This window comes from Nipponia nippon, unplaced genomic scaffold (assembly GCF_047370975.1).
Source record: "Nipponia nippon isolate SJK-2023a ecotype South Korea unplaced genomic scaffold, ASM4737097v1 scaffold_5, whole genome shotgun sequence".
NCBI lineage: Eukaryota > Metazoa > Chordata > Aves > Pelecaniformes > Threskiornithidae > Nipponia > Nipponia nippon.
The window spans coordinates 55,129,219-55,201,307 of NW_028262369.1; the positions used below are offsets into that span (position 1 = coordinate 55,129,219).

Below are 72,089 nucleotides of genomic sequence, written 5' to 3' on the forward strand. Positions count from 1 at the left end.
TGCCTTTAATTTTTTTATTTGTTGAAATACAGTTGTACAAATCAAATTCTCCAACTGAACAGAATACATATGTCTAGAAAATAGCCATCAGTACCTACATGGCAGCTGATACTTTCAAGTATGTTTTCACTTGCTGCCACTGCTATGACTATTTGTCTGCAGTCAGCTTGACTGTGCTCCCCATCCATGGCTTAGTTCTGCCTTCACAGCCAAAGTACCTCACCAAAGTGACCAGGAGGACCCCTTCCTCCAGACCTGTCTCTGAGGACCTGAACTCTAGCACGAGACTTTCCAGGTCTACATCTGATAATTTTATGAGATTCTAGTATGGAATATTTGCAGCGAATATATGTGCATCCTTCTCACTATTAACTTAAATCAATTGTTGATGAAGCTGCTGAACTGGTAGCCTAGGTGAAGAGTGTTTCAAAAGTAGAAACACTAATCAAAAGCTGCTGATAATAATTTTTAAAAATACATATCTTCTGTTCATGTACAGATGCAGAGCTACAAAGATGTTTACTCCCCCACACTATCTCCATTTGGCTCAACCTTTGTGTTGGAAAGGTCATGAGAACAGCTTAGACTCTCCTTTGTTTCTTCTCTGTCCCCCAAGAGGGTTTTGGGAGTGGATTTCTTCTCAGTGGCAGCTGGACCAGACATCCTGGCTAGTAAGGATGTGGCTAATAGGTCACATCTAATAGGCTATCAGAGAGGTTTTAAATTCTTACAGCTTTACAACAGGTACTGGTGCCGGGGAGGTGAATGTCACCGCAACCTGTTACTAAACCAACTTGTCTGCTTAATCGGGTTCCAAGATACCTTTTTCTTTGGTAGGAAGGCATTTCATTATTTTCTGATGGCTGTTCATCTGAGGGGATAAAAGCTTTAGAAAACACGATCCCCTTGCCTAATTGTTTATGATACACGCCACTTCACACAGCTGTGATTTCTTGGCCCCAGCTGCAGGGGAGCCAGCCTTCTTGTGCAGCTGTGAGTGTATTGCGCTTTTGTGCAAACGATCAAACACCAAGGAAAAAGATTTTGAGGCTCAAGGCCTTAAGCTGGCAGAAGTGATGTGCATCATTCAGGTAAACTGCTTAATGCCTACAGGGAGGATATTGGCTGCAATGTACTTACCTCAGTCCTTGCCAGCAAATTATAACAGTAACTGTGATAGAAAAGAAAAAAGCAGCGGGGGCAGTTGTACTCCAGCTGCTGGAAATGTTGACCTTTTGTTTAGACTTTATATGTCTAATTCTCATATTGTTTACTTATCCTGTCAGCTTAGAATATGATTCAAAATTTTTGAGGTATGTCTGACACATCATAACAAAAAGAGAAATGAACCTCTTCTTTCAGCTCCTGGTTGCTGGCTCATATTAATGTGTATTAACCGGGTTTTATTTAAGAAATACCTCTTGCAGTTGAGCAATCTCCTCCAGCAAAACTGTTCAAGAGTAGGGTATTTGCTGAGAAATAGGTCAGACAAAACTAATACAATTAGAGAAGCAGAAATACATGCTTCTGAACTTTTTCCTGTGCAACCATTATTACAGTTTTTTCCTCTTTTTGTTAATTTCTCAATCTCTTATTCAATTTTTATTTTAATTAACTAATGAATGGAAACACATCTTATTTAGAATGACATTGTACTTCAAAGCCAGAAGATGACAGGCAAATCTCTTTGGCTATTTCTTCATTGATACAGCAAGAAGTAAATGCATATATTTTTAAAGGTTTTTAAGGCAATTTTGTATTCTGTGAACCCATAGACCTACCTGAATTTGTTTGATCAATAATAGACAACTCTGTGCTTCCCTAAACAACAGACTTCCATCAAAACTCAAGCAAAACTTCCACAAGTTTGTGGGGTTTTTTTCACAGTAGTCCAGGCTTTCTTCTCAGATGCTGCAGCACCCATCTCTAGTGACCAAGGCCTAATTCTATTTCTTCTGCTTTGTCCAATATTCTAGTTGCCATGACAGCTTTTTCTGAAACAGCCTTAACTGGCTAAAAACCTGTCTCATATACACAGGGAAGTCTGACTTCCCTACCCCAAAGCCTAAACCAACATTCATTTTCTATACTATCCCCCTTCACATAGGAATCCTCATCATTTTTCTCATATTGGGCTTTTGTTCTCTCTACAGGCATCTTCTTGCTGTTCTCAGATGGGAAAAAAAAAAAAAAAGAAGCAAAACTCCCATAAACAACTTATAATGTTTTGTCATTGTCAGGAAATAGGCACTGGAGGATGTCTTTGTAAAGGTCTAGGTTGCGGACAGAATACATTTCTTGCCTTTGGCGTACATAAGCTAAACATAATGGAGAGCCACTTTACTCCACAATTACTGATGACACCTATAATTAAATTTCACACAGGTGAAACAAGATGTGTCTTTAGAGGACAGCTATTGCACAGGAACTGTGCTAACTGCATCATCACATGCCACAGAAAACAGCTCATCAAAAGACTTTATTCAATTTAATAGAAGACCTTGTCACTATCTTCTTCTTCCCTTTATGGAAAATGATGTGCAATGTTTGGTCAGGTCTGTGGTATTACCTCATGGACATTGAAAGCCATAACATATACATTATATGAGGGAAAGTTAGGAATCAGATTGCACCTGTCCAGCTCCCCAATGCTTATCATAGGAGGACAGAAGAGCAAGACATTTCTCTGGAAGGCACCCACAGGTTTTACATGAACTGGGTAAAGTTAGATTATTGGGAGGAAGAAAGGAGAAACAGACTGAAGATATTAATAAGTCAATAATTTCACAATATCCTTGTCAGGGTTATCATATATATTTGTCAGGGTTATAACAAGAAGTTCTGCAGATAGCAGTTCTCATATCCAGTGCCAACTTTGAGCACTTCTTTCAGTTTTGTACTTATTGTGTCTGTCTTTGAGGAAAGTCTCACAGTCTCACATTTATGAAGTGGGTATTTGAAGTTTTAGAAGTGGGTGGCAACACCTGCCGTTACTTGTTCAGGATCAACAACTGGATCATTATTCTAGATTGGAAGTTCACCATTTGGTGTTTCTCCTATTCTTAAAAGTCTTCTCCAGTTTGTAGTTTCTTAAGGATTTTAACCCAAATAAAAAAAAAAATATTTAGCTCATTTAAACTAATTTATTCAATCACTTGTCATTCATTCAGATATAAGCAATTTCTCCTTAAAAAAAAATAAGCATTTGCTTTCATTTATAATATCTAAATGATGGGTTTATTTATAGTTATTGTCTGAGAGTTTAATTTGTTTATTATTACTTGCCAGACTCCATATGCTGTATCAAATAACAAAAGTATATTTGTTTTGTGGTTGTTATGTAAATTTATTTCAAGAGATTTTTACCACCAAACCGAAAAGGGAAAAGCTTCAGGACATTCCCCTTATTGTCATCCAGTTCAATCAGTACATTATAAAGCAAGAAGACCAATTCATATTACCATATTTATACTAACAGAATTAACCTTGTTTATAAGTAGCTCTTCTTTTATAATAAATTTATATTTAGACCACGATTTTTCTGAAGGTGCACATCTTTATCTGGTGATTTGTCGACTTATATATGGCAGGACAAACCAGCTTTCAGAATATATCATAAATAGAAGATACAGTAATTTGTGCAGACAAGAAGAGGCATTCTGCATATGCTCCTGTGACAATTTCAAAACAAAAACAAAGCCAGCATACCAAACCCTAGGGCAGATTTTCAGCACTAGCATCTGGTGAATGCTGGATGCTAAAAGAAGGGACTGAAGTGGCACAGGACTTATTTTTTTTAAGAGTAAACAACCTATCTTTCTACCAGCATTTTATATCCCAAGTCTTGCCTTAAAGTTTCTTGCTGGAATACTAACAGTTGTCCCAAGAGAAATATTAATGTTTCCCCATTTCATTTTAAACAATGTCATTAATATCTAACCGCCTTTGTCACTTTGAAGTAACTGGCTTGCCTATTGCTGGACCTGCAAGACCTCCACTTCGCTGGTTTGTTGTTTCTTCATCTGAAATGTGTTTTGGGTTATAGCTGTGACATATTTTTTGCTGAAGATATTTTCCTGCTGCACATACAATACAAATCTGAATACTGGGCAGTTTTAGGCTTATGTTCGCAATAATGGTATGTCTGTCTGAGAATCTGAATTTTGTTTTTTTTCTGTCAGGTTTCATTATCCTTTATTGTTTTTAATAATATTTTTCAGTATATATCCTCATGTTGCATTGTTACAGAATATCTAGAAAATAAATTTCACAAATATCAGTCATTGCGCAAATCTAATACTCAAATTAGGACTAAAATCTATTTTCTTGATGCTGGGCATTTTGCTGAAGCAAAATAAACATTTGGATACAGTTTAACAGACCTTGTAAGGCCATCATATTTCCATTGAAACATGATTTATGGTATTGATTTTTTTAACCTTGTAGAAGTTCACCTGCAGAAATAGACATAATTTTTTTGAATAAACTACACCAATTATCTGGTTGTCCACAGCTGATGCATTATTTATCTTTTCTCAGTGCAGTATGATGGCCAGTAAAATATAAAACTGACTGGGACTGTAATCAAAGGGTATTTCTGCAAATCACTCAATGACAATCTGGGGCAATTTTCAGTTACTCTCAGGACAGATTTTTTCCAATTGACTAGACAGAAAGTGGCAAGAAAGATTTAAGAAATGCCTTGTAAGTGCTGATCTGAGAACTTAGTACCAAATATCATCAATCTGTATCCTTCTGAGACTGGAAGATTTACAAAATAGGCTATTGAACTTACATAAGCATTCAGTTATAGAATTATATGGTTCAGTATCTTGGGATTTTTAGTATTAAAGGGAATAGCTATAGACTCAAACTTTGACTGTTTACAATTATCATACACTTCATTATATTAATGACTGCCTGAACACTGACCCACTTTCTTTTCTGAAGATACTCACTAAGGTGTTTCACTGGGTTACCAGTAGTAACTTGTGTATTCACATAGGTTTGATATGAAAAGAACTAAACTGATAGCCTTGGCATAGCAAAAACTAAAATATAACTAATAGCATAATAAATGTCTTACAGAAATTGTAAATTAAAACCTTCCTAAAACTGGATATAGATATGCTACAATTGGATACATATTTTTCAGTTTTTTTAATGGTCCTCATACATTTTTAAGTTTGCAAGAACTGAATGGCAGCATACCTAAAAATAAGCTGCAACATTAGAAATACTGGTATATTTGTATTACAGCAGTGCTAACAAAGCAGCAGAAACAAAGGCTCATTACAGTCCCCAGTCTGGTGTCTCAGACTTTGCCACCCTAGTAGACAGAACAGCGAAGAAAGGTGAAAAGAAAAATTACTTATTAGAGAGATGAGACGTAGAGATGATAAAGGATCACCAGCCATTTGGGATCTTGTTAGAAAACAAAGACATCCCAAGACAACCTTGGGTCTGTCGTGTCTCCAGCTTGGCTGCAGCGTATTGCGGCTGCCCTCCAGACCGTTTGTCCCTCAGCCCTTTTCCCTGATGGCTCGCATGAATGAGACTTTTTTCACACCTGCCAAGCACAGGTGCTGCACTGGTACCTTAAACATTAGGATATCTCCCTCCTGACATAGGCATCAGCATTTCACATATCTCATGTGACACTTTCTTTTAAAAATGTGGTAGTAAAAATTATGCACCAAAATGACAATCATGATGTATGGTGTATTTTTGCACCATTGACTACTGCACCCCTCCTCACTAACACATCTTGAGAAGTTGTCTGTTAAACATGAACACACAAGTCCCAAACCAAAACCCAGAATGGGAATTGTCAGTCTAAATATCAGAAAATATTTTCTTCCATAAAACTCTCTGTATTTCTGAAGACAATAAACAGTGCCAGATTTAAGCTACATGGAGTTTGTAAGCTCTGAGATGTAACAGCAAGTCCTTCCTCCAACCTCCAGGATGATTCTTTAGAGGAAGGTCTGCCATCTACCAAATTGCCAATCCATTTCTTTATATATTTCTTCATACATATCTAAAGATACATATACAGGTGACATTCAGCATCTCAGTTCCTATAATATCCCAACTCATCCCAATGAGTATATGTTTGCTTGTGAGAAATAAAGAGAAAATACACTTCTAAAACGTAAATAAGAATGTATTTCACTACTCAAGTAAATTTTTCTTTTTTTATTTCTTTTGGGAGCAGCCCTACTACAGTCAGATTATTGTGAATATTTTCTTTAAAGAAAGCATTTTAATAAGAAAGCTGTGGTTTTCTCCTAAGGCCAAATCCAAAAATAATTAATAAGTATGTCTTAAGATTCTGCACACATTGGCATTTAGCTCAGTGCAGTGAAGCAAACAAGTGAACAACTGACAGCACACTGATATGGAGACAAGCCAAATGTGCCGTAGCCGCCTTCTTCATATAGTGCCAATTATCCTGAGTGATTCATACCCTTACCAAAACACCAAACATGAACATTTTGATGTGTAATGTGTTATATCTACAGTCATTTCCGTGCTGAAAGGCTAATTAAACTGGTAATTGTCATTCATATCTCTTGCTATTATATTTGTATTCAAAATTGCAATAGATGCGATCTGTGTGTATTTTTTTTAATGCAAGTAGTTTAAAATTAATTTGAAGCCGTACAACAGCAATCATACTCCAATTAGTGAGATAATCAGTTAATAAGCTTGCAACTAAGGGTTCTCATGTTGTAGATGGAGATTATTTCAACTGGGATGAAGTGCAATCTTTGTTTTAAAAAAAAGTGAACTTATCCTACAGCCAGGAGATAAAGATACATGTTTATTTAAGAGGTATCATTTTAACACTTGCACTGTGACAGTGATTCATGTGGCTATAACCACAAGACTTCCATTAAAATAACAGCTTTCTGTGGCCAAAACAGCATGCCATTCTTAAAGTGTTCGCACTTAGTCTCTTCAATTAATACATGCAAAGTGATTCCATAAAGCCATTAAAGCAAATATAATAAATGAGTTCAAGACAACTGGTTATTAATCGAAGAATGTAGGAAAGAAGTAGGGAGGATGCTGAGATTAATAAACCTTAAAGTGCAGGCTTGTTGTGTCAAATGGCCTTTTCCTCTGTAACTGTAAACAAATTTGGATTTTGAACAATTTTAGACCTCAAGTTCCTGCATTAGCAATGGCATTGGGTTCCTTGGAGAATCTCTTGCATTGTTTTCAGCCAGAAAATCCATGAGACAAACTCAAGAATTTGTGATCCACAGAATAAACTGGGGAAGACAATTTTTCCTTGCCAACTTGATGGGTTACTTGCAGGAATACCTTTGGGGGTCATTTGTGTCATGGTATCTTTATCTTATCTCATCAAATTAAGACTACTATGAGGTGTACCACTACCGACAGATGTATTCAGATGGACTGTGCATCTCTTCCTTACAGTACATTTCTGCAGTATACTCTGAACAGCCATTAACATGGACTAAGACCTATTCCCTAGACTGTGGTGCACAAGGGAATTAAAATTCCCCACTCTTGTTAGACTACAGTTGTTGCGTTATGGTGAGACACATGGACCTGACAAAACCTACAGGGCAAAGTTTCAAAACCTTCATTATAGCCTTATACTGCAAGCAGATTACAAAAAGGATTACTGTGTGAAGAATTAACACTGCTAATCCTGTGGTTTAATAACAAGTACATGCTTAAATATTATCTGATTAGAAATGTGTTGGAATGATTTTCCTATGTTGGGTATTTTGTTTTGTTTGGGTTTTTTGTTTTGACAATAGATTATGAGTTTCTGTCAGGAAAATCAGGATTCAATACTTATTTTTTAGACCGAACTGAAATATTTTATTTTACTTATTTTTGATCTCACTGAACTGAAATAGTAGCTTACCAATGAGGTACAATTATATAGAAATTTCTCTCTTAGTTATTTTTTGGTTTTCAGCTAGAATTTTTCAAGGACATATCTCTTACAAACAATGCATGCTATGTTGTGCATTCTAACAGCAAATCCATTGCAAGGATTACATTGTAAGTTACAAGCCCTTGGTAAAAAAACAGGGTACTCTAGATGCAGGGCAAAAAACAGGCATCAAAGCTACTATTCTCTGTAAAGTATAATAAAAACCAAAGAAAAAGAATGAATCCAAAATGAAAACTTTTAAAAAAATCTTAAAGACAAAAATATGAGGAAGAAACATATTTCTGTATCTCTCTTCATTCTTATTGCTCTTTCATAGAAAATTTGAATATTTCTACTTAATATTCCTACTGTTTTTTTCTTATAAAAAGGCAAATGGGAACAATAAAAATAATTATGTTTTTTTATGTAATTTTCTGCTGAATCAAACCTCTTGTTAGCATCTGCACATCTTTTGCGTATGTTTACTTGCCTAGATGAAGTTACTGAAAACCATAAAATTTAAACAGACTTTTAAGTATATAACTTCACTTTTTCCAATGCAACAGCTGAAATAATTTGTATCTGCATTAATTTCTCATTCAGACACTTGTTTTCAGGTGATATAAAAAAGTCTAACCTTCTTTTTATTTTTAATAATTAAAATAGCGAAAACAAGATTTTCACTCAGTACTAGCGACCACTGGGATTATTATTTTTTTTATTTCTATGACTCTAGTAACACTTCTGCAATGGGAAGAACCCATAGGAATAAAGTTATTAAAAATTCTACTGTAGACTTATCTAATCATCAATTAAACTAAAAATGATTGCAACAAAATTTGTGTTACAGCATAACTTTGAAAGCAAGGAAGCATTCTTGCTGGTAGTCTAGAAGGTCAGGTTTAAGCCTAGGATAAAATCTTCTAGTAACCCACGTTACCACATGGTCTTTGCAATGGTAACACAAACTGAAAATACACTTTTCCTTTTTTCTTTTTTGTTTTTTCCCCCCACAATTCATTATTTCAATACTTTGAAGATTATCTTGTGAAATATCCTAAGACTGTAAAGAGTGTACCTATACCACCATATAAATTAATATTTTCAAGATTTCATTTAGTGTATTACTTCATAAGCAGACAGATAAAAGAATAAAATCATTTGTTGGAGCTACTTTCTCTCCCACTATGGCCTTCTCACTAAAATGTTCTGCATTTATTTCTCAGAATATTTCATGCTGTGGACAAGCAGGAGATTGCAATGATGGCCAAACTATGATTATTCATCCAGTGCTTATAAGTACTCATTTTTCTAAATAAACTCACTATTCAAAACACTCACCTCTACATTTTCTGATTCTCTCACTTTTCATAAAATTCCAATACCAAACATTACAGTTACATGTAATTTCATTTAAAATTTAAATAAGATATTTTAATCAGCATTTACTGTGATGAATATAGAAGTTCGCTTTGATATCTGCTGAATAAAAAGAAAACACCACTACTTAAGCATTCTTCACCACTTTCACATGGTTATGTTTTTCAGTGCAGTCTCTGCAGTTTCTTAAGTTACTGGGATAATATATGTGTTATTAAGCTCTGATCTTCTATGTTCAGCAAAATAATGTAAGAAAATATACAAATTTTATTTGAAGACAAATAACAGGGAGAGATCTTCTGGTCTACTGATATTAGAATTAAGTATCTTTCTTCGGTAACGTATACTATATGTCAGAGAAAAGGATTAATGATATGGCCACAGAAATTTACAAGAGGGGAAAAAAAAATGCCAAAAGGCACAAGTTAATTCTATGGACAGCTTCACATTTCAAATTAATATCCTCTAAACAGAATTTCCTGTGAAGCCAGTGAATGAATAAAACAATTTTGGGGAAGGAGAATGTGGTGACTCACTAGCATAAGTAGTTAACTGTTGAGGATACTTACGCAGTGGGTTATACAATTAAAAAACCAAAATGTAAGTGTTGATGCAACACAAAAGCTAAATTACCAAGAAATAGGAACATAATGATTTTTGCCATAAAGCTGGTAATAGCGCTTAATTGATAAATACTATAAAACGCACATATATGCAGAGACTAAATTAATGGCAAAGAACTGGGTCAGGACGATCCACTCAGCTGAAGTTTATTAGTATTTATTCTCAGCAAAACCAAAGAGGATTATCTTTTTTTCACAGGGAGGTCAGTAATGAAATTACTTTCCCCAGTGGCAACTACTGTGAGCAATATCAATAACCAAGCATTGTGTATCCAATATAAGTTTTTATGTTGCCCAGTGGTACCTGTGAGAGATAAGGTGACTCATCCTTCTTGCTCGGCAATGAGACTATAGCAAGTTGAGCTTCCTCAAGGTATCATATAAATTTATAAAAGATGCACTTATGAAGTACCTTGGCTGGTTAGTGAATTATCAAAATGGCAGTTCACTTCACTTACTATTATGGTACGTATATGTAGGGTCTGGTAGATATCCAGTTGATCTGGATTCAGTTTCTGAAAAGAGGGACTTTGTATGAAGCTTGGCCAGATGAAGTAACCTTGCTGGTCCTTGGAGCTGGCTCTGCAGTCTGGGTCTGTCCACACTGAGTGTCCTCCTTGGACAGTGACTAATTGGTGTAAACTAAGTTAACAATTATAACCAGAAAAATAAATTAGGATTTTTGATTGTTTGTTTTCTTACCCTCCCCATAGAACAACTTTAATCAGTTCATACAAGACTATGACATGAACCCCATATCTGCCAGACTTGCAAAGTCTATCTGCCCATCTGTAGCTTTCTTTAAGGTTAATTCCCTCCAAGACACAGAAGAACCTGGAATTTAAAAAATCAGATTGTGGCAGAACAAAAATAAGAATCATCATTTAGATGAAAACAGAGAAACCCAGAGGTGCTGATGAAAAGAAAGTAAAAAAAGGTTTATAAATAAACCTTTTGCTCGATGCATCTCTGTAGGAAGGTTCTGATTCCCAGGCACACCCCCAAACCAGGATTCTTCCTGGGGCTTTCTGAGTTGTGTTAAATTTCACCTCGCTCTTTCCAGCACCAGAAAAGTCTGTTTTTCTTATTTCTCCCTGTGTCTGCTGCAGTCATTCTCTCTGCATAACTCCTCCATGACAGCTGCCCCAGTCCTGCAAGTTTTGGGGAAGAGCAGGAAAGGAGCAGCTCTCCCCCTTCCTCCAGTGACTTCCACTTGTCCCAAAGCAGCTGACAGAAGATCAAAAAGGGGATCCTTCCCTCCCTTTGCCAGGTCAAGCCATCTTCAAAGAAATATCACATACAGCATGCAATACAATGTGAACATGCAAAACACATTGCTTCCTTCACAAATTGCTACAAGCCCAAATATATTTTTTTAATTTGAGTATGTAATTAATGCAAATTTAGTGCTGTAATAAAAAATTTTTGAAATCAGATCACATATCAGAACACATCAACAAATAAATATTTCCAGTAGGAACTAAATTTTTTTCCAGCCTTAACTTTTTATCAGAGTTTCCTATCAAAACAGTTCAAACTATAGCTATGTAACCACACTTTATTGGAGATGCCACTTACATAGGTGAGGGCAATCTTATTTTCAGGGATGGCAGTTTCTATAAAGGTTTTAAATGCTTTTCTCTAAAACCATATCCACTGGGGAAAAAAAAAAATATAAAAAGAAATTAACTTGTATACAAAGCAAAAGGATGTTTTTCTGAATAACTGATTATAGGAAACAATAGGATATTGGGGGGTTTACAGCTGAAGCTGATGTCTCAAACTTAGCCAGTGAAAGAAGCAGATGAAAAAATATATCATTTATCTTGTATAACAATCTCCATTTCTTTGCAGTTTACATTTCTGTCCTGGTTTCAGCTGAGATAGAGTTAATTTTCTTCTTAGTAGCTGTTATAGTGCTGTGTTTTGGATTTAGGATGCCAATAGTGTTGATACACTGATGTTTTGGTTCTTGCTAAGTAGTGCTAAGCTGTTGCTAAATAGTTGCTAAGTAGTGATTACACTGGTCAAGGACTTTTCAGCTTCCCCTGCTCTGCTGGGTGCACGGGGGGGCTGGGAGGGAGCACTGCCGGGGGGGGGGGGGCGGAGGATGCCGACCCAGACTGGCCCAAGCATTATTCCATACCATATGACGTCATGCTCAGTATATAATCTGGGGGAAGAAGAAGGAAGGGGGACGAGGACGAGGACGACGACGACAACAACAACAACAACAACAACAACAACATTGGGCATGATGGCGTTTGTCTTCCCAAGTAACTGTTATGCGTGATGGAGCCCTGCTTTCCTGGAGACGGTTGAACACCTGCCTGCCGATGGGAAGGAGTGAATGAATTCTTTGCTTTGCTTTGCTTTGTTTGCTTGCGCAGCTTTTGCTTTACCTATTTAACTGTTCTATTTTATTTTGCTTCAATTATTAAACTGTTCTTATCTCAACCCACGAGTTTTCTCCCTTTTACCCTTCCGATTCTCTCCCCCATCTCACCAAGGGGGGAGTGAGCGAGCTGCTGCGTGGTGCTTAGTTGCTAGCTGGGGTTAAACCACGACAATTTCTCACTGTCCTTTTCAAATATATTGCAAAAGGTGATGGTTCCATGTTTTTAACTGACTTCTTTCTGTCAAAAGAAGGTATAGAAGTTTGTGCCATGATATAACATGTGAGATCTTGCTGTACCCCATCAGTACCCGGTATGTGAGTTTCTACACTATTCGTACTTTTTAAATTACTAATACAGACTTATTTCTTTGGCAAAGGTGTGTGTACAGAGAAAAGACTTGAACAGAATTATTTGTATGTCAATATTATTCTTTCAAATATCCAGAATTCATAAAGATTCTTAAAAATAGGCATGGCATTTACCCCCCAAAACAAAATACCAGAAGAAAGGTAATTAAAAAAGACCAAGTTGCATGAAGATTTCATATAGGTTATTCTTTGACCAAGTTTAGTAGAAGCAAAAAATACACTTCTAAACATACTGAAAATTGTTGAACTGTTTTCAAGTATATAAAATCAGTGATTTGCTTAAGTTAAAAAGTAAAAAAAAATTATGGTTTCTCTTGCCATTTCAATTCCAGCTTTGAAAGACTGTAATTTTACATAGCTCAGCATTAACCGTAATTCCTTTTTTTCTAAACCTGCCACGTGAATTTTGTTTTACACCTTGCATTTTATTTTAATCACTTGCCCTTTGCTCTTCTTTCTTTCCCCAGACATATTCAATTGATTTCATAATTGTATATGTCAGAGACAGAGGAAAAAGAATAGCTTAATGTTGTTTACAAACTTGGCACCAGATAAGGCAAAGTAATTTATCCTGTCTCTTTGCAAGAGTTACAGAGATAACCAAAGTCCTGTTTCTACAATTTTATCTGAGAAGTTGAAGCCTTTGAATCTATGCAAAGTCTTGATGTTTTTAAAATCACTTTTCATGGGTCTTGGGCACATTGTTATGAACAATTCAAAATATCCTTCCTGATAGCTGATCTGCACACCCCAGAAGTGATTACTTCCACAGTTCCTACTCAGGCCTCCTAAAAATACAAGTTGTTGGGTTTTGTTTAAGGTAGAAAAGGGTTTTAGAAAAAAACACATAACTTTTTCAGTGAGGGAAAATCCAGTGCAATCCATGGTAGATAGTTCCAACATGAATTATCTGCAGCACTAAGAATATGAATGAATATGTTACATTATGCTACATATATTATATTTTTTTTTTAATTCAGGAGCTTCCTATTACACTCACACATACTGTCCCAGTTGTTCCTGTAGACAATGATCCTGTCACCCCACCCTTTGGTCATAGGAACAGATTCCTTATTCCCAATCCCACATGAACATTCTTGTGGACTACCTCCAGACATTTTTTTTTCCCCAAAAAAAATCTGCTTTGCTTTTGTCCCAAGACTGAGTTCTTCTGAAACTGTTGCTACATTAGTATTTCGTCATGCAACGTAACGAATAGAGCTCCAAGTTTTAGCTCTACAAAGGGTCTTCATATGAACTTAATAAAGAGTTTGAGGCTGTGTGTTATTCTGTTCTGTCTATGCAGACACACATTTCCTGAGCAGATCTTTTGAGCAACTGAAGTTTTTTGTTTGGGGTTTATGTTGGGTTTTTTTCTTATGTAGGATATGTAAGTCTCTCATGCTGGTAGAAATGAAAACCTGTCTATAAACCGAGGGATTTGGTGCTGTGCAGAAGATGATGGGTGATGTGATCTCAAGCGAGGCATCTGATGGGGACACCTAGAAGGGAAAGCAAGCTCTGTAAGAGAAGCTCTGTGAAGCATCAGGTGCTCAGACTACAGCCTAAGCGGTCAGGGTAAGTCTCGAGTCACTGCTATCAACAGGGTAGCGTCTTTCTACTGTCATCTTCTTTCATCCTCTTGTTTTCTAACATTGTACCAGCTATGTTAGACAATTTTATTAATTTGAACTGCAGAATATTATCCATCGCAAATATACAGATACATTTATACATGTATGCATAAAAGGGCAGCTTTCTGAAATTTTGGTAAAATCATTTTTTTTCAGTGAACGAGCTAAAGCCAGGCCAAAGACTGAGTGAGACCATGTAGCTGGGAGCAGGGCAAGGGGAGACCTCAGAGAAAGGGGAGTGAGGAAGGGTGCTGTTGGGCTAGTGCAGTTTCAGGTGAACCTGAAACATTGGTTAAAGGATGCTTATATGGATTTCTGAGTAAAATAAACAAATGTGTAATCTTGTTCATTTTTTTAAATAAAATCTTTTTTTCTCATACTATGTTTAGTCCTGCTTTTGAGATTAAATATGACTTTATTTTAAGCTGATCACAAACCTCAGAAAGGGAAAAGAAAACACACACACCTACCTGATATATAAGGTAGATATATATATATCTACCTGATATATAAGGTAGATATATATATATCTACCTGATATATAAGGAAAGATTAGCTCCAGAAGGTAGTATAGGTTTGTTATAGCTATAGGTTGTTTATAACAACAGGATTTAACACAGCAACATCAGGATAGACATCCAAACTTCCCAAAGACTTGCTGACATCATGCTCATGACATCATGCACCTGTCAGATATGCTTCTACCCACAATTTCATTTTATGGTTTGGAGGGAGAGCAAATCTGTTTTTATGTAACTAACTCACTCAGATGTGTCCATGAATTAGGGGTATAAGGAAGCAAGACATAAGGAGGGAAATTACAGAGGTGGTCAGAACCTACAGAAGTTAAAACAGAACACATTTCACAAAAAGGAACAAAACTGCCAAGGTCTGGCAAACTCTACATTGCTAACAGAGAATCAGAATAAATGGTTCAATAATCCAAGGTGAAGAATGCAGACTACTCAAAGTTAGCACTGCAGGTGAGAGGAGAGGAGAGAGAAGTCTTCTCTGTCTCCAGGACTTTCTGACAGTGCAGTAACCAAAGCTTCTTTTCAGGAAAGTGTCTGTATGTACAATTAACAGTACATATACTCTAAATGGAGAAGGGATATATTGTACTAATAGCTCATTCAACACATAGCGGTCCTACTGCAACTCATTTGTTAGTTGTTTACTGAGCTATTGGATGTTTACAGTATGTGTATTGGTGCCAATATTCCATTAATATCATTAAGTTCATTACAGAGCAAAAGGAATTAATTCTGAAAGGTTATGATAAATCTTATACCCTATATATCAAATACATTTCTACCTGTCTGTTGAATGGAACAACAGTATCTTTTAAAGACATTACAAGCTTTTAATTTATAGGTATGCTGTCTTTATAAATGTGTAATGAAATAGCTACATTTAAATACATGTGCATATTTCTTTTTCCAGAATATCCCTGAATTCGCATCTTTTCATTCTTTTCTTTTCTTTTTTTAAGAAAGAAATTTGTTTAATTAGAAAACATTAATCAGCAGTAAAAGAATAGCAGTAAGTTCTTTTTTTTTAGCATGGTGTGCTGCCAGTTACAATTTGCAAACACATGAAATTTTTTATTATAACTTACAATGAATAGTTTCTGTATTAATAATGCAATTACATCTCATTAAAACATTAAGAAAAAAATTAAGCTATTTTTTGAATCATAATTCTGTACTATCATTAACAGTGTTAGTCTGGATTTACGCTTTTGAAGGGAAAATTCCATTAGGATTTTATTGCAGTGTTGAATACATAAAGAAAAAAAAAAAAGCAAATTCAAATCATATTAACACTGATTTATCTAGTTCTCAATGTAACCTGACTTTATTTTATTTAATATTATTAATTTTAGGATGTGTGACTGAATACCAACCAAACAAGTAATGAGACTTAACATTTAGAGTGTCACAGCTAATTAAAAAAAAAAAAATCCTATGACTTGACTTTCTGTAAATATGATTTCCTTCTTAGTGCTCCAATAAAAGATCATTGAAGGCCATGGGAAATTTTTCCACAGTTTCTTAAGCACAGGCTCAGGTTCTGCTGCTGTGATTGATGAATCAAATAGTCCATTACCTATAAGACTGCTAAATGCTTGTACCCCCATATCTCTAGCAATGAACAGCAAAATTCCAGTTTCATCACAATAAGTCTTCCAGTAATATTTATTCACCAGCAAGAACACTGTCAGTTATGCTTATAAAATAATAAAGTCTATGATGAGAGTTTGTACAAAACTCCTCGGTGAAATCCTGGCTGTCAATGACATTATTCAGAAAAAAATCTAAGAAACAGTCAGGATGCTTTATGGAATACAATAGCTGAAACAGCAGGAGCCTCTACAAAATATATGGCTGCCTGACAATGCATGAATCTTACCTAAACCTTTTCCATGAAGACTGATAGACAGATGCAAGATCTGGTCCCCTGATTGCTGAAGGAATATGGATCTGCACATCTGAAAGAAAGAGCAGGCACCCTGTTGCAAGTACAAGAGGAAGCAAATGAGCTCCATCACTGGCATAAAAATAAATAAAAGCCAAAGTAAAGGAAATTTTTTTTTAGTAAAACACTCCTGAAAAAGAGACTTTTGGCAAAGGGAATTTGATGAAACAGGATCCTGAACATTCTTTGTAAAACAGTTTCTCAGTTTTGGAGGTCAAGTCAATGCAAAATTCAGTAGTGAGGCCTAAGACTTGCATGAATTCCACAGTATGAAGAGGTATGGAGACACTCCCAGACCCAAACAGTTTGCAGTCTAAATAGACAAGAGAGTAGTGAATGGATCTAAGAGACAAAAAACACAGGAGGATGAAACTGATCAGTGACAGTATTAAGAATAAAACCTAGCTCTTGTGTGCTTTTCTTCAGCATTTTCTCTGCTTAGCCGCAAAGCTTTCTCTTTCAAATGACTATATTTTTTCCAAGAAAATTAAGTCAGAAGACATGTATAAAATATTTTAGGGAAGAAATCCCTGACGAGTTCAAGATGTAATACATTTCCTTGTAATTTTGCCCTTATTAAGAGATTTGCTACTGTTAATAGGAAATACTTTGTTTGTCCAAAGCATACACATTTTCCAACTAAATAGATTATCTAATCCCTAGTAGTATAATAAAATAACAGCAATTAAAACCAGGCTATATTCACAGTGTAATGCCATTGCCAATGCCAGATCCTCTGCTAATCCCCTTAGGAAAAATCTGTATCACTTATTGCTCAATCTGTCAAACAGAATGCTCAAAGATTAGAAGTAGTTTTCATCATCTATGTTTCCCCTGAACTGTATTAGATAATACCTTTTAACCAAAACTGGTATTTTTAGCTTACTAGAAGTGACAACTGGGATTCCAATATAGTAATACCTGGCAGTGTATTTGTGATATAGGCTATAGTATATTGTAGTTGATTCTGCTTTGTGGTTGCTGATTTACACATATTTAAAGAAATCTGAATATTCAATATGAATCACAAAACACTTTTACCTCAGTCCTCCAAAATTTTGCTAAAGCCATACATACTACTGTCAATCACTTCTGTTCTGAGCCTGCAAATATTTTCACATCTCCTTAATGCTTTCTTAGCAATTTCACAGTAATATGCAAAATCATGCGTGTAGGAGCGATCAACATGAGCATATCTTTCCTGATCATCAAAATACTCAATTATATTTTTTTAAATATTTGGGAAACTCCTGAGATAATTGAATTGTTTTATAATCAGATAATTACAATATTTATATTCGTAGTTCCTGAATTATTCTGGGAAACTTGGAATGACCAATTGACATACGGTCTTTAAGGCCTTTGTTACAAACCTTAGCAAGTAACTAACAGCATATTTTCCTTGAGAATGCAGTTGTTCAAAAAGTTCTTTCAAGGTAATTAAATTGATAAGTCTCTGTATTGTCCCAGATCCATGCCTTCTTCTGTTTTTAGCTTGTTGATGTGCCTATGCCCCCTGCAATTTCAGTGAGAGCTGGTAGAAAGTGAAATCAAAAAAACTGTATCTCTGAAGCATCTGCTTCCCCTGACTATAGACCTACATGCAAGTGCATACACATATACATATGCCATATGTAGAAAAATGTCAGCTAGCACTACTCCTCAGGTTTTTTGCAAGATAAATTTTGGTTCTACCTGAAAAGACAAAGTACAGCCAATCCTTTTAGGGTCTGCCAGGAAGCATGTCTTAGTTCATATGCCCTACTATCCTTATTCCTGTTGCCCCTAGAATACCTTGATCTTTACAACAAATTACAGTCATCTGGGGATTCTGCAAATCAGTTACCTCCAGATCTTCATTTTCACATTAGTGGCCTGTGTCACTAGTATGGAAAGGGAATTTCACTCCCTTCAGCAACACAAGTTTGGTTATGCTTGCATTTTACAAAATAATTCCTTCCTAAAAAATAAAAATATTTTCCTAAAGAAATATTCTAAAGAAAAATGGACAGTATATCTTAAAAAAGATAACGTCTACATAGCTCATAGTAGCAACTAAAAAATGGTTAAGATAGTAGCTAAAGTCCAATTCTTTAGGATAGTGTAGCATATGCTGCAGTTCCAGTGATTTCAATATAAAGTATGCTGAAATGCACTACAGAATTATTACTTAGTGAAGCATATTTATTTATAATTGCTGTATAGTTGCCTACACTTGAAATAGTAAAATATTTGAAGATCTTGCAGAACTCTTTGCTCCAGTGCTTAAAACATTTTGATCATGATTTTTCATCTACTCTCTTATTTTTTAACACATAAAACTATTTCTTATAGCATTTAAAGTTTGTATTCACCTTTATCCCTTCCAACATCTAGGGTTTGAGTAAAACACTTATTTAGCATATGTGAACTAAATGTCAGAAGCTGATTATCTGAAGCACCAGAAAAATAGAGGTCAAAATGTGCAACTGTTAATTCAGAATAAATTCACTGGTCACTGGAAAGAAAGGAACTATGATATTTTTCTTCTCAAACAGTTTTGTCCTTCTTTTTGTTTATTCAAACCAACCCAACATCAAGGATTCTCAACACCAACTGACATTTCATATCTTTAACTTAATTCAGCTTTACTGCTTCCCCATCCATTCTTCTCTGACAGGGAAAATACACAACTTGCCGTTATAAATACTTGATGATGACCCTGCCTCCCATACCCTTCATTCTAATCATAGCTATGCTACTTACCATTCATGTCAGTTTAGATATATAGAAGAACCATAAAAGTAAAACCTTCTCTCCCTGCTCTCTTTGAATTATTTTTCAGAGGGCCATAAAAACAAAACTGAAATGAATTCATGTGGAATTTCAAAGCACTAACAATTGCTTTTTCCCTTCCCATAGGGGAGAGTGAGGTAAGTGCAATGATGTCTTCGAATTTCTGATTGAAAAATAAGCAGCTTCCATATCCACCTTGTAAATTTATTTAACACTACAATTTCACTAGCCTACAGAGGTGCACATATATCTTAGTTTTCTGTTCCCGTATGCTCTTCAAACAAACAAAATAAGTAGGAAAGGGCGATGTTTTTCTCTGCACTGCTTTGGAAGGCAGCTGAGGAAACTGTTGCTGAAGAGGTACAACTGCGAGGACACTTTGTGGTAACTGCAGCAGACCAGAGTGAAGTCACTCCACTCACCCTCTAAATAAAGCTCAAAAATCCTACAGCAGCTAGAAGAAAGGATGAATTAGCACATCATGAGGGACCATACCACAGGGACTAAAGTACTCCCTGATATCAAAGCAGGAGTTCAGTGAGCAAGGAGAAAGGAAAGTAATATGTACTTAATAGAAAAAAAGGTTTCCCAACCCTGTCCATTGGTTAGTAGATTGAACTACCAAAATTGCTAGAGGTGAACGGCCTTTTAAATCATTTATGAAGGATAAATTGCTGAAGGTTTTTCATAAGTTGGATATGTTATGCTTGTTCTTAATTCTGTTTCCTTGTTTCATACACAGACCTGTGCTTACAAGTGGGAAATTGACTGCTGCACCTTTGTTGTACTCGATAGAGTCATCCCAACAGTTCTTTGGGTCTCTTTTTTTTCTTAAAGGACTGCATAACCACCAGGTACGAACCCTCTCTGGCTTTTCCCCAGGCAATTTTTGAGATGGGTACCAACTCTTTTGCATGTCTTCTTCCAGGCCTGGTGTTCTCTCAAAATAAGCAGATGGTAAAGCTGCAGACAAAGACAGCTAAGGGTGACATTGTAGTGGGTGTTTGCTATAGGCTGCCTGACTAGGAAGAACAAGCAGATGAGGCCCTTTACAGACAGATAAGAGTGACCTCATGTTTGCAGGCCCTGGTCCTCATGGGGGACATCCTCCACCCTGATATCTGCTGGAGGGACAACACAGCCAGACATAAGCAATCCAGGAGGTTCCTGAAGAGCATGGAAGACAATTTCCTGGCCCAAGTGACAGAAGAGCCAACAAGTAGAGGTGCTCAGCAAGACCTCATACTCACTGACAAGGAGGAGCTTGTTGCGGATATGAAGGTCAAAGGCAGCCTTGGCTGAAATGCCCAGAAGATGGAGTTCAGGATCCTGAGGGGAGGGACAAAAACAAAAAGGAAGATTACAGCCCTGGACTTCAGGAGAGTAGACTTCAGCACAATATTCAATTTTTTTAGGACTAAGTACCTTCAAAATCAGCATGCTCATAATATGAGCAAAGAATTTAGCTCTGGGTAATGATATCTTAGGGTTAAGGAGCTTTTTTAAATTATCGATTGGAGGAAATATTTCTAGTCAGTGTTCTAGTAAATATTTACATGCTTTTAGCATGTAATTTGACTTTCTCAGTCATTTACTATTACAGTTAAAATATATTTCCTTGGGCTATTTTAGTACAATAGATCTGATTTATTCTCTGACTTCTCCAACAATATGGATCCTGTCCACCCTTCCCTGTGGTGTTTCCTACTATAGTTCTTGCTGAAGTGAAAACTGTGACTCTATCACTCAGTAAGTTCTGCCAAAACTTCCTCCCTGCGGGAGGGATGCAAACCCAAGGACACAAAGCCCTGTTCTGGTACAGCGCGGTACTTAACCTTGACTCAGGCCTCTGAGAACATTGCTGAGTTGTGAGCAAGAGCTATGAAAAGTCTGCAGGAAAATGAGAGAGGTGAAATTACAGAAAGAGGTCGTACAGCTGAGATAGGGAACGCTAGCAGCTCAAGGATTCAAGAAGAAAATCGCCAACATGAGAAGGTATTAAATGCTTATGGGGAAAAAATAGGGAGGCTAGTGGGGGATAGGAGCTGTCAGATTCTCAGCTCAAGTCCTCGGGGCTGCCCATGTCAATGGAGCTGGTGGAGCATGGCAGCTCAGCAACACCAAGGACCCATTCAGGTGTTGCAGAGCTGCAATCTGTCCCCTCCTGATCGATGCCTGCCTGGCCAGAAAAGAGTCTCTGAGTCCTTGTTCTGAGCAGTGAGCATGCTCAGCCTAATAGCTCCTTAAATCCTGACTATCTTTTGTGTCACACATATCCTGCTTCCAGAGTTTCTGTGTACCTGGCTCATGGTGCCTGAACAAGCTAACCCAAAAAAAGGGTGTTAACAAATGGCAGTCTTTTATATATATATCAGCCGAAATTAGCTAAGAAGTAGTGAATAGCTTGAAGACAAAGGCTGTTTGGATTAGAGGCTGGATAACATTAGACTATTTCTGTCACCTGAAATTGATTTATACATTGGGTCAAGAACATGTAGATGGAATGTCTCTTAATTGAGATCTTTCTATCAACTTGTTTCAGCTGCCAGCTCCAGCAAAAATATGAAAATTTTTCCTCCAAAATAAAACATGTTGAGAACATAATAAAAAGTCTGTCATAATGGCAAAACGAGTATGTGGTTATTCTCAGTCTTTAACAGGAAAAGGTTCTTTAAGCAGTCCTACAAATTGTGTTGCTTTTTACCAAATAGCTCCTCAACAGAATTACCATTCTGGTCTGTGACATGCTCTGTACGCAAGTAGAGGCAGAATAAAAACACAGTTTTCAGCTGCTTTTGCAGCTCGTGTTCTAAATTCATTCCTCAGACCTGGACCACACCATTCATGGGAGTCTAGAAGTCTATGTTTATATTTGCAGGTGAAGATAGCCTTGTGATTGCTCTTCAGAGAGGACTTGCTGACTGTGAAGGCAAATACCTTGCAGAAGCAGTCATCCCAGATCTCCTGTGTCTAAGCATACCTAAAAGGTAGTGACTATCAGGTGTCTGGAGACATCTAATTTTCCAGGGATACTGGGACTGTCTGTAGGCCTATCATGAAACTCTTAGGGCTAGAGGTAAACAGCTAAGCTGCTGATTGGGTCCCAGCCCACAGCTGAGCTAACCAGACAGGATGTGGGAAACTACTGGGTAGGGCATGGGAAACTGCTGAACGTGACAAAGAAGTGTGACAAGGCAACAAAAATGTCCAACAGAGCTGTTAGAGGTGATTGGATTTTCACAGCCACATAAAGGTCAGTTATGTGAGACAATGGCCAAGCTTCATAGATAACTGGAAGGGAGCAACTGAGGGCGTTTGGGCAAGTGCAGTCTTGCAAGGCCAACAGCACCTAGAGGACTGCATCAGTAACACCAGGTAAGGCCATGACTATCTTAGCATTGGTACCAGAAATGCCAAATTTCTCTGCAGACCTAGCAAAACAGGGAACAAAGGAGAAAAAGTAGTTAGGGGATGGGAAAGGGGAGGTAAAAAGGTACAATCTATTCCATTTCTATTAGCTTATCCCAAAAGCTTTTCATAACATGCTATCTGTTCTTTCTGGAGTATCAGGAGGAAGAAGTGGAAAATGTTTTGACTGCTGCTGGATAGTGAAAAGCAGGACAGGAGAGAGAAATGTCCTTGTGTTTCCTACCCTTTCTTTGTGATTGACTGGGAGGTTCAGGAAAAGGAATATGTGTGAGAATGGGTTAACTAAAGTAATGAATACACTAGACAGGATAAAAAGCTTCTCACATCTCTGTCAACAAGCTGAAAAACATGCACTTTGCTTAAAGTGCCCACAGAAGCCAGTGTATTGCATATACAGCTTTCAAGAACATTACTGCTGGAAAACCTCAGTGTTTACTGTGATATCTGCCTATTCATGCTGCTGCTTGACAAACTGCTAATCTGCAAGCAACAGAGTTACAGGGCAAGCAATATGCCAACCCCAATGTTTTCATGGCTTTTTTGAAAGGTTTACAGTTTGGCAGGTATAGAAAACGTGGTACAGCATAATGATTAATTTTAAGAGAACTGAATAAAGACTATAAAAATAGTAGTATTTCATGATGCTCTCCTGCTTTCCTAAGAAGAGGCATGTCAATTATAAAATGGGAGGCAGGGAGATCGGATTGAATGCCTTTGAAAGGAAAAAGCATTGAGAAAAAATCTTTCTGAATCTGAGGGCTCTAAAAATAGTTCAGACAAATGGCACCTTTCTTATGTTTCTCAGAAATTAATATTTTGCCCCTTTGCACTCATGCATGACTCATGGAAGGCCTCTTTACACAAGTGTGTGCACACCTTGTCATGCTGGCTGCTGAAGACAGATGCACCATAGCACACATTTCAGAAAAAGTCAGCTCATAACTGGTTCTGGTTCAAGTCCACACAGCATTTTGTCTACACTTGCCAGGCATATGTCATCTCTTTACACTGCTACAGGAGATGCTCTGTTCAGACCCTGTCCTCATTAGTGATGAAAAATTGCTGAATGATACCTCAGCAAAGACCCTGTGCAAAGCTGAGCAGAAATACGCCTCGGGAAAAGCCAGCTGAGCAAACTCAGTGTGGAAGAAGAAATGGGATCAGATGTTTTTATCTAAATTCTGAAATTCCCCAAGGCATTTAGGTAATTTTCATGAAGTACTTCACCTTCACTGGTGAGCGTGTCACAGGCAATAAAGACCTCTTATTGCTCTTAGCGCTTCTTTATTCTTCATTCCTATGTACAATCCAGATGTACTCCCAGGGCTGTTGCTCATATCTGCATGGTCTCCTTTGCTGAATATGGCATGAAGGACTCCAGATTCTGTTCTTCTCCTTAGGAAGCAAGTGAATGCATGCCACTGATTAGAGAAAAGGAAAAGATTTCAGGACCCCTTGTTCTTGCTATTTTGTGGGCAGGTTCATAACACATAGAATGAGATATCTAAGTTTTTCTGTTCTTTTTATTTTTTTTTCTGTTTTTATCTTTTTTTCTGCTGCTACAGCACTGGTTTGGTGATGAATATTTAAAATTCTTTTTTTATTCTTTATTGGAAAACTTTAAGATCTGTTTAAAACCCATGCTTTTAACTAATCTAACCAAACTAGCATATTCCTTGTTGTCACGTCCCACCTGGGGAGGATGGGGGAGGAGTGACTAAGATTTGCAAATCCTCTCGCTGTGGATTAAGGTGGGCCAACACTCAAGGTCCGTACACAAACACCAGCTTTAATAGAAAGCTTCTAGAGAGACAAATATTGAGTACAAATATTCGATACCCGCCAGCCCTCTCACGGTTTTATCTACCCCAGCTATGCAGCTTTATGGAAAGTCAAGGTAGACCATGCAGTAGTTGACTACAATTTAACAACTTTAACAACTTAATCACCTTAGGAAAAGTGAAAGAGAGAGAGACAGAGAGGGGAAAAGAGAATCACCAGTCCTGGATTCAGCATTGGTCCTGCCAAGAGGGGTATTCGGTGAGGAAAAAGGAGAAGAGTGAGGAGAAGTGAACGTTCTTATAGAGATGTTGATTCTGCACAGGGTGTTCGGTGATAATTCCACAAATCAAGCACGTACACCGTCATACAAACTACAGCACATTTATCAGGCTACATGATTAGTATAAACCTGCCTAAATTTACACTTATTGATTAGTGATTAACATTTCATACACTATTGGTTTACAGTATTTAAATTAGCCTTGCTTGCTATATAAATTAGCACGCATGCTCCTTTCGGGGCGGGGGGGGGCAAGTCTTTTCGGTCCTGAATTGAGTTAGTGATTGCAATCTCCCCTTGCCACATTTACCTTTCACCCAGTTTCTGCAGTTTTATCAAACTTCATGCTTCTCTGGCCACTGTCCAGTCTTTGGTGCCAAGATGTTCCCTTTTATCGGCTTGTTAGCTCTTCTTCAAGGTTAGAGCCATTAGTTTTCCACAGTTCGTTACTTATATGAACACTTTCATATCTTTTAGCTCCCTCCCAAATTCCTTTCCCAAGGCACAAGTGGTTAGTGGTTTTGCTAATTGGAAAATTACATCAGCAACCAGTCAAATTAAGGGGAGCGACCAGTCAAACCAAGAGGACTGTCCCTCAGGACTGTCCCTCAGGACATACCAGGACTGTCCCTCAGGCAGCAGGTGTGGGGGGGAATAAGATCCTTCACAGACCACAGGGAATAGGGCCGAGGCAAGGCCCTCCTGTCTCCACAGGGCTCCCTCCCGCACCCTCACTCCGGGGTACTGTCTGGTCCTGGGTCCTAGCAACCATCGCTCTGCATTGTGGTTTTAGCACCCAGGCTGTTTGAGACATCTTGTTTTGCACTAGCAGTTCTCTACACTTGACAACCAATACATTCCACCAGCATGCTGAGAGGACTCCTGATGTTTTCTGTTAGTGTCTTGTGCGTTCACTGTGTTTGATACTATAATCAAGCAGAAGAAACCTTTAGCTACATACAGATTCTAAGAAACACCACAACTACTTCTTTTCTCAGAGAAAGTGATAATATCTGATCCAAAACGCTAGCTTTTCGTTTACCAGGAGGAAAAGGCATTCATGAGATGCAATTTGGTTCCTCCTTCACCTTTTTCCTTCTAAGCTCCGCTCTCTCCTGTAACATGTTCCCCTAGTTTCCACCTACGAAGGATTACTGATGGTTTGGCTGTGCTGACTGAGAACTCATCATTGCACATCACACCTCATTGCTCATCACACCTCTGCTACAACTCCTTGACTGTCTGGAATGGAGTGGATGAAGGGAAATGGTAGGTATAATTTGTCTTTATTTCAAAATTACTCCAGCAAAGTCCTTCACCGAAGGATGTTATGGGGACTAAGTAGTCCTGAGGTGAAAGGTAAAGGTCTGCAATGGATTAGAAACTACCTAAAACAGGTAGAAAACAAAGAGCAGAAATAAACGGACAATTTTCAGGCTGACAAAAGGTTAACACTGAGGTTGAGTAAGTCTTGGAGAGACTTCAAGGACGACAGTTACTGAACATGTAATTTACCAACAAACTGAAATAAGCGGGAGAGATTCTAATATAGATGGCATTTGGTGAGTAGCCTTTTCCATACAGACTTGGACTTACAGGTCAAGACCTCAATTTCCCTGCTCTCTGCTCCAAGGTTTGTAGGCAACAGACATATCATTTCAAGCTCCCAAGTGATCTATTGTGGTTTGAGCTTTTGGGAATACTTGAGGAAAGAGCAAAGACATAGCAAGTTTCCAGCCTCTTTAGCAGCAAACTTTAAATGAAGTCCAGAGGGATTCTCATCTTTTATTACATAGAATTCATTCAGCTGTACTCACAGTATATGACCCTTAAGTAAGCAAGTCCTCGGAAGCTAATATAAAAGGAGTTCGGAAGAAGCAGAAATGAGGAAAAGTACCTGAAAAAAATAATGTCTTTCAGGAACACACTGGAGAGCATATCAAGAACCAGACTTGTACATGCATTTTCTTAATCCTAAATTACAAACATCAGTATCTCTCTTTCCACAAAAAAAGTTTTTGTTCTTTGTAACATGGAGATAGAAGATTTAATTTATGATGGTGTCTAGTTTAGTCCAATGCGACTACATTTGAGATATGTGCACATTAAAACGTAATTAATGAATATTATTATTTTCCTGTAATGCATTCAGTGACAAGACCATGGATAACAGTCGCATTGCAGAACAGTATGTGCAACTGCTGGAAATCCTGAACAAATGAGTAAGTCTTATAGGTGCATATTTTTCAGAATGAAAACAAGGCACTCTGTTCTGCATTCTTTTCAAGCAGTTTTGGGGTAAAATATTACCTATGAATACATTCGTAGGTACTCTTGGAAAGAAGAATAGACAGAGAATGAAAAAGCTACCAAGATTGTATCATGACACTTGTCTAGAGAAATGTTTTAGCCCCAAGACCGATTCCCATAACAGAAGTCAAAGCACACTCCATCACATGGAAAACTCTGGTTGTCATAGGCTACGTATGGAGTAATGGAGCACCTGAGGAGGATAAGGTCAAATGTACTTTCTGTGAGGCATGCAAGTCTGAGAGAAAAACATGTCAAATTTCAAGGTTAACATATTACATATTTTCTTATTATGGAAAGAAAGAAAACCATAACAGAATCGCAGATCGCATAGCTGATATCTCTCTGTCTCTATGATTTTTGTGGAACAAGGGTCAGTTTTAGAACCTAATTTTTCTCTTACTGAGATGAAGGAGAGCTTTTGTACTTCATTTTAGTGTAAAGTGGTAATGTATTTCATTTTAGTGCAACTGTCAGGATCAACAGGATCAGAGAAACAGCAAGTCAAAACTTGTCTGGAAATCAATGTGTGCAAATCTGACACTGAACAAATTGAACATAAAAAAAAAAAAAAAGAGTTCTCTGGAAAATCATTAGATATCAATGTGGCACTTTTAAAGGGGAAAATATTACCCAGTTGTATTTGTATGGCAAGTGGACACTTGCCTACTTCTAAACGTTTTGAAAATTCAAACCCCAACATTGTTAAAAATTGTTAAAAGTTTTATATGCTATTGTCGTGGTTTAACCCCAGCCGGCAACTAAGCACCACGCAGCTGCTCGCTCACTCCCCCCTTGGTGGGATGGGGGAGAGAATCATGAAGGGTAAAAGGGAGAAAACTCGTGGGTTGAGATAAGAACAGTTTAATAATTGAAGTAAAATAAATTAGAACAGTTAAACAGGCAAAGCAAAAGCTGCGCAAGCAAACAAAGCAAAGCAAAGAATTAATTCACTCCTTCCCATCGGCAGGCAGGTGTTCAGCCATCTCCAGGAAAGCAGGGCTCCATCACGCATAACAGTTACTTGGGAAGACAAACGCCATCACGCCCAATGACCCCCCCCTTCCTTGTTCTTCCCCCAGCTTATATACTGAGCATGACGTCCTATGGTATGGAATAACCCTTGGGCCAGTCTGGGTCAGGCCCCGCCCCGGCGGTGCTCCCTCCCAGTCCCCCCCGTGCACCCGGCAGAGCAGGGGAAGCTGAAAAGTCCTTGACCAGTGTAATCACTACTTAGCAACTATTTAGCAACAGCTTAGCACTACTTAGCAAGAACCAAAACATCAGTGTATCAACACTATTGGCATCCTAAATCCAAAACACAGCGCGATACCAGCTACTAAGAAGAAAATTAACTCTATCCCACCTGAAACCAGGACAGTTATTAAAGATGAAACTGGAAAACTGAAATATTTACGGTCAAAACTTCACCCAATAAGTAGCATTATGCTGACATACAGCAGCTCAGGGTTTGGACAGTGGCCAAGGTAGGGCACTGCCAGCACCAAATAAAACTTGTCTTTTTCTTTTGGAGTACTTACATGTTTAGATTCCGTCTATTCCTTCTTCCCATGGATTGAGAATTGCCTGAATTTTTATTTTTTTCAGTTAAGAAAAAGAAAGTCTAACAATTTCTAAAGTGTAAGGACTGCAAAACACCACCGTGGCTTTGGCAGGTCATCCCATCATGTATCTGGCTTGCAGGATGGAGCTATGAGAAAAGGGTGTTTTTCCACTTTCAAACTAAATCAAACTAATTCAAATCAAACTAAAAAGAGTGGCAATTTTTAAAAACATGGTTATGAATGTGATATTTCAGCAGTTCTTTGATGAACAGAAATGGGTGTATAGACACATTGATTTTTAATGCAAAAATACTAGTTTATCCTGACTAGACTAGTATCCTACAGAGGGCACCTACCCTGTGTAACTAAATTGCATCTCATTAATCTCTTTCTTTCACTCAGAATACAAACAAATTGCATTTTAATATACAGCATTTGTCATATCTATTTGTCGTGATTTGACCCTAGCCAGCAACTAAGCACCACACAGCTGCTCACTCACTCCCCCACCCCTGGTGGGACTGGGGAGAGAATCAGAAGACTGAAAGTAAGAAAACTCGTGGGTTGAGATAAGAACAGTTTAATAATTGAAATAAAGTAAAATAATAACGATAATTATATATATATATGTGTTTCTTTATATATATAAAGAATATACAAAGCAAGTGATGCACAATGTAATTGCTCACCACCTGCCAACCAATGCCCAGCATCAGCAGTCCCCGAGCAGCGGTCACTGCCCCCCCGGCCAACTCCTCCCAGTTTATATACTGAGCATGACGTCATACGATACGGAATAGCCCTTTGGCCAGTCTGGGTCAGCTGTCCTGGCTGTGCCCCCTCCCAGCTTCTTGTGCACCTGGCAGAGCATGGGAAGCTGAAAAGTCCTTGACTAATGCAAGCACTACTTAGCACCAACTAAAACATCAGTGTGTTATCAACATTATTCTAATCCTAAATCCAAAACACAGGACTATACCAGCTACTAGGAAGAAAATTAACTCTATCCCAGCTGAAACCAGGACAGTGCTTAATAAGTTTTAAAAAATTTTCTCAAGAATAAATATGCCATGACTTTTGTTTCTGAGATAGACATATTAGCTTAACCATTTTCCCTTATTTTTCCTTTTATTTTTATAGTTACACTGGAAGAGAAATACACCTGAGGTAAATGTAATTCTGCTATATTCCTAATACTAGTAAAGAATTTCATTGCTTCTAAACTCATTAAGTTAGTGTTTATTAAAATATGCAGATTTCTCATTATGTCATGGAAAATAACATTCTTATTTTTATTATTAGTTTCATTTCTATGGTTAGCACATAGTAGACCTAATTACATTGAATACTGGGATACTTTTTTTTGTCTCAGCCTGCATTTTCATCTCACTCTGCTTGATACTTATTATTTTCGGCTTATTATAAACTATGTCACAAGTAAGCTCGAAGTGATAGACTATTCTAAAATCAGACACCATTAGTGGGTTTTGTACTCACCTAAAGTTTTGATTGTCATGGCAGAATTTTTTTGCTTTGAATCAGATGATCCCACTTTGTGAAAATATTTTTTGAGCAACTTAGCATTATATGAAAATCATGCAAAACCCAACCAACCAAAGACTTTCAAAGATTTTGAGTTTTTCCTGAAAAGTTATAGAATCATTGACAATTTATACAGCTCCATCTTCTAAAGTATTCAGAGATGGTTTTTCAGTTTTTATTCTGTAGCTTTTGTTATATTCTTAAAAATGTGGTTTTATACACTTATGCCAAGGCAAACATCAAATAAGGAAGGATCCTGGTTGAAATCAAGAAAAATCATAGCACTGTGGCCCTGACCTAAATGTTTAATGGTCATTAAATATCTTCTCTGAATAATAGATCTCATTTTACTATCAATACTTTGGTGCATCAAAGAGAGGATTGGATAAAAGTGAACACAGGAGTGATGAGGAATAAATAAAACACTTCACAGTGTTTATAGATTATGCTTTGGCATAATGTTTGGACTTTGTGCCTCCTTCACAGTTGTGAAATTCCAAGAAATAATCTTTTTTTCCTGTTACTTTTTCCTGACTGCCAGGCCCCTTCCCTTGTCACTTAGTGCATTCTTTTTTTAAATTTTTTTATCATACCCGCTCAAAGAGCAATCTGTATATTATTTCCTCATGGAGAGAACTCTGGAGAGCAGTAGACTCTACTGAGTTGTGCTGTCTACAAGCATCTGGTAAGAGAAAAACTCTTGGGCAGTTCTTGCAATCTAAATAGGTAAGAGAATAATGGGATGAAAAATTTAAGCAGAATGGCGAAGTAACTTGTGGTAGTGCAACTTTAAACAGCAAAGTGAGGAAAAGGTGAGTCTCTGTTGGCCTACAGCATTGTTTCTGGAAACACAAGTGCCATCCCTTTGTTAAGATGCTACTCAGATACTCTCCCAAAACTGCCAGTCTAGGTGAAGCTTTTTAGAGCAAAACGAATTATCACTGTATTTTCTTCTGGACCATTACATTATGTATCAATATATTAACTTTCTGGTTCAGTGTAAGCTTATGGTCACTGAGGGTTTTCAGTGATCTCAACACACTTTGTATGTCAGCGGTGCTCCAATTTCTCTAGATTTATTTGTCACTTTGTTACCCATATACTGTATCTAGGACCTATGAATGTGAATAGCCCGCAGCTATATGGGCAACAACCAGGAAGGGCCATCTGGACTGTATTCCAAATGCAGTATTTCTATATTGCCCTAGTTGGGGAAATGCTGTTGTATCTAAATAGGTGGTCCAGGCTGGGATCACTTTCATGAATTCCTTTCAGCATTATGGTTTGTATATCCATGCCAAGTGCACAAATGAGACAAAACCAGTTATTATGATCTAATCTTTTTGGAAACTGAAGGGCTCTTCTCACATTATAGTTGTACAATGAGCAATCTGAAGACACAGTTCAATTTACTCAAGCTAAACCAATAAATACCGATATCATTATCGGTTGCAATATTTTTTTGCTTTCAAAAGACGAAGGATGTCACCAATGATGTTCTATAGCTTGCTTTGTGTATGCTTGTCGTTGACTTCAGATGAATCTCTAAGTATGTAATGGAAGAAAGGGTTTCATCTGATGAATAGAAATTATTAGTGCATATGAAACTTCTACATTTTAACATGCCTTTTCACACACATAACCAGTGCAAGTGAATATTCATCAGCATCAGTTCATCTAACTCCAATCATAACTCATTTTAGGCTCTGAGGAACTGGTAATTTTTGCCTTTGTTATGAAGAAAGAGCAATCACATTAGAGAGCTTTCTCATTCTCCCAGTAATGAGTTTAATATGACATTTAGGAAAGTGTTCTTGTGTCTCACGTAACAAGGTTGTTTGTACATTTTTTAATGGAAGTTGCACAAAGGTATACAGCACAAGTAGCTAGGTCTTTATTTTTTTCTGTAAGCTGAATGCGAGTTAAATGATAAATTACAGTAATTGTGAGCTGTTTTAGTATTGCCTATTATATATTAGGCTTCATTTCAGAGATGGCTTTCCCTTAACTGAATGGGAATTCTGAAGCGGTTACACTATTCTGTTATAGAAGGCCAGACTGTTTAGGGATTACTGAGTTTCACAGTCAAAATTTCAGTAGCCATTTACTGGAAATCAAATCAAGAATGCCTTTAGAAATACGCCACTTTGTTCTTGGAGACTGGGTACTTACAGGCTTCAGCTTCTTACTATCTCAACTCCTCTATTTTAATCATATAAAGTGAGCTGCAGTGGTCCTCTATATGTGGAAGATGTGTCTCAGTATCACTTGTCATCCATGCATCTCATAACACTATGGAAAAAAGGGCTATGTCATTACTTTCAGTTTACATTTGAGAAAACTAAGACATGGGAGAATAAGGTTATTTGCCTACCTCATGGGCAAAACAGAGCAAGAGACAGGACCAACGTGGGACGGTTTCCCACTGTGGCCTGCCCACGTGTGCTTCAGTCCTGCCGTGATTGGGGAAAGGAAGCAGTTTCCACACTGGTTGTTAAAGCTGAGAGAAAATCTTTAAAGGGAAAGAAAATGTAGAAGTCATAAATCTTTTCAAAATGCTCTAAATACTCATGGGTTGAACTGAAATAGAAACACTTTAGCCAAAATCTTACTTATATCTTCAGGAGGATAAAAGTTCTGAGCAGCCAGTGTGATCCTGCCTGTGAATTTAGACATGTTAACACTGCATAAGACAAATTAAGATCTAGCTAATATTATTATTTTGTCTAATAATGTCTGAACTTTTAAAAAATCTGTATATTTATGAAAAAGATATATGTGGTCACACAGCTATATGGAAAGCATACATACAGATCTGCTGGTAAAGTTGTATTATACATTTAACTCATTTAAGTCATACTTAAGAGAATGCAAGCTGCTGTATCTATTCATTACATTTTAGAAAGGCAATGATTTACTATTTCATCAAGGACCTTGACATAAACAGCAGGAGTGCACTGATGAAATGTGTGGATGACAAAAGAGGCATTGTTACTGTAGGGTAATGCACAGAAAGAACTGGATGAGCTCAAAAACTGGAATGAAGTGAAATTCAGTAGGAAAAAATACCATGCTGCATAACAAGGATGTCTGCTATTAGTAAAAAATTAAAAATAGCTGAAAGAGACAGGGAGAGAAAATCTCCTAAACCTCTACAGGCTGGCTAGAGACCTGAATAAAGTAAAAACAGTCCTAAGAATTTTCATGTGAAATATTTCCTGCAGAAGTACTTGTCCAAGGAAGTACTTGTCTCTCTGAGGTTTAGGCTGCCTCATGGATGATTAAGGAAATACAGAGGTGGCATGATTATGATGTTGGGAATTAAAATTTCAAGAAAGTTACTATTGCTGTCTGTATTGGGTTTACATGGCAAGGTTTTGATAGCAGGGGGGCCTGCAGGAGTGGCTTCTGTGAGAAGACACTAGAAGCTGCCCCTGTCCCAGTTCCAGCCAGCTCCAAGAAGGACCCTCCACTGGTCAAAGCTGAGCCCATCAGTGATGTTGTGATAACATATTTAAGAAAGAGTAAAAGATGCTGTGCAACAGCTATGAGAGAGGAGGGAGAAAATGTGAGGAAAACAGCCTTGCAGACACCAAGGTCAGTGAAGAAGGAGGGGGAGGAGGTTCTCCAGATGCAGGAGCAGAGGTTCCCCTGCAGCCCATGGTAAAGACCATGGTGAAGCAGGTTGTCCCCCTGCAGCCCATGGAGGACCATGTTGGAGCAGATGTCCACACTGCAGCCTGTGGAGGGCCCCATGCCTCAGCAGATGGAGATACCCTGAAGGAAGCTGCAGCCCATGGAGAGCCCATAGAGGAGCAGGCTTCCAGCAGGAACTATGGCCCATGGAGAGGAGCCCATGAAGGAGCAGAATTTCTGCCAAGACCTATGGCCCATGGGGGACCCATGCTGGAGCAGTTTGTTCCTGAAGGACTGCACTCCATGGAAAGGACCCATATTGCAGCAGTTCATGAAGAACTGCAGCCCATGGGTAGGACCCATGTTAGAGAAATTCATGAAGGACTGTCTCCCATGAGAGGGATCCCATACTGGAGCAGGGGAAGAGTGTGTGGAGGAAGGAGCAGCAGAGAGAACATGTTATGAACTGACTGCAACCCCCGTTCCCTGTCCCCCTGCACTGCTCAAGGGGAGGAGGTAGAAGAGTCAGGAGTAAAGTTGAACCTGGGAAGAAGGGAGAGGTGGGGGAAAGGGGATTTTAGTTTTGTTTTATTTCTTACTCCTACTCTGTTACAGGTAACTGGCAATAAATTAAATTGTGTTCCCCAAGCCAAGACTGCTTTGCCCATTATGGCAATTGGTAGGTGATATCCTCGTTCCTTTCTTGACCCACAGGTTTTTCATTTTCTCCCCATGTCCTGTTGATGGAGGAGGAATGATAGAGCGGCTTGGTGGGCACCTGGTGGCCATCCAAGGTCAACCCATCACACTGTTATCAGCAAGATCTATTATATTATTTCCAAGTAATAGAAACAGATTCAAGAAGACCTCCACAGACACTTAAATGTACTCTTTATCTCATAATAACTTGTTTATATCAAAGTCAGATCAATGCAGGTTAGTTTTAGAGGAAAAGCTTTAAAGGCCTCTAACCGGGTCTTTGTTATTGGAATACATATCAATACACAGAAATTTAACATGGAAATGCATCAGAATGAATATTCTGAATTATCTAACCTTTCTCACTAAAAAGACTGTAAAGAGCTCATTAACCGAATTCATCTAACTTTTCTTATGCATTTATTGATTCATTTATAATTATTGTTATAGAAGTCTAATTAGTATGATTGATGTTGACATCTGCAACAATGAAGTGCTTTTGATTTATTAGGAGTGTGGAAAAATATGATTTTACAATTTCATTTTCACTCTAATAATAATAATAATAATTTCTTTCTGACTCTACAACTACCTGAAAGGAGGTTGTAGCGAGACAGGGGTCAGTCTCTTCTCCCTAGTAACAAGTGATAAGACGAGAGGAAATGGCCTCAAGTTGTGTCAGGGGAGGTTTAGACTGAATATTAGGAAAAACGTCTTCACTGAGAGGGTTATCAAGCATTGGAACAGGCTGCCCAGGAAAGTGGCTGAGTCCTCATCCCTGGAGGTATTGAAAAGACGTGTAGATGTGGTGCTTAGGGACATGGTTTAGTGGTGGACTTGGCAGTGCTAGGTTAGCGGTTGGACTTGGTGATCCTAAGGGTCTTTTCCAACCTAAACGATTCTATAATTCTATGGTTCTATGATTCTAAATCTGCAGGTTTCATTTTTTTTGCAAGAGAATGGTCAGTTATCACCTGCCCTTTTAAGTACCTTAAAGGTTTACTCCAGGGATGGAAGAATTGTTTGGGGTTATGAATGCAGGAAAAGCTACATCAGAAGTACACAGGAATGTTTACTGAGTTACTAAGGACATTGCAAAGAGATGAGGAATTGGAAGTAGGAGTGTCCAGAACAGTAAGCCCCAAATACCCAACACCCTTTCTCCTAAAGGCCATAATGATTTCTGTGTTGCAACACTTTTTACAAAAAAGATCACTTCGATCTCAGCAGGACTACAGACTCAGTTCACTTAATAAAGTTAAATGTCATAAAAAGAGCTGGAAACTCTGATGTGAGAAGGAGACAGGACCTCCGTCTCCCCCAAAAAAAACCCAAGCCCCACTCGCTGTGTGCTCAACTTCTGAAACCAAAGAATTGCCTTCTGTGCACCAATTTTCTAACTTCTCCCATATAGCAGTGGTTATGTGATAGCTTTAACATGCTATTCCATTTTTATTGACACTGAGATTTCCCATGAGTAGCTCATAAAAATAAAACAAACAAACAAAAAAACCAAAAGGAGTAAGCAACGTTTATAGAGAGTGCACTGACTCATATTTCTCTGCCTAATAAGCCTACAAGATCATCTGTCTTACTTTGTTTCATCACAGAGGTGGTCCTGAAACTGTGGTAGTTTATATTTCCTGATAACTTGAGTAGATTTTCAAGGGGGAAATATCCTTCTTAACAGTTCATGCTCTAACATCGCCCCAAACAAGCATGGTTAGTGGTACTAATAAGCTTTCATTGTTCCCCTTCTGATTTTTAGTGGGAGGGTCTTGTCTTCTGTATTGAGTTTGCGTGGCAAGGTTTTGGTAGCAGGGGGACTATAGGAGTGGCTTCTGTGACAACCTGCTAGAAGCTTCCCCTATGTCCGATAGGGCCAATGCCAGTTGTCTCCAGGATGGACCCACCGCTGGCCAAGGCCGAGCCAGTCAGCGATGGTGGTAACACCTCTGTGATAACATATTCAAGAAGGGGAAAAAGTTTCTGCGCAACAGCAACTGCAGCCAGAGAGAGGAGTGAGAAAATGTGAGAGGAACAACTCTGCAGACACCAAGGTCAGTGAAGAAAGAGGGGGAGGAAATCCTCCAGGCACCAGAGCAGAGCTTCCCCTGCAGCCCATGGTGAAGACCATGGTGAGGCAAGCTGTCTCCCTGCAGCCCATGGAAGTTAGTAGTGGAGCAGATATCCACCTGCAGCCCATGAAAGACCCCACACTGGAACAGGTGGATGCCCAAAGGAGGCTGTGAACATGGGAAGCCCCTGCTGGAGCAGGCTCCTGGCAGGACCTGTAGACCCATAGAGAGAGGAGCCCACGCTGGAGCAGGTTGGCTGGCAGGACTTGTGACCCCGCAGGTGACCCAAGCTGGAGCAGTCTGTTCGTGAAGGACTGCACCCCTTAGAAGAGACCCACGCTGGAGTAGTTCATGAAGAACTGCAACCTGTGGGAAGGACTCATGTTGAAATTCATGGAGGGCTGTCTCCCATGAGAGGGACCTCACGCTGGTGCAGGGGACGAGTGTGAGGAGTCCTCCCCCTGCGGAGGAAGGGGTGGCAGAAACAATGTGTGATGAACTGACCGCAACCCCCATTCCCCATCCCCCTGTGCCACTGGGGTGGAGGACATAGAGATATTGGGAGTGAAGTTAAACCCAGGAATAAGGGAGGGGTGGGGGAAGGTGTTTTAAGATTTAGTTTTTATTTCTCATTATCCTAATCTGATTTATCAGTAATAAATTAAGGTAATTTCCCCAAGTCGAGTCTGTTTTGCCCATGATGGTAATTGGTGAATGATCTCTCCCTTATCTTGACCCACGTGATTTTCATTATATTTTCTTTCCCCTGTCCAGCTGAGGAGGGGGAATGATGGAGTGGCTTTGGTGGGCACCTGGCATCCAGTCAGGGTCACCCCACCATATCTTCATCACAGCAATCTTAGCTGCATAACATCTTTTGACTGCCTGTAATTCTGGGTTAAAAATGAATGAAAAATAGAACTTTTCTCCTGGTAATTCTTTTTGTTCATAAGAAGTTAGTTTCATTTTTGGTAGCCAAAAGTTGAACTCTTCACATCTCATCTGAGATACTAAATTTTGCTGTCCTCCAAATTGTGCTACTTATTCCCACAGGATTTCCCTCAAGACAGGGAACTCGTTTGCTTTTTTTTTCTCTTAAAAAGTAATTCTGGAAGCAGAGATTAATTAAAAACCCCATATTGTTTCATAGATTTTCTCAGACTTTTTGGAAGATGCACAAATTTTAGAAACTAAATACTCTTCTTTACTCTGGATTAAATATATATTGGTTTTGGGATTTTGTTTTTTGATTTTTGTTTTTTGAAATAAATATAACATGACCCTTCTTTCACCTTACTATGTGTTAAAACATGGCGGTGCACATCTGAGTGCACGGCCTTACACATACCCCTCTGGTGTAACATATTGTTCCATGTTAGAAAAAAATACTAATTCACACAAACCAGAACTAATTCAATGGTTTTATGTCCATATCTGATGTAAAAATGATAGGGAACTTGAGTCAGCACTTCATGGGAATGCTATTATGTAAATGTATGACCATTTTTAGGCTGAAAAAAAGACATTAAACATGGATGATTGTTTGCAAAGAAGATGGCAAGTGTGGGATGGATAAATTCTCTGTACATGAAGAACCAGTGTAAGTGGTATACTTCTTATCTCTAGCCTAGTGGCCCTACTGACATGATAAATCATGGATTGGCTTTTGCTTTTAAATGAATATCACGGATTCCTTCACTGATGTCATAAATGTTCAACTGTTTAGAAATCCTGCACTCAAGACTGAAGAGAACTCAGTGAAGAACATCATTATACAGGTATGATCTCTTTCATAACATGTACAAGATTCAACCTGTTTAGAGTAAATAGGAAGAAAAAATGATCCTACCATTCTGGGATGCGTTGGGGAAGTATATGGTTTTAAAGATAATCTCTGAGCACAACAGCAGAATAAAGCCTTTGGGCAGTTGGATAGTATAAAGAATAGACCTATACATTGAACACAAAGAATCACAAGCTATAACTGTAAGCATCAGAAGATACCAGAAAATGTCACAAATATCATCCAGAGATGTAACTGCAAAATCTGAACCGTTGTCTTAATGCTTTGGAGAGAGAAACTCGGGATGTTCCTAGGTTTGTAAGCCATATAATAAGTAGCCACTGTTTTGTTTCTTCATTATAACATCCCACAAGGCACACCTGACTATGATATCTTTTGAAATGTGTAATTAAATGCTTCAACCTTTTTTGTTGTTGTTTTAATTGTATTTCTTTCTTCCTGCCACTACAAGCTTCATTCATTTGCCACGTCACCTTTACTATTTATTCAAAAGCAATTATAACTGTACCCCTAAAAAAAGAAGATGCATTTCTTGATCTCTCAAGTCAGAGGGGAATAAAACCTGTCCTTCTTGAAGAAGTAGCCTGAGATAATCCTTTTACTTAGGTACTGAATGCCATGAAGAAATTCAGTTGTTTGAGATGAGTGGGAGGATTCCCATAAGGCGAGAATAGGAAAGGGACTACAGTAATATGTGGCAACAGCCAATGGATTCTCCTAGTGAAACCAGAACATAAAATGTAAAAACACCAAAAAAGAGACATCTTGCTGTAAGGCAGCATGCGCAGAAAGAAGGATCTATACAGTCTTAGAGAAAAAAGTTGTCCATACAGGTGGACAGAGAGGCATCTTAAGTATGACATTACAGTAAAATCCTATGGGATTTCAAGTATAGCTGTCAGCTAGAGTTAAACAATCTGTCAGTTTGTCCTAGGGAGGAAGATATTTCAGGAACAGCTGAAGGAAAATAGAAGTTGAGAAGCCTAATTTTTTTTAGGTGTCAGCATGGTTACTACACTACCTTAGCCTGTTTAAAATGCTGCATGAGACATGATGCACAAGGAAGGAGACCTTGTGGCCTGTGAGAGGACCAGAACATCATATCCTGTTGCATCCCAGTCTTTCTTTGGAGTCTGTCAGGATGTTTTGTGCTTTTACTTTGTCTTTCTATTAAATCATCTTTAGTTTAATTGTGTTTTTACTTTTATTTTTTTCTTATGAACATGATAAAAATAATTGCCATGTGGCAGATTTGCCCTTATTTACAGGGAAGCAAGCCCATATAGCCTTCTTGTGCTCTTTCTGTTGTTTCACTATTGTCTTAAAGCAGTAAGATATCTTCTTTTATATATGTAATGTGCATGTATGTATATGTATAGAAACTTGAGAAAACATAAATATATATATTTAAGTTTTCACACTGACAGAGAGTGGTTTCTTCTTAAGCTGCCCTAAGTTATGAAAAAGACTTATATTAAGGCAGCAGGTTCATTGTTGGAATAGAGCTCTATCATTATCGAGTCACACTCCAGGTGTTCATTCCCACTCCAATTCTGTGACAAATTAGTAATTCTAATGAGTGCTCATATGGCAACTGCTATGATGGCAGATCCCTTACTCCTGTGGTTATGGCAATAGCATATCATGGGGTTAGCAATTGCTTTGATTTCCCATAAGTAATAATAAGAATAGACTGCTACATTTCTAGTAGAAGTTTATTGAGCAAGGAGGGCATTAGAAGATACTTGTACCTAGATTAGGATAGTTGACAATGTGCTTTCCACTTAGTTAAAAATTTTTTCCCAAGGAACCTGAAATGGGCTTACCCAAATTATAGGCTACTCTCTTGCTGCTCTTGACCCTAAAACAGATAAAAAGAAAAAGAGCATAAATGCCCCCTCTGTCTCTAGTGTAGAAAACCCCCAACATTTGAGTCTATAGACAATTCACAATATATTTTTTTAATTATGTAATATATTTTGAAGGCTTTCACTATTGGTGTGAACTGGAAACCATATTACAGGTCTATCTGCTCCAGCCACACTGGTGGTCCATTTAAGGGCCTAACACTGAACCATTGAGTTCAATCTGACTCCGATGGCATGTATCAAGACTAAGCCATGAGTACTTAATGCGTTCTTTAATGTAAAGGTGAGAACTCACAAAGGAAAGTAAAAGAAAGAAGTGTCATCAGAAACGAGAGCACTAATAAGGATATGTGGTAAAGTGTTTGGGAGACAAGATTGTGCAGAAAAAGAAGAAAAAGATAAAAAAAAGGGTGACTGTTTATACCCTGAATTAATCAGTTCTGACTTCTAATATCCTGCCTGCTCAATAAACTTTAACTAGGAATGTAGCATTACACTCTTCTTATTACATATGGGAAATCAATGTGATTGCTAACTCCACTAAATGTTATTAGCATAAACTCAAGAGTAAGGGATCTGCCATTTTAACAGTTACCATATTAGCACTCCTCAGAAATTAGTGCTTATTTGTCACAGACTTCAGGCACTGAAAATGAGCACTGGGGGTTGGATAGGACAAGGACTGAATTTAATCCTATTAATGTGTTTGCATGAACTTCAGAGCTAACACAGTTCTTTTTTCTTCTTTTCTTTTTTCTTCTCCTCTTGTCTTTTTTTTTCTTTTTTCCTTTTTTTCTCTCTTTATATTTTGTTAAGCTGGAAACTCCAGTCTCAGCTTTGAGATTTTGCTGACCAGTATGGGATTTTTGATATTTGGGAAGATAATCCCCTCTAAACCCTTTCTTTTCTAATGTATCTAAATGTTTCTGCCTCTCAGGTACCAAATAATGAGCCTTTTTAAAGGCTGCTGTAAGGTTGTCAGAATAAGAGAACTGAGAGATATTAAGAAGCTAACTTATTTTGTTTTCTTTACCACTTAGCTAAACAGGTATAAAAAAGGGCATAGAGCCCGAGCACATTTCACAGTTGTCCTGGTTTCAGCTGGGATAGAGTTAATTTTCTTCTTGGTAGCCGGTCTAGGGCTGTGTTTTGGGTTTAGGATGAGAACAATGCCGATGATACACTGATGTTTTGGTTCTTGCTAAGTAGTGCTAAGCTGTTGCTAAATAGTTGCTAAGTAGTGATTACACTGGTCAAGGACTTTTCAGCTTCCCCTGCTCTGCCGGGTGCACGGGGGGACTGGGAGGGAGCACCGCCGGGGCGGGGCCTGACCCAGACTGGCCCAAGGGTTATTCCATACCATAGGACGTCATGCTCAGTATATAAGCTGGGGGAAGAACAAGGAAGGGGGGGGTCATTGGGCGTGATGGCGTTTGTCTTCCCAAGTAACTGTTATGCGTGATGGAGCCCTGCTTTCCTGGAGATGGCTGAACACCTGCCTGCCGATGGGAAGGAGTGAATTAATTCTTTGCTTTGCTTTGTTTGCTTGCGCAGCTTTTGCTTTGCCTGTTTAACTGTTCTAATTTATTTTACTTCAATTATTAAACTGTTCTTATCTCAACCCACGAGTTTTCTCCCTTTTACCCTTCATGATTCTCTCCCCCATCCCACCAAGGGGGGAGTGAGCGAGCAGCTGCGTGGTGCTTAGTTGCCGGCTGGGGTTAAACCACGGCAACAGTTTTAGCACACAAAGATGTGATGACATCCTTCAAGTGGAGATACATGGTGGTCTCCATTCAACACTTCTGCTATAAACACCCAGGACATCCAGGAGCAGCCGGAGTTGTTTTAGAAACTATCTATGTCTTCTGCCTATATACCCACTTCAAACACGAGTAACAGATGGCTTGGTTTAGCTGGATTTTAAAAATAATATATCTATCTTACTTGTACTTCACCTTTGAAATTCTTTCTTGCCTTTAGAATCTTCATCTGCAATAATTTGAACTGTTGATCTTTAGCACTCACCACAAAGCCTTCTTTTCATCCAGATTCTCTGGAAGTGTAGGGGCATAGACAAGATGAAACAGATCTTGGAGGAAGCATAGTGCGTGAACTGTAGTTACACTGCTTTGATACGACAGGATTTGTGAGGGGTCAGAGGGAGAGGTTCCACAAGCAGAAGGGCCAGGAATGATGGATGGGTCTTGTTTTGTCTTCAAAAACTGAAATAAAAGTGAAACTACAGAAAATCTGCTGGGAATATCTATAAATAATATGAGTAAATTGTTTCGAAAACATGTTCCTTAAAAGCAATTATGACATACATATTCTAAATAGGATTCAGAAACCTCATTCTTTACCCTGAAGGGTTTTTTTGGTGGTTTTGGTTTGGTGTTTGTTTGTTGTGTTTTTTGTTTTTTTTTTTTTTTTTTGAATTAGATAACATTTTACCTAGGACAAATAATTAAAATGTTTTTCTTATAAAGGGGGAATTCCAGAATAACGGTGCCCTAGAAAACCATCCCTTATCAGAAAACATTTCATGTTAATTCACTGTGTTTACAGTCTATCAGGTATATTATCATATTTATATTTTAAAATTTTTGGTATCTAGTTTCTTGTCACCCTTGGCATTTATTTTATTTATTTCATTGTTTCATTATGAGGTTATGGTTCATGATTATTCTTTCCCTGAATAAGAAACTTTACAATTATCCCAAATTATGCTATCATGTCAAGCTGGTAGAATTATTAATACTTAATACATTAACAGATCAATCTGCCTTTTTCCTATCCAATTTATAAATTATTCACAAGTTCTTTTTTTTTTTTCCTCTGTTGTCTACATAATCATTGGTGAAAATATGTATTGCCCACCAGATCTAATTTATGGTTACTTAAAAAAAAAAAAAAAAGATTAAAGAGAGGAAGCTGAAGCTGAAGTGCATCCAATATGCACATAAATAATTGTTTAGTATAGTGTTCTGAAGCACTTTGCTGTCTTAAAAATTCTGAAAATAAATACATTTAAAAAAAAATCTCAATTGAATTTTCTAAATAAAAGAGAAAAAAGACAAAAGAGAGAACATCAAGGGTAAAAATCAGTGCAGTCTAATGGTAAAACCTTGTAGCCAAAGCAGACGCCTGTTGCAGTCATGAAGGAGAAAGTGATTAAGGAAGATATAATTAATATTTACTTGCCTTGAATCCAGACATGAGCATACTAACCTGGCATAACCAGCAACTCCCATAGGCATTTTGTAATGTTGTAAGAGTACAAATAGCATGACCAGTGTCGCAAGCATTTTCCGTCACAGCTACCTGTGTGTTTGTCGCTCTCTCTATATAAAGGAACATGCTACCACAAAGGGAAAAACCAGAGATTTGTGGTATAGTTGCACAAACAGGATACAGGAAAATGAGAACAAGCACACTGTAAGGTCAGAACAAGGAATGGAGAGCAGCAGGCACAACATCCAGTGGAACCGGGATAATCCAACAGAACAAAGAAAAAAGAGGTAAACTCTGATAAAGTCAGAGGAAGTCCTCAGATAAGTCCAATTAGGTAAACTATGTTGAGACAGGTGAGATTACCCCCTTTGTTTGGGAATAGGGTGAAGAACCAGGCTCAGAGCATCCTTGTTGGAGGAGAGACTATGGATGCATCTTTTCTGGAAGAGACTTCATATTCTGAAACATGTCTGTGCCTGCGCATCCTTCAGGACAGGATACTGACTCTCTTTATTTTCCCAGGCCATGAAATATTAAAGGTAGAAGGAAAAAGCAACTTTTTTCATCCCAATTAGGGCTCTAAATCATGAAAGTTCTTTATCTTCCATTTAACATTAAGCACATGTTATACAGGCTTAGAATTACATGTTTAAAATTTGTTATGTACTTCACTTTCTTGCTCTAAATTGGGATTTTTATATATATATATATATATATACACTGATTCTCTTCTTTCTATGACTGAACATTACATCTGAATATAAACCCTTCAAAATGGCTTCTGTTGTTTTGGCAGGTCGAACTATTTCTTCCTGAGATTCAACTTTTGGCCTCGTTAGTTATAAATTTCTGGTCCAATATCACTGAAAGTGACCCATAGTTGAGTATATCAGCCTGAATTAAAGAAATGCAAATAAGGGCATCATATCTAAATTAATTTCCTGACTTTGCATTTAGCCTTCTCTGCACTACCAATTATGAAAATGAAAGATAGGGCTCTTGGAAACTGAAAGAGGACTTTGACAAGGTTGCAAGTCTGCTAAATTAAGGAGACCTTGCTGGTTGCCAGTGTTTGAGGGCACTTGCACAAACAGAGTCAAGGCTAGAATGAATTCTGAAGCTATACAAAATGTCTTTTAAATAGATATAAATTTAGGCCTTAACCTTGCAATATTCTACCTCCTGGTGACATCAGCAAGCAGAACAGAGCACTGTTGCCAGGAAATGGGAAAGTACAAAGCCATCTAATATGCACGTTGGCATTATTCACTGCCACATCTCTATCCATTATATGTGTATTGTCCTGCCAACACCTGTAATAATGTCTGAGGGTCTTTTCCAGGGATATTTGACATTTTGCCTTGATAGCAATGTTGATGAGTGGCTACTGATTCACTAATAAAGATATAATAGTTCCATACTCCACTTAACACTTAAATTATACTTTGCAGATCAGGTACTTTTGCTGGTAGAAACAGTTAATATTGAGCTCTTCTGAAGGCACACCGGTTTTCTTTGAGGAATGCCAAGTACAGGCATTAGTTGTAATGCCCTTTCTGCTGCTCCGAACCTCATGCAGTTCAACAAGAAGTGCAAAGTCCTGTACCTCGGGAGGAACAACCTCAGGCACCAGGACATGCTGGGGGCCACCCCCCCACCTGGGGGTCCTGGTGGACACCAAGTTGAACATAAACCAGCAGTGTGTCTTTGCTGCAAAGAAGGCTAATAATATAATATAATATTAGGAGGAATGTTGCCAGCAGGTCAAGGGAGGTGATCCTTCCCCTCTGCTCAGCAATGGCGAGGCCACACCTGGAGTTCTGTATCCAGTTTCGGGCTCCGGAGTACAAGAGAGACATGGACATACTGGAAAGAGTCCAACAAAGGGCCACAAAGCTATTTAAGGGACTGGATCATTTTTCCTATGAGGAAAGGTGGAGAGAACTGGGACTGTTCAGCCTGGAGAAGGCTCCAGGGGATCTTATCAATGTAGATAAATACCTGAAGGCAGGGTACAAAGAAGACGGAGCCAGGCTATTCTCAGTGGTGTCTAGTGACAGGACCAGAGGCAATAAGCACAAACTGAAACACAGGAGGTTTCCTCTGAACATCAGGAAACACTTTTTTACTGTGAGGGTGATTAAGCACTGGCACAGGTTGCCTGGGGAGGTTGTGGAGTTTCCATCCTTGGAGATATTCAAAAGCCATCTGGACATAGTCCCAGGCAACCAGTTCCAGGTGGCCCTGTTTGAGCAGGGGGAGGTTGAACCAAATGACCTCCAGAGGTCCCTTCCAACCTCAACCATTCTGTGCTATAGACATTTCCCAGTAAGTCTCCCAAATCTGTGGAGAATGATGGAGCAACTACAGCACTTAACATGAATTTAGGACACTATGTGTGCAAGTAACCACTTAAAACTGCAGGTGTCACCAAGGTGCAAGCATAACTTAGACCTTGTGCGTTTGTGAGTTTTCTTCTGCTCAGGTGTTTGTGTGACTGATAGCTCTGTGGAACTCTGTAGGTTTGATAATTATTTTGCTTCATGTAACAAATCATGTTGCAATCATATCTTTCAGCTAGAAACTTTAGAGAACAACACAAGCCTTTTTTATGGAGTGTCCTGGTTTCAGCTGGGATAGAGTTAGTTTTCTTCCTAGTAGCTGGTATAGTGCTGTGTTTTGGATTTAGGATGAGAATAATGTTGATAACATGCTGATGTTTTAGTTGGTGCTAAGTAGTGCTTACACTAGTCAGGGACTTTTTAGCTTCTCATGCTCTGCCAGGTGCACAAGAAGCTGGGAGGGGGCACAGCCAGGACAGCTGACCCAGACTGGCCAAAGGGCTATTCCATATCATATGACATCATGATCAGTATATAAAGCTGGGGGAGTTGACTAGGGGGCAGCAGTCACTGCTCGGCGATGAGCTGGGCATTGGTTGGTGGGTGGTGAGCAATTGTATACTGTATCACTTGCTTTTTATGTTATTGTAATGTTATTATATTATTTTCTTATTACTACTATTACTACTATCTATTTTATTTTACTTCAATTATTAAACTGTTCTTATCTTAACCCAGGAGTTTTCTCCCTTTTACCCTTCTGATTCTCTCCCCCATCCCACCAGGGTGGGGGGAGTGAGCGAGTGGCTGTGTGGTGCTTAGTTGCTGCCTGGGGTTAAACCACAACATGGAGAATTTAAATTACATGAGTAATTTTTAAATCATTTGATAAAACACTGGACAGAAAGGGAGATTATGAGTGTTTGATACCGCTTCAGTGATCATTCTTATTGTTAGGAATACAAATGATTTGGTATTTTCCTTGGTACTGTGCTCTGCTAAAAAGTGTGCTGCCTTTTCAGAAAACCTAAAAAATATAAACAGCTTGTGTAGATCAATATAAACCTGGGTTTGTCTCCTAATATAACCTCCAAAAAAATGCATTTGTTTGTGGCATAGGCAAATTTTGAACAAGAGAAGTAAGGTATTAAACTTTGTTTATGCTCCTAACACATAAGTATTAAAAAAAACACCCCTGAGTAACATGAATGTTTTCAAATTTACTTTCACCACCACTTGCAATGCCATTATATATATTTAATTTCAATATATAGTGAACCTAGGAACTTTATATCAAATATGTAACTTTACTAATACTGTTACACTGAAATATTTATTTAATACACATTATATTTTATAGCCTGCTGAGGTCTCTGCCCGTAGCCCAGCAAAGCACAGTGTGAAAACATATCCTCTCCAACTGACAGGGTTATTTTATATTCAGTTCCAATTGGAACTGCCTATAGTTTCTTTGGCGTTTACGGGTGAAGTGAAGGTGTTTTGCTTTCTGAAGGTCTGAATTTTAAGGATGCTCTTTAGAGCCTCATCAGCCCATGAAATTCTGTCTGCTTTCTGTGATGTGTTAAATGATGTCCAGGACACATTTTTTTCCCTGGGCAAGTTTGTTTCCTTAAAGTTGTTTTGTTTGTTTGTTTGTTTGTTTGTTTGTTTATTCACAAAAGTGGTATCATCACTTTGGCTGAAAAAAAACCCAAATGTAGATAAAAAGAATGCCTAAACTTAGCTTTTTTTAAGTGGCAAAAAGTACCTGCAGGATGAATCATTTTACCCACCAAAAGGAAACCAATTTTTATCCTTAAGCACATTTTATTCTTTATTTCTGACTGAACATTATTATTCCAGTTCAGATTCTACCAGTATTTTCCCCACTTTTTGGTCTTGCTGCTGACCTTCGGAATACTGATTCAAAATATTTGCTCAGTCCTGGTTCTGGACACTCTCAACTCTCTTTGCCATGTACTAAACAAACTAGAGTAGTATTACCCTTTATACTACTCTTGCCATAAAATTAATAAATAATGTATTATTCACTTAAAAATAAAAAAGAAATATTAAATGTAATGAATTTGTACATTTGAAGAGCTGAGTTGAAATGACTCATATAAAAGAAGATGGCTCTGAAGAAGTAGCTTTAGGTCATTGTTGCAATTTCATTTATCAGATGCTTTAACTTAATGGTCAAATCATTTGCCCCATCTCTCTTTCTTCCCTGAATCGTATACATATGCACACACTCATATGCTATTGCTAAGAGAAAACAAAGCATTATCAGCATTATGTTATAGAACTTTTATTAATCTCCATACCATATTGTCACAAAAATAAAAGTAATGATTTTGTACATCTGGTCTGCCAATAGGCACAACAGCTTTTATATTTGTTTTATAACCCTTCATAGCATGTTCCTGGCACTAGTAACAGCTAAAACAGAAGCATTGATGTTTGTTTTGTAGGACTTTGCCTATCTCCTGTTTTGATGATTATGCGACAATCATCTACCACTTTGATGAAGCCATGGAAAAGGCAAATGATAAGATGTACTGGGAAGAGCATTTTTCTTAATTACTGGGAATTATTAATGTTATACCAGGCACTGTTTAAACCTTGTATAGAGCATCGCATACCGTTGTGGCACTATGCTTTCAGGAAGGATTAATTACAGATGGAGTGGATGCAGAGGAAAGGTCACAGGAATATTACGAAATTGAGTGCCTCCCTTGTGAAATGTGGATAAAAACTTGTTTTTTTTTCTTTTCATCCAAGCAAACCAAAGTCTGAGATGAGATGCTATTGCTTTCCATATATGTAATAATTAGAAGACAGTCACTGGAGAAGAGCAACTTCCTGTGAAATGATAACAATGGCACAAGAACAAGAACTTTAAATTAGCCATGAATATTTATGAATTTATGTTAAACCCCAGAAAGTTTCTAATAATAAGGGCAGTTAGAAAACTATGTGAGAATTTAAGAAAAGTGGGGGAACAAACGGGCATGTTTCAACACCAAACTTAGCCAGTCTATTAAGGGATTGAGTGATATGGCTAGATTGTATTTAATGGATCATATAACCCTCTGCTGCTATATGAAATACTGGTGCATTTACTATTGATACATAGATGCCTCATGTGAAAACTGATTTGCCTGCAGATGCCTTTACAGAACATAGATTTTTTTTTCTAATAGGAGTACTTGGTTTTACGTATGGAACATCCTTTTTCAATGAGAGCATCAATAACTCATCATTTTCTAGCTTTGCCATCTTTCTTTGTATATTAATTTACAAATAGAGGCTTTGACTTTTGATTACTCTGTAATACACTTCTAACCACATAAAGAATTCCCTAGCATAGTTAGTCTGTAGCACATGGAACTGAAAAGTTTAAATTAGTTTTGACATGCAACCTAATTCATAAATCAATGTGCCTCTCCTGTAGACACGTGATCAAAGGGGTTAGCCCATCCTTTTTGTAAACATTGAATTATGCTATAGATGTTTAACAAAATAATGAAGTAATTTCGTAAGAAAATAATTTAATTTTAAAACAATTTCCTTCTGATTCAGCTTTCTTGTACTACACATTCTTTTTATCACATTGTGAAAATTCTGTAACTGAGACATGCCTCATTCTGAGTAGAAAAAAGAAACCATTGTAATTTCTGGAAGAAATGCTGTTATTTTATTGCTGTTTCATTTGGCAGTATTACTATGCACATTCAGGCACCCCTCTTAAAAATGTCAGTACCACAGATCTGTATTGTCACATGCAATATTAGCTTTATTTATGGCATAAAGTTTACACATAAATAAGCATTAAACTCATAACTACAAGATAAATCGAGTATTACTTTATTAGCCTGTCTCAATTTCTTCTTTGCTAGGACTAAAATGACAGTATCATAACAAGGCATCATTTTTGCAAGTCTCTGTAATGATATAAATATCAAGGGATGATCCAGTATAGTATACTGATTTCACAAAAAAATGTGTCAAAAGTTTGTAATGAAAGTATAATCCTTTCTGGTCTTGACTGAATGATACATTAGATGTGCCAAATGTCTTCAGCTGCCATTGTGCTCAGTATTTTCAAGATTCAGACCAATGAATAGCATTGATTTCAGTGTACATTATATCAGCCTCAATATTAATAGAAATACCCTGATCTTTGGGATAAGATATCTTATTCTAAATGTAGAGGAGAGATCTGCACCTATTAGTAGATTCTTGGGTACCTGTTTTCCATACACAGAGTACCTCCATGTGATTCAAAACGTATTCTAGTTTCCTACTGGGACCACCACTGAATTTCTGTATTTCAAACTTATTTGAGTTGTTTGCCTAATCAGAAGATATGTAAAATGGTTTATTTCAGTGTTTCACTTGGGTTTATTTTTATATGGAAAAAGGGATTTTATTGAGAGCTCTTGCCAACATGATTGTACATTCCTACTATGGAGCATAACTTCACCAAAAATTTAAATAAAGCAATGAAATGGATAAAAACCCTGACTGTATAAAGTAAAAAACAAGCAGAAAAATATCACTAACCTGTATGTCACTGTGGGGGGAACCTTCTCACTTGGTTTTTAATATCTGCAGCTCCTGTTATGCTCAACAGATTTCAGAAGACTAAAGTAATGACAACTCTGAGATGACTCACTCCCTAGACCACAAGAGAATTTTCCTTTGGACTAGGTTATGCTCAGTCCTCAAATCAAATGGTGTCATCACCACACACATGGCTCCGTGTTGTCTAATGGAGCAGTCACTGGCTAATATGCTGGGTCTCTGATAGCACTTGGGACACTCTGGGGTCAACCCCCTCCAGTTCAGTTTCATTTGAAAAGGATTGCACACGGCAGAACCTGCTCTGCAAACAAAATCAATGCTTTGTAAGCATTGGGTTACGGTTAATTAGGGTTAATTAGTGTTTGACTAGGGCTTCTCTGGAAAAAAAAAATACTGCTTTGAATTAAGGCATTAATGCAGGTGCAGCCTTAAACAATTAGTTCAGATATTAAGGTCTATGTTGTAGACATCTAAAGGCAGGCAAGATCATTCCATCTTAAATTCCCCAGTAAAGAAAAAAATGAAAGGAAATCTAAATGTACAATCAATCACCACATTAGCAGTTTCAATGTATTTTAGAAAAGGAAACCAGAGTAATATCTTATGTTCAGGAAGAAAATTCCAATTTATGATTGATTAGAAGAAGCATGTGAAAATGAAAAGAATGAAGCTATATTAACTGGAGACAAGAATTAATTTCTATTTCCAACATCAAATTTAGGATATGATTATGCAAACTGGTTTTCTGATTCTACTGCTGACCTTCTCTGGGTCACTACTGAAATAATGATGGTAGTCACTAGACCTAAAGTAATGACTTTCTCTGATGCCTTATAAGCCAATTACTTCAATTTCCCAGCTGAGAAGAAGGTAAATCTTTTTTCATGTGTTTGCTGAGTGAACGGTTTGAACTGTGAGATATAGTGGCTAGAACTCCTTTTGAAAATGCTTAGACAAAACCACAAGTGTTAAGGGATACACTTCTCTCTTTGTATTTCTATGTCCCAATGTTTTAATAACAGGAGAAACAATTTAATAGTGAATACAACCATTTTAGCTTTTAAGGCTTTTGAGAACTCTTGTAATATTGTTTTCTCTTGGCTCTGAATTGTGTGGCAGCTAGCAGGATCAATCAAAATATGCAGTTCCAAATTTCTTGAATTCTTAGTTCCTCTCACAAAATGAAAAAAAGCATTTGGATTCTGATTATGTTTTAGGTAGAAAGTAGATTCCTTTAATACAGTATTAAGATATAATAAAAATAAATTTTGCACCCTAAAATGTTTTCATCAGCTTAGAAATCTGTACCAGTCCAGTGGTACAACACCTTTGATGATTTTCAGTTAAGTTTTGAAAACTGAGTTTGTTGGCTAAAAGAATCCTCTGTATTACTGTCTCTTTTTATACATAGTTCACTGGGATTTTACAAAAGGTCTTCAAGTTGTTGAAAACTTTTGACTTTTGAAAATGGTTTCAAAAAATCTGTTCCATCATTTTTGCCAAAAGAATGTTTGCCACTATCTGTATTTTTCAGAATGAATGAAATATTTCATGGATATTTTTCTTGCTAAAAAAAATCTTATTTGCAACACAGCCACATATTGTACTTGAACATTTTTAAACATACTTAATTTAATGACTCAAGGGAAAATTCAACCTTTTTTTTCTTTTCAAGTTTTTCTTGTTACCTCTTTTGCTTTGTTTTGTTTTGTGTTTTTGTCTCTATCCTTTTCTCCCCTTAGAATACCAACATTTCCCCTCTCCAGGTTTTCAGTATCTCAATTTGATTTTGTCTACCCAGAACAAAGTCAAATGCAATCCCATATTGGGAGAAAGGAAACAAAATTCTAATGAAAGAACATCCCTTTTAAGCTAATCTGGATCATACACTCTAGAGTATATCACATTTCCTTGCCTTGCCTAATTTAGTTCTCTAGTGATGCCTCACTAGTGAGTTTGCATACTGTTTGTTATTAGAGCCTTCTCAGTGTAAAACAAGGCATAAGAGAGATAAAAGGGAGAAGATCTTATTTTCAGAATGGAGGCACCTTTAACTTCTACTGAAATTACTGACAGCAAGTGTTGAAGACAGAATATCCTCAGTGGCTGAACAAATAAATTAGTTCTTTCAAAACACTTTAAAACATACTTTATAGAAATTGTCTCTTTATCTCTTTACCTTCATTTAAAGCAGTTCAGGGGACCTTAAAAGTAATTAAGGATTTTCTAGTTTATTCTATGCAGTATTCTTCTATCATTAAAACTGTTAATACGATTAATCAATATCCGGGAGCTGTTTTTTTGCTTTGGTGAGCAATCCAGTGAGTTAAGTGAGTAGCTGTCATATCTTGAAAGATCCTCACACAGGGGCATTATATCTAGTACAATTAGTTGACTAAATACGGTTAAAGGTGTAGAGCATCACTCAGAACTAAATAACGTATGTGTTACTCCAAAGAACATCGGTAACTTATGAATTTCTATTAAGCCTGTTTCACTCATTTTTTTATTAAACTTGAGAGCTGCAACCTATCTAGAGATTTCTGGTTAAATTAAGATAATTGAAGACTAGACACAGCTAGAGTGAGAAAGGAATATATGTAAATTAGCCAATATAAATTTAAGTTAATGAATAAAATTAGTTTGGAAATGTGATTTTTTTTTGTTCTGCAATATCACTTTGCTTGCTATAAGTAATATTGCTTATTGCTTATAAATAATTTAGAGTCCCCCTCTCTCTGAAATCCATGAACTACAATTGTAATCATATTATCATGGTACTTTATTCATCAATGGTCAGATTCAATCTTCTAAACATGTGGGATATTTTTCACAGGAAGGGATGCAAAGGGTAATTCATCCTTGCCTGTGATACCTTAGACACCCGAAGCTTTTCTCTATGAGTGAATCTATATGGGATGCTGAGATGAGCCAAGTGACGTGGTATCAAGGGCAACATATGCCATTCCCCCACAATTTAAAGGGGAGAGTCAATGGCACTTGGGGTAGTGAAGCTGCAATAAACTCTTGCTAAACTCTCATCCATGATGCTGAATTTCCACCCTACTGATATCCAAATACAGCTTTAGTTGTAACAATCACAGACTCCATTTTGTTGACAGTAACCTGGTAGTAAGACCAATGTTCTGGATTAAAGGCAGCTAAATACATGGGAAACTAGAAACATGCAGAGAATCAGTGCTGTGTCTGCTGATCATGCTGTTAAAGCATTTACCATGAACTCAGGAGACCTGACTTCAACTGGATTAGTCACTTTATCTTTTGTCCCTGTCTGTGAACCCAACAGAAAACACCCCAGTAACTAAAAAAAATGCTGAAAATGCTGCAGTTTTATAAAGTGCACATTGATTCAGTCTTCTTCATTCACTTTTCTCAACTTCCCTTCTCTTAGAAAAGACCCTCCAACTAACATTTTGTTGTGTAAAACACATGTGAATGTGAAATACTTTTACATCATGCTGTTTACTTTCCTCAAATGGTAGGGATTAATGGGAAAGAATTAACTTTTGACTAAAAATAAACAAACAAACAAAAAATTAAACAAAAAAAGTGAACTTGGGAACTCATAAAAAATTAAAAAGTTCTACAGGAGTACAATTTTTTTTATCTTATAATTTGATAGAAATGATACTATATGGTTTCTATCTCACCCTGGTTTTTGTTTTTAATCTTTTGATTATACTTTTCAGACCTTAACAAGAAAAGTGTAAAATAACAACAAAAGCAAAGTAAATAAACCATCAGTTGCTCATATTTTTCCTTTCTATATCATTTAATTTGAGCAAGAATGGTATGAAAAATTATTAATTCTATTTGACTACACTCAGGCCAAAATGTTACTATGAATAGCAGGGAATATTTGCAACTAAGAAAAAAGAAAAATTATATTCTCAAAATGCAATTATAAAGCCATTTAAATTCAATGCATTGAATTAAATTTATGATTATAGTGTTAGTCTTTATTTTTATGGGATTGAAACTTTAACTTTTGTTTTCTATTTCAAAGTCAGACTATGCTTTGTTTCCACAGTAAGTATATGTATGTGTACATATGTATATAATGGAATTAGAGATTGCTGGGATAGGAGACTATGTTGAAGATAGTAAGGTACTTTTCAGTTGTCTTCAACAGATTCAGAATTTAGCATAACACATGCTTTGGTTTTCTAGAAGTATCATTATACACATGCATACAAAGCAAACACAAAGTTTGGTAGGATTTTACAGCATTTTGTCCTGTACAAATGTCTATATGAAGCACGAGAGAAGTACTGGAATCTAGGGTCAAATAAAGGCAACATCCCATTAACATGGGACAAAAGCCATTAGAGACTCCCATGACTGCTTTTTCTAGCTCTGTGGCAATTCTGTGCATAAGATGTTGTTATGTATCTCTATACATTCTCTCTGTCTCTGAGCACATACAAAACTCAACTATTCAGTGAAAGCAAAGATCTCTCTTGTGGTCCCCCAGCATTTAGTGCCTTCTGCAGGATATTTCTGATAGGATTTAAAAAACTGTTTATTGATGTAGTTTCATAGGTGTTAGCAAAATTTATGTAATAACTCTTTTAAAATTGACAGGAAAATATGCAGTCAGCTTACCGTCATTTCTATAATAGCAAGAGACTATATATTTCATATATATCCTTGAGTCACTCTTAGATTATATAAACTCAATTTATCTAAGAGGGAAGAAAAAGTACATCACCATTTTTTGATAAAAAACTCTATATCACTATTAGTAAACCTTTGTTCTTATATTAATGCATTCATTTAAAACTAGGCACTTGTGTATGAAATAGTAATGTATGGGATACATGCAATGAAATTTATAAATTAAGAAAAGGGATTATGTAGGGCAGTTGGTATATCAAGGTATAAAGGCAAATAACAGAAGGAAAAAATACTGCAGATGCAAAAAATACATTAATTAATTTGTAAATAATAGATGTTAATAGACCATTATGTAGCAAACATAGAGTAGCTGGATTGCTGCATCTTGTTTCAACCTATCTGGATCAAACTATGATTTCCTCCATACTCTAGACTTATAATAATAAAATATCAAAAAGAGACACTATTAGGCTTTTAAAAATAAATACTTCCATTTTCACATAAAAATTCCAACCATTATTAATCCAGATAGTTAGCACTTTGTGGTAACTTTGAACTTTGAAAAAGCATGTGAAAAATGCCACATACCAATCCATTTAATTACCGCTTTGTTCTGCCTCATCTCTTTGTGCAATGAAATCAATGAAAAATTAATGGCTTCCATGCAACATGTTCTTATACATTAGTACCTTAAAATCCTCATGAATAAATTTGCCAAAATATTGCTAGAGGGGTTTTGTTTGTTTGTTTGTTTGGACAAACTTGCATGAACTAATAAATGAAACAAACCAGATGCCAAAAGGTAGCCAGGTGGTCACAGTTCCCAAAATCCTGTACGCTTACAGAGTCATAACTGACAGACCCCACAGCACCATACAGAGGAAAAATATTGTTTCTGATCTTTCAAATGCCTGGTTATCACATTATATCTAACTGATGATCATAAATATTGATTTGGGGCACGAAGGACAGGCTTTGACTACCAAACGTTGATATACTGCTTCTGCTTTCTTAACCTCAACAGTTAACATTTTGCAGCAATTGCTGTATGAATGTTGTATGAACAGGCCTTTTGGATCTGTGCCAATGCAGCACAGTAATCTACATGAAACTATTTTGTACTTCCTTCCATTATTTTATTTGGTTTTAATTAGCACAGACCAAAACATCTTCTGCAGGTTATTGCTAAGGAGAGTGGGCACTGAGTGGGTGCAAGCCTACAAAGTCAAATCTGTCCCTGTTATCTTGTGGCGAGGACTGATTATGAAGGAAGGTACCCATCTGACTTTCTCTTGATTTGCTTACCCCATGTTGAAGTATTTTTATCCCATAGCAATATAAGTATTATAACCTGCAGGCAACATCCAAGATCTTAACGTTGTGTTTATTGAGCTGTGTGTTGAGAAATCACAAAGACCACCTGAATGCTGTTTCGGCAATTCACTTGGTTCAGTCTTCCCAACAAACTGTTAGTCTTTCAGAAAACTGTGTTATGGATCTGGCCACACGTAGTTGTTAAAGATAATGTGACAGCTTTACAAGAGTGTTTTTGTCTGCTGTCCTAGCTAAATCCCCAGTGAGATAATTACACTCTCCTACTTTGGATAGATTTTTCATCCCTAAAATTTCTTTATTTCTTCTTGTAAACTGTTGTGGAGAACTGCAGTGTGATGGTAAAGAGCCTGGCAGATGTTGCACACAATGTATTGCCCATAAAAATGCTGTCAGCCTCTTTGGCTTGAGGTAAATTATGTACTCCTAAATTTACACCTTATGTGCTGAAATATTGAGTGTGTGCATAAAATGTGTCACAACTCACACAAAAATATTACATCATCAAGAAGTTTCTCTAATATAAAGGGAGAAAAGCCCTGGAGAATCTCTCCTGGGGAGAAGGGGGGAAATCCTGAGGATTACTTTGCTAGACAAAAGTCAGTAGAAATAAGGAAAATCTCAGGAAAACCTCTTCTTCTGCTCAAAAAAACCCCTTTCCTAGGCAAGTAAGATAAAAACAAACAAAAAAGCAAAAATATTTTATTTTGAACAAGGAAAAAAACTTCTTGACAAAGTTATTGTTAATAAAGCCTTCGTTATCTTCCAAGGCGAAGTTTTTATAGCTGTTAGAATTCATATAGCTAACACGCAAAGAGGGAGTTCCTATTGATCCATAGTTATACTCATTAACATACAAGCTAGATCCAGAGTGTTGTTAATTGATAGGTAAATTTATTCTTATATGTTTCCACAACAAAAAAAAAAAAAGAAAAAGAAAATATTTAACAAGAAGAAATGTTTTGCTAATGTAATTAAGAAATCTTTTCTTTTCCTTTTTCATATGTGAAAACTGCTGAATTCTATTTAGAAACTTTGAAAAAGGATTTCAAGGTGAATTTCTACTGTAAGATGATACAGTGCAATCTTGTATGTAAAGCAAAAGAGGTAGGAATAAAAATGCAGCTATAGCATGGAAATATTGCCATTGGTTTCACATCTGAAGGGAAAAATCTTGTGCTGGAAAAACAACTTTATTTTATGTAACATGAAGTAACTGCAGAGGAGACTAATGTGACAGCCTCAAATATGGCAAAGAAGTTAGGCTGCATAGTACAGGCACTTTTAAGATGTTTTTAAGAGCCTAGATACTTTTTCTCTCGCACTGTTAACAATTCTCAGTGGAAATACATACTTTCTAGAACTAAGAGTAAAGCTTTTATGAAGAAAGTGTTCTCATTTTTATACTACCTATTTGTTCTGGAAAAATAACATCTTTGCAGCTAGCTGCAGCACTTCTTAGAAAAAAAATGAAAAGCCGAAAAATATTTAGACACACACAAGTCTATGGGGCCAAATGGAATCCACCCAAGGGTACTGAGGGAGCTGGCAAAAGTGCTCACCAAGACACTTTCAGTCATCTATCAGCAGTCCTGGCTAACCAGGGAAGTCCCAGTTGACTGGAGGTTAGCAAATGTGACGCCCATCTACAAGAAAGCCCAGAAGGAGAATGCGGAGAACTACAGGCCTGTCAGTCTGACCTCAGTACTGGGAAAGGTTATGGAGCAGATCATCTTGAGTGCCATCAAACAGCACATACAGGACAACCAGGTGGTCGGGCCTAGTCAGCATGGGTTTATGAAAGGCAGATCCTGCTTGACTAACCTGATCTCCTTCTATGACAAAGTGACCCGCTTGGTGGATGAGGGAAAGGCTGTGGGTGTTGTCTACCTGGACTCTAGTAAAGCTTTTGACATCATTTCCCACAGCATTCTCCTGGAGAAAATGGCTGCTCATGGCTTGGATGGGTATACTCTTTGCTGGGTAAAAAACTGGCTGAATGGCTGGGCCCAAAGAGTTGTGGTGAATGGAGTTAAATCCAGTTGGCGGCTGGTGACAAGTATTGTTCCCCAGGGCTCAGTACTGTTTAATATCTTTATCAATGACCTCGACGAGGGGATTGAGAGCACCCTCAGTAAGTTTGCAGATGACACCAAGTTGGGCAGGAGTGTTGATCTTCTTGAGGGTAGAAAGGTTCTACAGAGGGATCTGTACAGGCTGGATCGATGGGCCGAGGCCAGCTGTATGAGGTTGAACAAGGCTATGTGCTGAGTCCTGCATTTGAGTCACAACAATGCCATGCAACCCCACCATAGAATCAGAGAACGGTTTAGGTTGGAAGGGACCTTAAAGATCATCTGGTTCCAACCCCTCTGCCATGGGCAAAGACACCTTCTACTAGACCAGGTTGCTCAAAGCCCCATCCAATGTGGCCTTGAACACTTCCAGGGATGGGGCATCCACAGCTTCTCTGGACAACCTGTTCCAGTGCCTCATCACCCTCATAGTGAAGAATTTCTTCCTTATATCTAATCTAAATCTACCCACTTTCTGTTTAAAGCTATTACCCCTTGTCCTATCACTATGTGCCCTTGTAAAAAGTCCCTCTCCAGCTTTCTTGTAAGCCCCCTTCAGGTACCGTAAGGCTGCTATAAGGTCTCCCTGGAGCCTTCTCTTCTCCAGGCTGAACAACCCCAACTCTCTCAGCCTGTCATCATGGTGCTCCAGCCCTCTGATCTTCTTTGTGGCACTTCTCTGGACTCACTCCAACAGGTCCATGTCTTTCTTATGTTGGGAGTCCTAGAGCTGTACGCAGCATGCCAGATGGGGTCTCACGAGAGCGGAGCAGAGGGGGAGAATCACTTCATGCTGGGCACGCTTGTTTTGATGCAGCCCAGGATACAGTTGGCTTTCTGGGCTGCAAGCCCACATTGCTCTCTCATGTTGAGTTTCTCATCAACGAACACCCCAAGTCCTCTCCTCAGGACTACTCTCTATCCATTCTCTGCTCAGCCTCTATTTGTGCTTGGGATTGCCCTGACCTGTGTGCAGGACCTTGCACTTGGCCTTGCTGAACTTCATGAGGTTCACACAGGCCCACCTCTCCAGCCTGTCCAGGTCCCTCTGGATGGCATCTCTACCCTCCAGTGTGTTGACCGCACCACACAGCTTTGTGTCATCAGCAAACTTGCTGAGGGTGCACTCAATGCCACTGTCCATGTTGCTGACAAAGGTATTAAACAATGCCGGTCCCAATACCGACCCCTGAGGAATGCCGCTCATCACTGATCTCTACTTGGACATCGAGCCATTGACCGCAACTCTTTGAGTGCGACCATCCAGCCAGTTCCTTATCCACCGAGTGGTCCATCCATCAAATCCATGTCTCTCCAATTTAGAGACAAGGGTGTCGCATGGGACAGTGTCAAATGCTTTGCACAAGTCCAGGTAGATGATGTCAGTTGCTCTTTCCTTATTCACCAACACTGTAACCCCGTCGCAGAAGGCCATCAAATTTGTCAGGCACAATTTGCCCTTAGTGAAGCCATGTTGGCTGTCACCAATCACATCCTTATGTTCCATGTGCCTTAGCATAGTTTCCAGGAGAATCTGCTCCATGATCTTGCCGGGCACAGAGGTGAGGCTGACTGGCCTGTAGCTCCCCAGGTCTTCCTTTTTTCCCTTTTTGAAAATGGGGGTTATGTTTCCACTTTTCCAGTCAGGGGGAACTTCACTGGACTGCCACGACTTCTCAAATACGATGGATGGTGGCTTAGCAACTTCATCCACCAGTTCCCTTGAGACCCGCAGATGCATCTCATCAGGTCCCATGGACTTGTGCACCTTCATGTTCCTTAGATGGTCTCAAACCTGATCTTCTACAGTGGGAGATTCTTCATTCTCCCAGCCCCTGCCTTTGCCTTCTGCAACTTGGGTGGTGTGGCTAGAGCACTTCCTGGTGAATACTGAGGCAAAAAAGTCATTGAGGACCTCAGCCTTCTCCATATCCCCAGTAACCAGGTCCCTCGTTTCCTTCCAGAGAAGCCCCACATTTTCCCTAGTCTTCCTTTGATCACTGACATACTTATAGAAGCTTTTCTTGTTACCCTTGACACCCCTGGCCAGATTTAATTCTACCAGGGCTTTAGCTTTCCTAACCTGATCCCTGGCTGCTCAGACAATTTCTTTGTATTCTTCATGGGCTACCTGTCCTTGCTTCCACCCTGTGTAGGCTTCCTTTTTGAGTTTGAGTTTGTCCAGGAGCTCCTTGTTGATCCATGCAGGCCTCCTGGTGTTTTTACCTGACTTCCTCTTTGTTGGGATGCATCGCTCCTGAGCTTGGAGGAGGTGATCCTTGAATATTAAGCAGCTTTCTTGGGCCCCTCTTTCCTCCAGGGCTTTATCCCATGGTACTCTACTGAGCAGATCCCTGAAGAGGTCAAAGTCTGCTCTCCTGAAGTCCAGGCTAGTGTGCTTGCTTGTAGTGGATAAAGAACACGACACTAAACTTTAATGATGTAATTTGTCTTAATTGCATATGAAACATATACTACCCTGCTCTATGCAGCATTAACATTGTTAAACATTTTATGAAGTATTTGGTGTTTTTCAATAGAAGATGATCTCCTGGACTAATGTTGTCCTCTCAAGACCTCAATGTTATCAAGAAAGAACATAACAGTCCTGTTAAGACTCTAGTCATTAAAGCTTTATAAAAAAAAGCTTGAAAGTAGAAAGTTTCAAACAGTGGAAATACAACAGAAAAATACCCAACTTTATTTTGTAGACAAATGTAATGATTTCTGGGCATTCATGATTCATGTTTTTATTAGTACTTAGTATTAGAAATAACAACTAGCATGAAAAATGGGAAGTTTTTTATTTTAATGTCCAAAGAAATGTTAAAATAACATTAGCAGTAGAATATGTTACTATTTGCAAACATTTAAAATAGTATTTTTTTTAAATCTCACATCTTGCTGCTAACTTAAGTTATATGGCAAAAGGCTCTGACTTAGATGATTTTCAAGGATGAAAGACATAGAACTTAGGGCTTCTTTTCCCTGCCTTCTGTTTTTTCTGTTTTAACCTAAATTAGAACCATAAGATGGGACAGAAGTAGTCAATCATTGAATCCAGCTCCTTACGTGCATGGGCAACCATACTGTAGGTCACGAATAACCCCAGGGCCCTACCCTCAAAATCTTCTCCCAGTACTCTGTAGTAACATGCATGCATAATAATTAAACACAGAATATTATATAATCATATATTACATATTATTTTCACATATACAGATAGTACGATAGATAATAACTATACATATAATACAATGCAGACTAATCCCATAATAATGAGCCATGAAAATGAGAAAATAAATTTTAAAAACAACCTATGTTGTTATCTGAGTCATCTATGACAATTATCTCTGTAGACACACAGAATATTTTTACCATAAACATATAATTTAATTTTCAGTATATGGAAGGTATGATCATACCACTTGAAAACATGAATGACAAAGTAGGGCTTATCTGCTGGCAACACACTTCCCGAAGAAAGGAACTCTAACTCAGTGCCTTGGGAGCAAGAAATCCATCCAGAATCTGCTAAACAGTGCGGTAACATCTGAAGGGGAATGACTATAACTTCAGGTCTCCCTCACAGGGGCTGCTGACTGGGAGGAATGGGTAAATATAGACCAACCATAAGAATATTTCAGAGAAAAAAGTCTAAAAAAGCAAATATCATCGGTGATTTACCGGAAGCCTTTGAACTTACTGTAGCCAATGCAGGTGCTTGTGACACCTATGATTTATAAGTGCATTAATAATGGTGGATGGAATTAGCTTGCCTTGAACCCATATATAAGAATGCCGAAATAGCATAGCCATAGTGTAAGCAGTACACAAATATTTTGTAACAGGCATTTTATGTAGGCTTGCGAGTGTTGCAACCACTGAAGGGGCAAAGATGTGTGTAGTTGTGTATGGGAAGTATCCAGGAAGACAAGAAGTTGTAAGATAGAGAGCAAAATAGATGCAAGGGACTGTAAGTCAGGAAAACCAAAGACAAGATAACCAGCACTAGCAACAGATTAAATACTTACTCTGGAAGGGACAAAATAGAAGAACATCAGGTACATCATGGAAAATCAGAGATTAAGACCAGCTAGAGCAACCTTCATAGCTAAACCATCCAGGACCACTGTCATCACTGCTAACTACCAACTGCTGATATTATACCCAGAGATAGTTCAGGATATGATTGCTAAAGATTAACGGTTCTGTAGATGCAGTGATGATTAATAATGTGTTAAGAACTGACCATTAGCAGGAAAAGCATTGTTAATAAATTAATTTAGTGAATCCTTGTTTTAAAGTTTGTAGGTAGCCTGAATTATCAGTCTTCTAAACTCTCCTGTTACAATAAACTTTAATTCTTTAACTGATATACATTCTATATGTATATGTACACATACACACACATACTCACTTGTAATGAATGAGTATGCACCAGCTATCGTGCAAATGAGCCCTGGGAAGGTTTTCTGAATGGAAAAGGCAATTTCACCATGGGGAGAGAGTTACAGAGCTACTTGGTGTAGCTGCAAAAGTGTAGGACTCTCCACAAGAGTTATTTGCCTTCTAAATACAATTTGGGGATGAACCATATGCAGGGCATGACTACTTTTTTAGGCCAGGCAATTTTTGATCACTTTCTTTCCTAAAACAACGCAATAATTAAAGCTTGTTCATGAAAAAAAAAAAATCTGAAGGAACATTTCAGGTATACTAGGCGATGCTGTAAGCTTCAACCTAAAAATCACCAATTCTGTTTCCTGTTCTCTGCATATCAGATATATGTGTACAACTGAGGGAAAACACATGCCTGAAGCTCGATGGATTTTGAGGGTATCCATCCAGCAGAGCCTTCAGCAGCACTGCCAGGGAAAAGATAAGAAAAGCTGAGCAGTGGAAGTCTGGTGGTATTTCTTCTTTTTCTTTTCCTTCTTATGAAGATTTTCCAATAATAAATATACTCTAATGCAATAAATAGATGAAATTATTTCATTAAGCTCTGAATACTAATGAATATGTGAGCACATGAAATTTTGAGCATAAGATTTATTAAAAAAAATTTTTTTACATTAACTCAAGAGCATTCCAAGAATTTATTTTTAATTGCCGTCCCCAAATATTCTTTCCAGCATTATCTTGTAGCATGGTTTATTTACATCTTAGATAAGACAGAATAAACTTCTAGAAATAAATTAAATAAACTTCTTAAATATCAGTAAATAGAGTTTTAATTTAAAATTCGAAGCTACTTAGTGGAAAAAATTAAAAAGTTTTTTTGTAGTTTAGGGGGGCTTGGGGAGTGTTTTTTTTTTTTTTAGATAAGAACAAAATCTGGAGTGTTATATCCAAAACAACCTTCAAGTCTGCCATCCTAAGGTTTTTGTAGTACAAAGTCAGACTTAAATTTCACAGATGGCCAATCCCGAGTCTGAATCCTAATAAATGTCTGGCTTTGTTTCTGTTTTGAGAGGCAGTAAAACGAAGGAAGGGGTTGAAACCTGGAGCTGAGCTTTATAGTTTAGGCTTACCTGTAAATTAGACCTAGCTGGCTTTTTAATTAAGAGCTCACAAAAGATAGTTGTTCCCTGTGATCTGATACATAAAGAGTGGAGTCCTATTCTATAGACAACTGGAAAAATAGTTAGACAAATCACACACTAATTGGTGTAGGAAGAAGAAAGGCCTGACTCACACTCCCAAAATCACAGGTTTTAATCATTTGACTTACAATAAAATTCCTCTAAGTGGTAACAGTACAGTTTGTTGTTTTTTTTTTTTTTTTTTATAAAGGCCAGATAGTGAGTATCACAGGTTCACTGATAAAAATCCTGCACAGTTAAAAGACAGTCTCCAGCCTCAGGCACTAGAATTGCATGGGAGTTCAGCCCACTGCTTAGAAAGGAGTCTGTAACAAATTCACGTGCGGTGGTGCAGATACACCACCAATACACATTGCATATGCATAAATAAAGAGGGAATTGAAAATGATATTGCTTTTATTCAGCTGTCCCTAGTATTTAATTGTAGCAGCTTAGATTTTCAGCGCTGGCCTAACACAGCTGCAATTGAATTAATAATAAAACCTTCCTGCACATGGAAAATCTCCCTTTCTAGGTCAGCATTTCTGCATTTGTACCCATATAGAGTCAAGGCACTGTCCTTCTTTATATCTTTATATGCACCCTCATTATGTAATGCTTACCTCAGAAAAACTGGTATCTGAAGGAATTAAAAAAAGAGCCAGTTTTTACTCTTACCCATACATAGCTATCAAGGGCCAATCAGACCTTTCTCCCCAGTGCTGTCCCTGTTGTATTTCAGGCAGCAGAAACAGCATCCTCACCCTTGGCCAAGCAGTATGTAATGTACACCAGGAATACACACTATACAAATCTTTCAGAATTCCCACTCAAATATTTCTTTGGTTTCTGAAGTTTTCAATGACATTAAGAAGATATGTTAGGTAAAAGAAAGTAAATTATTTGCAGATGATGTTTGCATTGTTCTATATGGGTTTAGGGAGGCAAATATCAAGAGAGGACCTTTATTTTTGCGCATCAAAGTACTATGAAGAAAAAAACCAGTGACTAGGATATAGCATTTGAGAATATACTACAGTCACCTACAGGTATCTTATTTACTGAAAGTTATAAATGAGGTGAATAGTAATTTAGGTAGGGGTGTGGAGAGTGTGGGAGAATAGTCTGAATGTAAAGCATACCTTTATCTAAGTAACACACAATATTTTTAAAATCCTTAAAATATAGAGCATTTCTTACTTTATTGTTTGGATTTCATCCAGTGAGGTGTGATAACAGCTTTCATGTTGGCAACAGAGAAGAAAACAGTCACATGCAGTTGGTTTTTCAGGTCAGGAATATAGAGAGCAATTTCTGATTTTGATTATCTTTTTTCTCTTGAAAGACAAGATGATCAGGTTCAGAAGCCCATTTTTCTGTTTCTGGTTCTTTTCGCATGATGAAACATCTGATTTCGTTGCTTCACTCTTATGTTTCCAAGACAAAAAGATAAATAAATACCTTATTATTGTTGAAGAATTTTCACCAGAAAGTGGGTATCTCTAGGTTTGCTTTATTAAAAACTCAGAGTTGGGCCATCACCTCAGTGAGTGGCAACTAAGTGTTACAATTGTCACCTTATATATGTTTCTATAACAATTACATGATTATCAAAGTCCCCCTAAGGTTTCTACTGTGTTCTCAGTTCTTCATTCTTCTAGTCAGCAGTAAGTTCTTGATTTTCCATCGGTAAACCAGTTCTTTGCGTTCCATTTCAGTTCTTGTTTATTGATCACGTAGACCACTTCAACCACTATGCATTCTAAGAATCTGACCTCTAAACTTATATTATAAATGCTTACCTTACCCTTATTCTTATCTAATGTCTACATCAGTTAAAATGTCTTAATCAGCTGTTCAATTATTCATCTTTTCTTAATACATCTATCTTTATCTACTGGTTAACTCGGCTGGTGATTAATCCAGTCATGGGATAGGGCTATACAGGGACAAAATGAGCAGTATAGCATGGACTTAGATTAATATAAAACACCTGTAGTTATACAATTCATGTAATTTATCTTTTCTAAATTACCCTGTACAATAACTATTCTTAAATGCACAATAATATTCAAGGCCTCGATTAACTATTTGCTAACAATTATGTATATTAGTTAGTACTGCAAAATGGAACTGTCATTAGACAGAGTCACCAGCCAGTCTTTGGGATAATAGTTTACATGCTTGGAATTCAATTCTGATCATGGTTTGTGTCTCAAATAAAATCAAAGGTTTCTCCTCTGTTTTGCAAGTAGTGTGATGTCAACAGAAGGATAAAATATTCTCTTACAGGCTATTTGTCTCAAACTTACAATGATGGATTGAAATGTGGTCCTGTTTCTCTGGCTCCTGTGTTTTCCAGTCTGAGTATAGGCCTGGATACCATGCTAAAACATAGAGGAAGAATAGCCAGAAGCAGAAGCATTCATGTAATCTGCTTTGCTTCAACTAAGCATGGTGGTGGGGAATGAGTAACTCATTGCATGAGACCAGTCCACATCCAGATTCTGTGACTGCCAAGCTAGAGGCTACCTGGTACCAAAGTAATTGATATTTTTTCCAGTTTCCATATTTTAGGGTCAAAAGAAGAGTTTGAAATGCATTGAAAAGTGGAGATGCTCTGAAAACACTCAGAACGTGGTATGATGGATTCTGAGCATTTGCACATGAAACCACAACCTTAAGCATAATTTACGGAGTTATTAATGGAGGGAGCTGAGAAATTAGTTTCAACTAATTGAAATGCATTTCCAAGAAAGTAATTTGCAAAGCTCGGTAAAAAAATCTAGTAAATTTCTGTCTTAAATCCATCTGGGGAATATGCTTCTATAAGCCCATCCTACAAACACATAACATGATTTTAGAGCTCTGCTGAAGAAGAGATTTGGACTTCAGAATTGGTCCCACTCTAAACAAAGCACTTTTATGTGGTACTAAATCCTAACAACAATTGGTCGTAATATTGTGCTACGGATATTAGTACATTCCTAAAGAGTAAATCTAATTTCCTTTTCAGTAAGAAAGGAAAAGCTCCACTGCAATAAAGTGGTCACTTCACTGTTTTTGACAAGGGTCAAAATCCAGAGCTCTAATATGGCATTGGTATTGACCTTGGTGCATGTGCAACTGCACCCTCAGTAAGCTTCAAAATTCACACATAGGATTTGCTGAGTTATTGCAGGGAAAAGCAGTGTTTGATCTTCTTCACTGTCTTTGAAGGAATTACAGTGATTATATCCTGCCTGGTGGTCATATACCAGAGAAAAGCAGAGAACTGGGAGGAGGCTTAACTTGCTACCACCTGTAAAGTTAAAGTCTTCAGGGCTTACAATTTTAAACTAATATTTCAAAAGGGTTAAACCCAAGCTGTGACAATTCAATCAAGACTAGGAAAGACTGTGAACATAACATAGGAGCAAGATTCTCTTTTCTTTTAAGATAAATAAATATAGGAAACCATGAATGAACAACAAATCCACAATCTCTAAGTGAATATAAGGGCAGCTATTAGGTTCAAAAAAATAATAATTTACCTTTAACTACCAAATTAATTTATACTGCAATTCCGCTCAAGAAAGTACTGATTGTATTTTCTCCCCTGGAAAGTGAGTTTCTGGAAAATTAATATTTAATATTAATATTAATATTTGATAATGTACTAGACATTCTTAACATAAGATTGTTAGCATATTTTCTATATTAAGAATATTGTTTCGACTGCAGTTGTGTCCTTTATCAATCCTGTCTTCTCTCTCGTCTTCCATATGTATACTCTTTTGCCTGTCATACATACTGTTGCAGAATCATGTTCATAATAAATAAATATTCCTAAACGTTCTACTTGGTTACCAGAGACAGTAGGTTGAAGGAAACCAGAGGAATATTGCTGGAATTGCTTAGTACCTCAGACATATTCAGGAGCCAGAGATTGGCCCACTTCAATTTTTTGCTCTGCAGTAATGGTTTCCAGTGGAAATTTTCAGAAAGCGTTTCAACAGAGATGAGGCATTTACAGAAGATTTTCCAAAGTTCCTTCAGGAACTTTGCTATCCTCCTATATTAAATAGTACAGGTTGCATTTACGTACTAGCTCTTACAAACTCCCCAACAGGGGAACAGTGATGTGAATGAAGATTAACTCTGCTCCAAATTTCACATGGCACAGGCACTGAAGGAGCTAAATGTGCTTGACATCTCGTAGCAAGAGATCTTTACACACCGATATTTTGGGAAACTTTTTTTTAATACAGCTGGTAAGAATCTGGGTTAAGGGAGAAATATAGAGCCTTAAAAAAAAAAATCATTATATTATACTTGTTTGAATCTGAGGATATATTAAAAGGGAAACTGGCTGCCTGAATGCATTGTGACATCCTTTTTATACATTTCCAGTTATGTGTCCTAGTGTTTTAGTATATATAGTGCTATCAGTAAAGAATGGTATTGTCATCTTACCCACACAAAATTTAATTACAGACATTTGGGTTTTGACATATTATTAATTAAATATTGATTTGTCGGAGGATGAACCAAGCCATTGGTATTTTCCTTCCTAATTAGAATAGTGACTGCTCCACATGCTGACAGTTATGAATTTAACTGAAATAACTGTAGAAGTAAAAATGCAAAAAAGCCTTAAATAATGCAGCATATTGCACCTCAATTATGATTAATAAATTAAACGTAGTGTAGTAGCTGCACTATTTAAACAGACTGTCCACATTTTCCCCTATTGAGAGTAATAAGCTAGTGTTTGATAGTTTGCATTTATCCTAGAGCTTTGTGTTCCAGTTTGTCATGAGTAAGTGGTCTCAATGTTGTGAAAAAAGTCCAGTTATACACTCCACAGTGCCATCAATATTGTTCTTAGTGATTATACAAGCAAAGCAATACTGAACTGATAAAGAAAACCACTCTTGCTCTGAGCAAGAAGCTGCATACCATTTATAGCATATTAAATAGTTCAGTAGTTGAACTTTTTTTAATAACTAATTTTAGTGGTGCTTGTGCTCCATGGATGAAGAAGGGACTTCTATTTTCATTGCAATCAGTTTCTCATGTTTTAATCAACATTAATTTAATGTTAAAATCTGATTTTCTATATCATGCTGACATGAGAGATATCATGCTAATTTCTACTGACTGTTCTCTGATTAGTAAGTTTAATGTGCAACTATTCCCCCTCATCTACCAGTTAAATTTCTACTCAGAAAATGTCTACTCTTTCTTCAGCTTTCATCTTAAATACCACAGGATCATTTCCCCCCAGCCAAAAAACTTATCATCACATCTTCCTTATCTCTTTTGAGCTATTTCTTTTTGCCTTTTTATTAAGTTAACATTTCCTCACTGCACCAAAATAGAATCATAGAATCATAGAATCATCTAGGTTGGAAAAGACCTTAAAGATCATCAAGTCCAACCATTAACCTAACACTGCCAAGTCTACCATTAAATCATGTCCCTAAGCACCACATCTACATGTCTTTTAAACACCTCCAGGGATGGGGACTCAATCACTTCCCTGGAAAACCTGTTCCAATGATTGATAACCCTTTCAGTGAAGAAATTTGTCCTAGTATCCAATCTAAACCTCCTCTGGAGCAACTTGAGGCCGTTTCCTCTCATCCTATCACTTGTTACTTGGGAGAAGAAACCGACACCCAACTCACTACAACATCGTTTCAGGTAGTTGTAGAGAGCAATAAGGTCTCCCTTGAGCCTCCTTTTCTCCAGGCTAAACAACCCCACTTCCCTCAGTTACTCCTCATAGGACTTATTCTCTAGACCCTTCACCAGCTTCATTGCTCTTTGGACACATTCCAGCACTTCAATGTCTTTCTTGTAGTGAGGGGCCGAAAACTGAACACAGTATACTTTTTCCATATTTTGAGGACTAGCCCTAATGAATCAGTGCACCTTATACATGATTAATACCATATAAGTGAACAACAATATATTTCACTATTTTATTAGAGAAAGAGATAGTCTGAAATGAACTTTAGTGTATAAATACACATCATGATGAATACGGGCTGAGAAACTTGGTAACAGGGGCCTATAAGATGATAAGGAACATGCATTTTTTAGTCCACAAAAGGATCATCTACAAGGCTTCCCTGAGCCTTCATTTATCCTTTCATTTTCTCTTTAAGAATGTTTCACATAGATTTCCATACAGGAATTCATTCTTCATGGAGCATCTTCAAAGTTTTTAAAGGGGAAACAATTTGATCAGTATTTCAGTGCCACTGTTTAATCAGATATTAAGGGATGTAAAGAGTGTTTGATATGCTTTTTCTTTGTAGATTTTAGATTTCTATTAAGTCAACTTCATTTCATATTCAGAGAAGTATGTCATTCTTAGCGTATCATTTATTGCAAGGGATTACATTACATGAATTTCCAGAAAGGTGGAAGTGCAAACAACATTTTTGTATTTTTGTGTTAATACAGAGATGCTAATTCCTCTGCTTTAAGGTAATTAGTATCAGTCTTCCCAGTAGCATCAACATATTCATTTTAAAGACATAGATAATCTGATAGAGATTATTAAGAAGGCACATTTGTTTACAATGAAATTATCATACATTTGTTTGGAGCAGCACAAATTTTGGGAGGTCTTATTTACTTAGCATTTTCCTATCTAATTTGGGGGTGGATCGGGATAGGTGTTGTGTTTTTTTAAATCCTTTTATACTTTTATAGCTGAATTTCTGTATAGCTCCATAAGTTCATATGAAGAAGTTGAAATGAGCAGGAAGCTAAACATCACAAATCAATCCTTTGGGACAGACAATGCAAATTTAAAACTGGGTGCATGCTGTTTGCTTATATTGCTACAGATTAAAGATTTATCGCCATCTGTAGATTTTTAAGTGCTTTCTTTTACATAATGTTCTGAAATATAGTGTTATCCATTTTATTTTAATGTGTTACAACATCCTCTATTGGAATGGGATTTAATTTAGTTTTCTATCAATTTTTCTTATTTGATCTAGGTTTTTTTATACAACATGAATATTCCTTTTTTTTTCCCCAATGAGTTACTAAAGCAGCTTGGAAAAAATTAAACATAAGAAAACTGTGGAGGCTTTGGGCTATCTAATTTTTATGTCTCTCTGTTCTTCTTCCACCAGAAAGAGAAGTTCTGCTAGGTATAAATGTGAATCACAAAAGCCAAATATACAGGAATCACTTATCATAGGGTATGAATCTATGCAAATGAATAAACAATTATATATAATAAAAAGCAGGCTCTAGAAAACAAGCTCTAGGAGAAAGTGAATCTAGCTATGATAGAGTTGATATGACAGATCTAGGACACAAGTTGCTCATCCTGTAGGGAAGTCACTTTCAAACCTTAAAGTAAAAAATTAGGGTTAGTTTGGATGTACTGCAGTGGATTAAAAAAACAATGTGTCTCGCTGGAAAGCGGTGGAACTATTCCAATTTCACTAGATAATGTTTTAACTTTTTTGTTTGTTTTTTTGTACTAAACAGTCATTGGTTATGTCTTATCAGTATTTTACAGCAGGAAACATCAAGGCCTGGTAAAATCAAGCAGTTAAAAATCTACAAGGAACATTCAAGCCAATATGTCTGATACATGGTCAATGGATTCAGTGAGTTGACAGATGTTAGTAAGCATCTGGATTTAGAACAAATACTGGGGTTCCTTTCAGTATTTGCACTGACGACATTTAAATTGAAAACAAATGT

The 72,089-nt window shown here is 37.5% G+C and overlaps 1 long non-coding RNA gene across 1 annotated transcript; it reads left to right on the forward strand.

Moving 5' to 3' along the window:
- Positions 1 to 12,247: 12,247 nt before the first annotated feature.
- LOC148052215 (uncharacterized) lies at positions 12,248 to 20,880 on the forward strand. The gene is made up of 4 exons (XR_015699350.1): positions 12,248 to 12,633; positions 14,077 to 14,269; positions 20,321 to 20,432; positions 20,662 to 20,880. It is a non-coding gene; the product is annotated as an uncharacterized LOC148052215 (long non-coding RNA).
- The last annotated feature ends 51,209 nt before the right edge of the window (positions 20,881 to 72,089 follow it).